The sequence below is a fragment of the Nicotiana sylvestris genome, chromosome 10 (genome assembly GCF_000393655.2).
Source record: "Nicotiana sylvestris chromosome 10, ASM39365v2, whole genome shotgun sequence".
NCBI classification, from domain to species: Eukaryota; Viridiplantae; Streptophyta; class Magnoliopsida; order Solanales; family Solanaceae; genus Nicotiana; species Nicotiana sylvestris.
In genome coordinates, this window is record NC_091066.1 from 63,967,741 (window position 1) to 64,039,829 (window position 72,089).

At 37.6% G+C, this 72,089-nt stretch overlaps 3 protein-coding genes and 2 non-coding genes across 5 annotated transcripts; 4 read left to right on the forward strand and 1 right to left on the reverse strand.

The window, feature by feature from the left end:
- Nucleotides 1-19,535: 19,535 nt before the first annotated feature.
- LOC138879434 (uncharacterized) lies at nucleotides 19,536-20,303 on the forward strand. The gene is made up of 2 exons (XM_070159043.1): nucleotides 19,536-19,691; nucleotides 19,905-20,303. The coding sequence occupies exons 1-2, from the start codon at nucleotides 19,536-19,538 to the stop codon at nucleotides 20,301-20,303; spliced, it is 555 nt and encodes a 184-aa protein (XP_070015144.1).
- A 2,565-nt stretch (nucleotides 20,304-22,868) lies between these two features.
- Nucleotides 22,869-23,469, forward strand: LOC138879435 (uncharacterized mitochondrial protein AtMg00810-like). The gene is made up of 2 exons (XM_070159044.1): nucleotides 22,869-22,970; nucleotides 23,158-23,469. The coding sequence occupies exons 1-2, from the start codon at nucleotides 22,869-22,871 to the stop codon at nucleotides 23,467-23,469; spliced, it is 414 nt and encodes a 137-aa protein (XP_070015145.1).
- Nucleotides 23,470-25,470: 2,001 nt separating this feature from the next.
- On the forward strand, nucleotides 25,471-30,408 carry LOC104235411 (amino acid permease 6-like). Its single transcript, XM_070160341.1, has 7 exons — nucleotides 25,471-25,745; nucleotides 25,843-26,076; nucleotides 26,626-26,719; nucleotides 26,819-27,033; nucleotides 27,302-27,447; nucleotides 29,305-29,532; nucleotides 29,841-30,408. The coding sequence occupies exons 1-7, from the start codon at nucleotides 25,628-25,630 to the stop codon at nucleotides 30,273-30,275; spliced, it is 1,470 nt and encodes a 489-aa protein (XP_070016442.1). The 5' UTR covers nucleotides 25,471-25,627; the 3' UTR covers nucleotides 30,276-30,408.
- On the reverse strand, nucleotides 25,753-25,860 carry LOC138880584 (U6 spliceosomal RNA). The gene has a single exon (XR_011403313.1). It is a non-coding gene; the product is annotated as a U6 spliceosomal RNA (small nuclear RNA).
- A 1,575-nt stretch (nucleotides 30,409-31,983) lies between the features above and the next one.
- On the forward strand, nucleotides 31,984-32,056 carry TRNAE-CUC (transfer RNA glutamic acid (anticodon CUC)). Its single transcript has one exon. It is a non-coding gene; the product is annotated as a tRNA-Glu (tRNA).
- Nucleotides 32,057-72,089: the final 40,033 nt, after the last annotated feature.

The following is a 72,089-nucleotide window of genomic DNA, read 5'->3' on the forward strand; positions in this document are numbered from 1 at the left end:
CCCAGAGCCAAATCAATGCAAGAGTCAATATTCCTGTCGGGTGGCATACCCAGCAGGTCTGAAAGGAATACCTCAGGAAACTCATGAACAACGGGCACAGAATCAATAGAAGGAACCTCATCACTAGAATCACGAACATAGACCAAATAGGCCAAACACCCCTTCTCGGCCATACGCCGAGCCTTCATATATGAGATAACACTACGGGTAGAATGACCAGGAGTCCCTCTCCACTCTAAACAAGGTAAACCCAACAAGGCTAAGGTCACAGTCTTGGCATGATAGTCCAAAATAGCATGATAAGGTGATAACTAGTCCATCCCCAATATGACATCGAAATCAACCATGTCCAGAAGAAGCAGATCTACACGAGTCTCAATACCTCCAATCATAACTATACATAAACGATGGACTCGATCTACCATAATAGAATCACCCACCGATATAGACACATAAACAGGAGCACTCAAAGAATCACTAGGCATGACCAGATATGGTGCAAAATAAGACGACACATAGGAGTATGTAGATCCTGGATCAAATAAAACTGAAGCATCTCTACTATAAACCAGAACAGTACTTGTGATCACTACATCGAAAGCCTCATCCTCGGGCCTGGCTGGAAGAGCATAACATCGAGGCTGGGCCCCACCACCCTGAACTACATCTCTAGGACGGCCTGCTGCTGGCTGGCCTCCACCTCTAGCGGCTTGATCTCCACCTCTAATACCTCTACCTACACCTCTAGCACCTCTAGCTGGCTAGGTGGGCTGTGGAACACTCGGTGCCTGAGCCATGGCACGGGAACCCTGATGCTGAGAGCTGCTCGATGCTCGAGGGCAACACTTAGCAATGTGCCTCGTGTTGCCACAAGTAAAACAAGCCCTCGGCTGCTAGGCTGACAACCCTAGAAACTCTGAAGCGACAGTGCACTGATAGGAGCTGGTGGTGCACTGTAGGTCTGCTGATCAGAATACTGCATATGAGAACCACGGCCACATAAAGCACCGTGAGAAACCTGAAGTGCTTATTGAAAAGGCCTAGGAGGATGGGCTCTACCATACAAATCCCTGCCTCCAGATGAGGTACCACTGAATCTATCTGAATGACGAGGCCTCTTTCAGACCCCTGACCACCTCCCTACTGGTGCGCCCCATTTTTCTCGCAAAATCGGATTTAGGACATTTGGGAGGACAATTCATTCCCCTTTGGGAATTGGGTTTGAATTGGAGAGTCGCCACCTAATGATTAAAGTGCAGTAGGACACTAAAAAGGGTTTGTTTGGAGTAACCAAAGATTGGGTAAGGGCTTGAAATTATCCCAAGGGGAAGGTGTTAGGCACCCCTCAGGATCCACTAGTGTGGTTCCCGGCCAGACAATTATTGTGACTTTAAGCACAAACAACACGTAGGCAAATAAAATGTCAAGTAAGAGGGGGTTTTCACATAATGGTTAAAAATAAATAAAGTTGGGAAGAATTAAAAGAAGGCTGAGAGAAACAGTTTGAAATTTCAAAGAAATAAAGAAACGAAAAAAACAAAGGAAAGGGGGTCCTAGGTTTATAAATAATATGGATCACCCCATGCAATGTCCGGTAATCACTCCTCGATGAGGGGCTACACATGACATTATCGCGTGGTCATCATATCCATATCTACCCTTTCCTACCACGTTAAGGTATTAAACGCGAAATGGTCTCGTTTACTTATTGCATGCTATTACCCGCCCCAATCCTATCAGTCCTGGAGGTATTTGGGACTACTAATCCTAAAAAGGAAGGGGTATGAGGTTTTTACGATTTTAAAAGGATAAAATTCTAAGGCGAAAATCAAAACATATATATAGTAAGCATTGGGAAAGCACATAAACAAGTACAACTCAAATAGACCTCCTTAAACCAAAGAAAAACATATGATTTAGCATGTCTTGCACATACTGATTAGGGACTAATTAAAACTTAAAGAGTTAAAGTAGGTTGATTTATCACATATTTTTTGATAAGAAGTCCAAATTAAACCTGCATGTTGGTTGTAATTAATAAAGACTGGTACATTTAAAACTTTTACCCTAATGCTTGCCTAAGTGTTAGGCGAAACCTATAGGCATGATATCTACTGGTTTCAGAAACAAAGAGGTAAACTGATTACAGAAAAGTCGCCAGTTTTAACAGAATAAAACAAGTTCTACGATTGATAATGCATTACTACTGACAGATTAAACTTAAAACGAGTGAGGTGATTCAGATTTTAATTAGAACCCCTATAGGCATGCTTTCTAAGTGTTTGTTAACTTAAAACACTAGTATAGAGAAATGCAGAAACATGTTGTCTAGGTGTTGTATTTTATTACGAACGTGATATCTACTTACACTGACTATTAAGGCCTATAATTATGTTTGCCTAATGAGAGGGGAGTATGCAAGAATCAAAAAGGTCCTATAGGCATATTATCTACATGCATATGCATCCTATAGCCATGGTATCTATACAGAAATTCTTATAGACATGTTATCTAAAGATGAGAATGCAGAAGTTCTTATAGTCCCGGTGTCTATATGCGGATGCAGAATTCTATAGGCATGATTTCTATATGTGAGTGCATAGATTCAGAAAGAAACTCTTATAGGCAATATGTCTACATGATATGCAGAAATTCATAAGTAAACTGTAGACATGATGTAAATGCAGAAATTAATAAACCTATAGGCAGGATATCTATGTGAATGCAGAAATTAGTAAACCTATAGGCAGGATATCTACGTGAATGCAGAAATTAGTAAACCTATAGGAAAGTTATCTACCCTTTGCATACATTTATTCCTTCCCCTTTTCACTAGCCATCCCCAATCGTTTATTACAAGTTATTACAGCCCCGAATGAATAAGAAAAGCAAAATTACATCAGCAATTAAAGTACAACCAATGAGAGCCTAATTCAGACTCCATGTCTGAAGTATGAGATGAACCAACTTCAAAAGATCATGAACCAAAGCCTTTCTCTCATTTGGATGTGTCAGAGTTCCCTAAGAGCCTCATAGGGACTCCGAGCAGTGCTCACACCCAAATGTTTAACCAGATTAGGATATAGTGCAGTATGGAAGGGCCAACCCTCAAGTGTCCAAGTTCATAGGGAACTCAAGGTCCCAAGGCAAGTCTCACAAAAGGGGGGCAGAACTTAGAAGCTAAGAAAGAGTGCGAGTGCAGGAGTGAAATTCTGAAGAAAAAAAAAGGAAAGGAAAGAGGGGAATAACTTGAAATCAGTGCCTAGAGGGGTATAAGGGAGTAGGGAATTTGCAAGAACACAAGAAAAGCAGACTGATGGGCATACTCAGCAATGGGATATGCTGGCACACCCTCCAGCCTATTAGAGGTTAGGACCTCACGGATTTAGAACTTAGGTTATGAGCAACAACTCATATTGCCATGCCCTAAGTCACCACTTACAAACACATAGGGGTAATGGGGTAGGGAGCAAAGATTCACAGTAGAAACAGGCAGTAGAACATAGGCATATTAAGTTAAATATTGAACTCTACATAAGCAGTAAAGTAACCATGGATATAAAAACTTTAAGTAAACACATTGGGGATGCTGAAACTAAAATTAGGACATACCAGTTTCAGAGAAAACAAACAAAGAGAAAGCAGTAGTCTTGTAAAACCAAAGTGTAAACGAGCAAATAAGGAAAGGAACTCAGTTAACAACTAGTAATTCAGAAATTGAGGATTTCGTAAGAATGAACCAGGTCAGAAAGATGGGAATGATTTCGACTTAAGGAAAATCAGTACCAATCAATTAAACTTATTAAAAGGAATTCTGAATCAATCACAAGTTGGAAAACCATTTTGAAGAAAGATTCCTCATATATAAAAGCACACAGACACGTTAAACATGAAGAAATTTGTCATGTTATTCAATAGAAGAGTCTAGTATAGGAGAATCAGAATTGTGTGCAAACAAGAGAAGTTCACACTTAGTTCATAGACCAAGAAATAAGTCTGAAAGAGTCAAGGGTCCTCAAACAGAACCCTAGTTTGATCATATGACCAAACTCGGAGGAAACCCCCAAATTCTAAGGTTTCCGACTCGAGTCGAATACAGAGATGAGGAGGCAACAGGCTCAGAGATTTCTTTTCAGAATCTCATGAGAAGACAAGCAAATACAAATAACATTCAAAGCAGACAGAGTGTGGGAGCATAATGAGAGAATAGTCACGACAGTAAAAGAAACGTGTTTAAGAAAACCTTTAAAATGGACTTAAATAGGGTTCAGAAGAAGAAAAAGCAATAACACTTAGGAATACAATAGGAGATATAGCAGAAGAAAGTACTTTTTAGAAGGAACTTATCCAAGGTTCAGAAGAGAAAAGAGATGGTATAACACTTAAGAAATCCGTAGAAGAAACATGTTTAAAGAGGTCTTTTAGAAGAACTCAGACAAAGTTTAGTAGAAGGCAAACAAAACTTAAGAACTCAGTAGGAAATACATACAGTAGAAGAACACAAAAATACCGGAAAAGCATAACAAAAGATCATATAGGAAAATACAGCAAGATAAACATGCGAGCATGGTACAAAACACAGGTGAAAAACAAAGCACAGAAGAACATGTATAGCATAAGAAAGCAGTAGAAGCGCATGCGTGACAAATATACACAAAGAAAGGAAAAGAAGAGTCGGAGAAACATTTTAAGCTTTTTCAGAAACCCTAAATCGGAAAGAAGTAATCTTTGAAAGAAAAATTGGGGAAAACGTTTAAAAACTCAAGTAGAGCACAAATATAAAATAGATCTAAGAAAAAATCAGAGAATACCTCGAAGGGTTAGGGTTTCAGAAGAACCCTAGAATGAGAAAGGCTTTGAAAAGGTCTCCGATCTGAGTCGGAGAAGTCAGAAACAGGCTCATAAGACTAGGATACGCCGGAGCAAAACCGGAGATGGCCGTAGAACCTTGAATCGGCGGAGATCTGGACGAAAACCTTCAAGTTCAGACCTCGAATCTTCAAGGACCAAGTGTATAAGAGCAAAGGGAGGTGAGTATAAGGTTTCCATGGCCTGAGAAGCCATGGATTCCGGTGGGTTTTGAGGTGAGGATGATGAGAGGCTGCTAGGGTTAGGGGAAGGTTCGAGAGAGTTTGAGAGATGAGAGGATTTAGATGTGGTGGTTGGTGAGAGATGGGATAGGGTTGGGGGTGTTTGGGAATTAAAAAAGGAAAGGGGAAATTCTGGCCGTTGATCAAAATGGTCAACGGCCTGAATCAAAAAGGGAAACCGGGCAGGTTGGATAAGCGGGTTAGGGCGGGTTATTTTAGGAATTGGGCTGGCCCGTTTGAATTTGAAATTGGGGTTAATTGGGGCTGATTTTAGGCTAAAATTGATATAAAATAGGGCTAGTATTTAAATAGTCATTTTCTCCCTTTTATTTTATAAAAAATAGTAAAATGATTTCTGAAAACAAATTGAAAGTACTAAATTAATTAATAATGTATAAATAATAAATTAAAAATATTAGAATCAATTTTGTAATTATAAACGTAATTAAATCTTAAGATAGGCTAAAATTGCAATTATATGCAATTTAGCTTTAAAAATACTAAATAAATTTGTAAAAATGCGTAACAATTACCTTAGCTATGTTTTGATATAAATATGAGAATAAAATAAATTATTCACCAAAATGATGATTTCAGGAATAATTATTAATTTTTGTACTGCTAAAATAGGGCAATAAATTGATTTAAAAATCTTTTAAAATTAGGAAAAATACTAAAACGTTTGGATATACCTATGTATGCATACATAGGATATTTTGAAAGCATTTGCATATATAAAATATACAGGAAAAATTGGGTATCAACACCTGCGATAGAACCATCTCAACTCTTTTGGCCACATTAGCCGCCTCGTGAAAGGAAATCTCACTCCCCATCTCCTTGGCCATCTGAAGTCGAATAGGCTGGATAAGTCCCTTAATGAACCTCCTCACTCTCTCTCTCTCTCTCTCGGTGGAAAGTATGATAAGAGCATGACGAGCCAAGTCGATGAATCTGGTTTCATACTGAGTAACGGTCATAGAACCCTGCTGGAGACGCTCAAACTGCCTTCGATAGGCCTTTCTCAGAGTGATGGAGAGAAACTTCTCCAGAAATAGCTGAGTAAACTGCTCCCAAGTAAAAGCTGGCAATCCGACTGGTCTAGCCAAGCAATAGTCTCTCCACCAAGTCTTGGCAGACCCATGTAAGCGAAAAGTAGCAAAATCAACCCCATTGGTCTCCATTATCCCCATGTTCTTGAGAACCTCATGACAGCTGTCTAGATAATCTTGGGGATCCTCAGAAGATGCACCACTGAAAGTATTAGTGAAGAGCTTGGTGAACCTGTCCAATCTCCACAAAGCATCGGCAGACATAGCTGCTCCATCACCGGCCTAAGCTACCCCACCCGACTGAACTGCTCCAACCGACTAAACTTCTGGAGTATGAAACTGGGGAGCTACCTGCTCTGGAGTGCGAGTAGTAGGATTTTGAGCTCCTTCTCGAGCCTGAGAGACGGCTGGGGCTACAGGAAGCAAGCCTGCCCGGGTGACACTCTCCATAAGGCCCACTAGATGGACCAGAGCATCCTGGAGTACGGGTTAGCAATAAACCCCTCTAGGACCTGAGCTGGGCCCACCAGAATTGTCGGAGCTGGAACCTCATCATCAAAGTCAACCTGAGGCTCCGCTGCTGGTGCTGCTCCTCTGGGCTGAGCTCTGTCCCTACTCAGCCTCTAGCACGGCCTCGGCCTTGCCCTCTGCCCCCCGTGGGAGCTGCTGTTGGGGGATCGAGCTGTTGATCAGTGGATGAGGAAGCATGTGTTCTCGCCATCTGCGAAAGAACAGAGTAGAAGTTCATTTAGCATTGAGAAACCAAACCGCATGACAAGAAAAAATAAATGTGAAGTTTTTCCTAACTCTGTAACCTCTTGGGGATAAATACAGACGTCTCCATACCGATCCCTCAAACTCTACTAAGCTTGTCTGTGAACTGTGAGACCCGTGTAACCTAGAGCTCTGATATCAACTTGTCATGACCCAGATTTTCCACCCTTGGGAGTCGTGATGGCGCCTACTAGTGTGAGCTAGGCAAGCCGACTGTTTGAAAAAAATTACTTTTTTTCCATTTTAATCCTTTACTAGAAATTATGAGCAATAACTTAAAGACAACGGAATTTATGTCAAGGGGAAGAAAAATAATAGAATTACCGAGTACAACCAATACAACTGTTTAAACAATACTACTCAGAACTGGAGTCACAGCTTCACAGACAGTCTAAGAGTACTACAAATAAAGGTCTGAAAGAAATAAAAGATACACTGTTTCTAAAATAAGTAAAGGAAACAGGATAAAGGAAAGATAGGAGGTGACACCAAGGCTTGCGGACGCCTAAAGGACTACCTCAGGTCACCTAATGAACAAGAAACAACAATCTCACTGCGGTCCGAAGTCTACAGCACTAGGATCTGCACAAAAGAGTGTAGAGTGTAGTATCAGCACAACCGACCCCATGTGCTGGTAAGTGCCCAGCCTAACCTTGGTAAAGTAGTGACGAGGCTAGGACTAGACTACCAAATAAACCTGTGCAGTTAAATCATATGCAGCGGAAATAGAAACAGATAATCACAATTAAAATTGGGTAGGGGAAACATGCTACGGGTAGTAACAGATAACAACAGAATATCAAGAGGAATATAAAGAAACCAAAATCCAATTACTAACAAGGATAGGGAAAACAAATTGAGAGTTCACTTCCATTCCACATCTTGTTACAGGCGAGCAACCCGATCCCATTTCATGTATCTCGGTGCAGGCGTACAACCCGATCCCATTTTACATATCTTGTTGCAGGCGTGCAACCTGCTCCCATTTCATATATCTCGTTGCAGGTGTGTAACCCGCTGCCATTTTATATATCTCGTTGCAGGTGTACAACCCGCTCCCATTTCATATATCTCGTTGCAGGCGTGCAACCCGCTCTTATTTCACATATCTTGTTGCAGGCGTGCAACTCGCTCCCATTTCATATATTTCCGTGGCGGCGTGCCACCCGATCTCATTTACAAATCAATAACAATCACCAAAGAATCCCGACAAGGGAACAATTATATTTCAACAACATCCCGGCAAGGGAATAATAATATTAAGACAAACATCCCGACAAGGGAACAATAATGATAATAACATCCCGGGAAGGGAATAATAATGATAATAACATCCCGACAAGGAAGCAATAATGATAATAACATGTGAAGCGCGATAAACCACAACGGAGTCATAAAAATTACAATACAAGACTCACGGGCATGCTTGACACCGACGTATAAATACTCGTCACCATGCCGATACATCGTATTCCACAATTAACACGTAGTAAATAAGACACGACTCCAAATCCCTCAAGCTAAGGTTAGACCAAACACTTACCTCGATGCCACAAACACAATTCAAGCCTCAACTATCGCTTTAGCCCTTGATTCCACCACAAATTCGCTCGTATCTAGCCACAAGTTACTTAATTACATCAATAAAGGCTAAATGAATCAATTCTAATGCATGAAAATGAGTTTTCTAAAATTTTACCCAAAAAGTCAAAAATCACCCTTGGGCCCACATGTTCAAAACTTGAGGTTCGAACCAAAACCCGATTACCCATTCCCCCACAAACTCAAATATATAATTTATTTTTAAATCGAACCTCAAATCGAGGTCCGAATCCCTAAATTTTAAAAAACCTAGGTTCTACCCAAAACACCCAATTTCCCCCATGAAAATCATTGATTTTGAGTTGAAATCATGTGAAAAGATGCTAAATATTTAAGAAAACTAGTTAGAAATCACTTATAATTGATTTGGAGAAGAAATTGCCTTTGAAAAATCACCCTAGAGTATTTTGGTTTTGAAAGAGTGTGAAAAATGGTTGAAATGCGTCTAAGTTATGAATTTACAGGTCTCTGATTCGCAATTGCGAACCCTTCAAAATTTTGAGACCTTTGCATTTGCGAAGAAATTTATCGCATTTGCGACCACCCCTTATTTCTGAGGGGTTCGCATTTGCGACTGGGGCCTTCCGCATTTACGAGCCAAATGGTCGCATTTGCACAGGCCTGCCCGGGCCTTTGTTTGCATTTGCGATGGAATTCTCGCATTTGCGAGCTAGGCTTCACATTTGCGAAGCCTGCATACCTGATCATACCAGCTGAAAACCTGCAATTTTCCAAGTCCAAAACTCACCCTGTGGCCTATCCAAAACTCATCCGAGCCCTCGGGGCTCCAAATCAAATATGCACATCGCGCATTCAACTCACTAAAATAACATTAACAACTATGAATTTAGTATCAAAATCATGAAATTTCTTAAGAACTTCAAATTTTTCAATTTTCTCAAAAACGATCCGATTCACGTCGTTTCAAGTCCGTTTCTTACCAAATTTCACAGACTTATCTTAAATCACATATAAGACTTGTACCGGGCTCTGGAACCAAAATACGGATCCGATACCATCAAGGTTTACACACATTTCATTTTCAAAAACTCATAAATATTCCAAAAACTAATTGTTTTTAAAAAAAATTCATTTCTCAGGCTTGGGACCTCGAAATTCGATTCCGGGCATACGCCCAAGTCCCATATTTTTCCACGGACCCTCCAGGACTATCAAATCACGGGTCCGGGTCCGTTTACCTAAAATATTGACCGAAGTCAACTCAAACTTATTTTAAATGCAAAATTCATCATTTTTCACAGATTTTCACAAAATGGCTTCCTGCTACGCACCCGGACTGTGCACGCAAATTTAGGTGATGCTGAAAGAGGTTTTAAGGTCTAGGAACACAGAATTTACTTTTAAAACAAGTGATGACCTTTTGGGTCATCACACATTCCGACTATGCGGTCCGCATATGCCATCGCAGAATAGCTACCCAGCAGCTTCAGCTGGAATTGTGCGGTCATTATGCGGTTCGTAGAAGCGTTATGCGACTGCAAAATAGACCACACATTTTTCTCTTCAGTTGTCCAAAAGCTCAACTTCACTTTGCGGAGGTTATGCGATCTGCATTTGACTTATGCGGTTGCATACTTGCAGCATTTCTGTCCTTTTGTGACTTTTTTACTTCTTTTTCATGTTTTTGGGTCTTCGAGTATCATGCACTACAAAACACCAAAACTTGATAAGAATTAACTAAAAATGCATTGAAAGACAAGCTAAAGTCTAAGTAATTTTTATCAAAAGTGCCGAAATTCTACTGCACATCAGAGGGCCGATTTTTCCAAGTAATTATACCTTGTTTCGGCCTCGCCTAAAGTTCTATTGACATAGTAAAGGGAAATTGCGTACCTTCCTCTTTCCGGACTAAGACTTTACTTAGCTCTACCTCGAAAACCGCCAAGTAAAGGTACAACTGTTCATCTGCCTTTGGAGTGTGGAGCAGGGGCGAACTCGAAGTGTACCATTTGAGTTCTTCCAAAGATTGTTGGCATTCCAGGGTCCAGGAAAAGTTATTCTTCTTCTTCAACAGTGAGAAAAATTGATGGCTTTTGTCCAAGGACCTCGATATGAACCGGCCCAGGGCATCTATACGCCCGGTTAGCCTCTGAACGTCCTTGACGTTGTCCACCACGGTGATGTATTCTTTGTATTTGATTTTGTCGGGATTGATCTCGATCCCTCGATTGAATACCATGAACCCGAGGAATTTTCTAGACTCGACCCCGAATGCGCACTTTTTCGGGTTCAGCTTCATATTTTATCTCTTCAATATGTCGAAGGTTTCCTGTAAATGTTTCAAATGCTCCTCTAATCGCAGGGACTTGATTAACATGTCATCAATATAAACTTCCATTGATTTTCCTATCTATTCTTCGAACATCCGGTATACTAGGCGTTGATAGGTGGCACCGGCGTTCTTTGATCCGAATGGTATTACGTTATAACAATAGGTTCCGGATTTAGTGATAAAGGAAATCTTTTCTTGATTGTCTGGGTCCATCCGAATTTGGTTGTACTCGAAAAGGCATCAAGAAAATTGAATATCTCATGCTCGACTGTCACGTCGATCATACGATCGATGTTAGGCAAAGGAAAAGAATCCTTAGGGCATACCTTGTTTAGATCTTTATAATCCACACACATTCTTAGCCTATTTCCTTTCTTAGGTACTACCACTATGTTAGCTAACCAGTCTTGGTATTTAACTTCCCGAATGGATCCTATTTTAAGGAGTTCAAATACTTCGTCCTTGATGATTGTATGCTTGACCTTAGACTGCGGTCTCCTTTTCTGCTTAACCAGATGGAACTTCGGGTGCAAACTCAACTTATGAGTGGTTACCTCCGGCAGGATCCCTATCATGTCAAGATGGGACCAAGCAAAACAATCTATGTTAGCTATAAGAAATTCAATAAGTCTTTACCTAAGCTCGGGAGTTAACCCCGTGCCCAGGTATACCTTCTGATTGGGTAAGTGTTCGATCAATATGACTTGCTATTGATCCTCGACCGTCGATTTTGTGGCATTGGAATAATCGGAGCTATGAACGATCTAGGAACTCCGTAATCATCCTCCTCGCCTACTCCTCCCTCTTTCAATTCGCTCGAGGATAGTATCGGTGATTGCTATTTATTTCTTCCTTCCTGGTTGGCTCTGTGTTCTTTAATGTCGAAACCACGAGCACTAGGATTACCTCGTTGACAATGAACATTTCTTTTGTTGTTGGCTGCTCTCTATAGACCATCTTGATTCCTCCTGGCATAGGGAACTTCAATGCCTGGTGTAATGTTGAGGGTACTGCCCCTCATATTGTGAACCCATGGCCTTCCGAATAGGACATTATACCTCATGTCCCCTCGATCACGTAAAAATTTGTATCTTGGATCGTCTCGGTGGTGTTCACTATCAAGGTTATCTCTCCTTTAGTAGTTTTGCATGCCATGATAAATCCGTTCAGCACCCGGACCGCCAACATTATTTGGTCTTATAACCCCAACTATTCTACGACCCTCGATCTGATGATGTTGGCCGAGTTGCCTGGATCAATCAACACACATTCAAATCAAGAATTGTTGATGAGTATGGATATCACTAGTGCATCATTATGAGGTTGCACGATGCCCTGCGGTATCCTTGTCACTGAACAAAATGGTTCCCTTCAGGACTTAATCTCGAGTGCATTTTTCCCTCATGATGGATACTTTAGTGCGCTTTATCATCGGCCCCTCCGATGATCATGTTGATGACGTGCTGAGGTTCTTCTTGTTCAGTCTGTTTATTAGAGTCCCTGTTCCTGAAGTGGTTTTTGGCTCGATCACTCAAAAATTCTCGAAGGTGCCTTCTCTCAATTGTCGGCAGTCCTCGGTCTTGTGTCCATGAGTGCCATGATACTTACACATCAGGTTAGGATCTCTTTGGGTAGGGTCGGACTGTAATGGTTGAGCCCACTTGGTTTCCTTGATGCGCCCAATGGATGATACAATATTGGTTACATCAACTTGAAGTTATACTGTGATAATCTTGGTGCTTCCCTTCCTAGAGCGTCCCGTCGAAACCCTTTTTGCTCATCAGACCTAGGCTATTGGCCCCCCGATCGCTTCTCTTTTCGTTCCTTGTAGAGTTTTGCCCGGGCCTGTTTCCCCTTCGGTCTGCACTATATGGTTGATACTGATCGTGGACCGACCTTGATTCATGTTTGACGACTCTCTTAGACATGTCATCGACTCTGATGGAATAAACGGACCCAGAAGGGCCCTTGAGCTGGTTGTCCTCGACTCTGATTTTTGACTGGTACCTGTTGTGGATGTCGTCTCAAGTTACCGCCAGGTACTCTACCAAATTTTGGTTTAGCTGCTATGAAGCCAATGTGCTTCGGGGGTTAAGTCCATGAGTGAATGCCTGAACGACCCAATCATCCACAACCGAAGGAAAGTTTATGCGTTCCATTTGAAACCTTGACACGAACCCCCTTAGCATTTCGTTGTCTCTTTGCTTAACCTTGAAAAGGTCCGAATTTCTGTCTCAACCTTTATGGCCTCGACATGAGACTTCACAAAAGCATCCGCGAGCATAGCAAACAAGTCAATGGAATTTGGGGGTAAGCTGTGGTACCATATTATTCCTCTTTTCGAAAGAGTTTCCCCAAACTTTTTTAGTAACACTAACTCGATATCATTATCTTCCAAGTCCTTGCCTTTGATAACGCATGTGTAGGAGGTCACATGCTCATTCAGATCCATGGTTCCATTATATTTTGGAATATCGGGCATACGAAACCTCTTCGGAATTAGCTTTGGTGCCGCACTCGGAAGGAATGACTTTTGGATAAATTTCTTGGAATCCGGTCCTTTCAATATCGGGGGTCCTCCTGGGACTTGATCAACCCTGGAATTGTATGTCTCCACCTTCTTGTCATTTGCCTCAATTTTCTTTTCACCTGATTCCACCCGTTTTGTTAATGCTTCCACCATCTTCATCATTCGGGACTGACACCGAACTCAGCTTCACCTAGTCTTTTCGGGACTACGTTATCGCCGATTTCTAAGCCTGCAACATTTCAAAGATTAACCGTAGACTAACTTTGGGCGCTTCTCGAGCCGTTGGTCGGGCTCCTCCGCGAACGCTGTTCTCAGGATCGGTAGACAGGTTGGCATCGAAGGCCACCTGCGATTTAGCATCGACTAGGCCTGCAACTGGGACTCCGTTGGAATCAGCAGGGGCACTTCATTGCTAGGCACCAGATTGTTGCTTTCGCTGTGATGGCTAGACTCAGCCTCAATGTTCAAGTGAGCAGACTGAGAATTTGATATTTTTATGCTGACTTGAAATTGAGACCTCAAAAAATAAGTGTAAAATAGAGTGTGTTATGGAGATTTTGTATCAAACCACCACTATTATCCTTAGCCCCACGGTGGGCGCTAAACCGTTTACCCTTAAAACGGATAAAAATTTATTTTATATACAGTTTTAAGGATATATGGATTGACTCAATACAAGTAATCAAGAATGTTAGATAAACGAATTAAAGATAAAATGAATAACAAAATCGGTTGCGATGTCAAGGCCAGGCTCGGACTTGAGCTGAACAATAGTTTTGTCCTCGACCAAGCCCATACGAAGACAAATATATATAAAGAACAGTGATTAAAATAAGAACTTTTCAATAGCTAGAAAAGTATAGAAGTAAGTTTGTATTGCCTTGATAAACGTGTTACAATGTGTCTATTGAATAAAAAAATTCTCCTTTATATAGTAGAGGAGTTTCATCCCTAGTACAATTCTAAAAAAGGTAAAAATCCTCCTTGAACGTCAATCACTGATACACTACCAACATCAGGCGAGATCCGCGCCAATCCGGTTAGGTGCGGATATCACAACCCTCCATTAGTCTTGTGCAAACGTTTGTAGTGCTTTCCGAGGTCTTAGAGCTCGTTCCGGGTTCGGAGAGTGTTGTCTTGTCAGGCTCGGTGGGCGAGTATCCCGTTCCAGCCCCGATTCAAAGAGTTCTCAGATTTGGTCTCTATCTCATACTTTTATACTTCTTTCTTTGTTTGACTTACCGGAAAATTGGGGTGTACGCTAACTCTGAGTTCACCCGTATACAATATAAAATTTTATGCTATTACGTTCTACAATGTCCACGTAACTAATGCGATGTTTAATTAGTTTTTCATCGTAAACTACGATGCTAGAATTTTATATAATAGTTTTACAAATAGAAAAATGGAATAGAAATATGTGTATTAACAATATATGTATAAGAATATTTAATAAGGACAAAAATCTCTTAAACCATACGATTCTGGTATTATGTTTCACTTTGGACAAATAAAAGGAGGTCATTGGTCACGAGCGTATCTATATGTTGGAGCATGGGGCACATAAACTCACGCTCCTCTCGTTATTTCAATATTAATATTACATTTCTTACAAAAAATCTTAAGTTGGCGTTTGGGCATAAGATTGTAAATTCCAAAAAAAAAAAGTAAAATCTTTTCAAGTGAAAATGGTATTTGAATATAATTTTGGGTTGTTTTTGAATTTTTGTGAGTTATCTAAGTGGAATTTTTGAAAAACAGCTCTTTGGAGTTTTTTAAATTTTCGGAAAATTCCAAAATTTATCTTCAAATGAAAATTGTGAATTTTATGGCCAAACACCAATTTTGAAAAAAAGTGAAAAAATTTCGAAAAAAAAAAAGTAAAAAATTCTTATGTCCAAACGAGCTCTTAATATACATGTGTGCACCAAAGCTCAAAGAGTCTTATGGCACCATGATTATTGTGTGCAGCTTTATAAGTGAAGTTTAGAGGTTCAAATATCAGTTTGTAGGCATGTTTAGTGACTCCTCTTGTGCTTTCATTAAGTGTTTTTTTATATTTTTATTTTTTAATTTGATTTTTAATTCAAAATTCCCAAATCTAACACATTTTATTACAAAATTTTATATAATTAAAATAATAGCAATAGATAATGTAGAATAATTCAATGATTCCTGTATATGGAGTATACATATATATGTTGAAAATTATTAAAATTACAAGAAAATAAATAAATTAAATCTAACATATAATTTTTAAATGATAATGGTTTCATGATAAGAACCTAAAGGTTTGAACTCCTCAAATATAAATTTTAGATTCACTTCTTTGTAATAGTGCACTCATCTTCTTAGAATCTTGTATCGGCCTCTCAATTTGGTTACCCCAAAAAGTTATGTGTATTGTAATTGATATTTTGGAACAAATTTAAGGGATTATGCGTTTTCTCTCCCAATTAATATATATACACACAAGGGAGATAAAAATAGAACTTACCTTCGAACATGATTGAACTTACACCACAAGGGGGATAATAATAGAGCTCATCTTCAAAATTAACACGTGTTGTTAATTCCTAAATCCTAAGTACCAACTACTAACGACCATTCAATTTGTAGAGGTTAATCTCTATACAATATATGCTGCATTGATCTTTTCATTTAAATAATAATTATGCGACCTACTAATATCATTTTCAACTCGTTTGTCAAAAAAGAAAAGAAAATAGAGGAGCTACTCGAGAAATTCCTGGAAAAGAAGATAGGGACGTGCTCATGAAAATAATATTAACCTCTATTATCTATAGTCTAATCAGGATAGGTTTTTTTTTTTTTTTTTTAAACAAAGTGATCTTTTCTGAAAGCAGAAACAGCGGCAACCCAAAACAAAGGAAAAATTCTCCTAAAACAAATAGATATGGCAAATAAATGGAATTGGATGCTATGTCAATTTCATATATAAAATTAATATTCATATATATGAAGATAATATTATTGAATGACCTATAGATTCATCAGTAAGTTTAAGTGCGAAATTATTGAGAGCTAACATGTGTGATATAATCTTTTCTAAAGATTACCTTTTTAATTATATTTTGAGATGTTAATATATTAAGTGTCTCTCTTCAACATGCAAGAATCTTCTTTTTTCTATTATTCGATAATGAAATATCTCATAATTTACCAGAGGAATCTGCATCATGCCTTTCTTAACACGTGGGTGTTTACATTTATATTCCTAAAAATCCGTCTAACATTTGGTAAGAATAAAGACACGTCCTTTTTTTTTCCCAATTATCTGTTCCTACCGTTGCATACTGTTAGTCCTGTTCAAGGATGCTAAATTCTGCACCTTTATATTTAACTTTTTCTACGATTTCAAAATGCTATACTGAATTACAAGCTGAATCCACTAAGCGGATCTAGGGTTTAAATTTAATGTGGATTTACAACGATCTCAAGTTAATATACTTAACTGAATTCATAATTAAATATTTATAGAAATTTAATAAAAAAAATTATGCATATATATACATGGTGTAAATCAAGGGTGAAGCTAATTGACGTTACATTGCATATATAAAGTTAATTTATACTGAACAACCTTTTGTCGGAGAACTTTTTTTCCTTCTTTCAAGTTTGAACACCTTTGAAATTTTTTTAGCTTTGCCACTCGTCTAAATAAAAGTTGGTAAATTCACGTGAACCCGTAACTAATACTGTGAATTTGCCCCTTCAACTCCTTTCACTTTTTGACAAGGGCTTTATATATTACCTTGCCTAAAACTCTAAAATTTTTAATATTTTGCTAGAAATTGAAAAAAAAAAAAAAATTGCACCAAAATAAGCAATTATTCATCCATCGATACATTCAATCAATCGTCCATTATGTGAATTATTTGTATCTATTTTGTTGTATTTACATATTCAAATGATTCATCATAATTAATTAGAATAAATAAAGAAATCATTCAGTCACTCCTGTAGGATCATTGATCAACTAGGAACATGTATCTCATGTTTTACAGATCAGTTATCAAATTGATAATTCTTCATCTCAACTTCAACTTCTCATTTTTGTTGTGCCAAAATTTTCTCAGTGATATCTGACGACTGATTGAACTTTTGATAATTGTGATGTAGTTTTCAAATTCACAACTTCTCTCGTCAATAAATAAAGAAACACTAAAAACATCTGGAGAAATATGTAATTGTGGAACTTTAATTTGGAAGTTTCCTTGTCTAGCTACTAGTCTTTATTTGTTGTGCGGTCAAAGCACGATTCAACTAAATTATTGAACAACTGACTGCAGAATCTGACACGAGTTATTAAACTTGTGTCAATCTACTGATTTTCAAGAAGTTTGTGTCTCTTTCTTTCTAAATTCTTGTCATAAGAAATAAAAAATGCTAGTAGTATAATTTATATATATATTAACAGTGTCAGATTTTTTTTACATATAATACTCCCTCCGTTTCAATTGATGTGAACTCATTTGACTGGGCACGAAGTTTAAGGAAAGAGAGAAGATTTTTGATCTTGTGGTATAAAATGAGACACATATATTATGTGTGGCTATAAATCTTTGTGTAAAGGTAAATTGTTTCCAAATAAGGAAATGAGTCATTCTTTTTGGCACGAACTAAAAAGAAAATAGGTTCACATAAATTGAAACGGTGGGAGTAGCATGTAAGTTATTATTATTATTATTAATATCAAGTTATTAACTTATATTTATTAATCAATTTACCTGAAAATATCGTAAAATTATAACTTGATTATGTAGATATCTTTTAACTTTATTTGTGTACAAATTGAAATCTCATCAGAATCCTTTGTAGTAGTAGCAGTAGTAACGTAACAGACGACGACTGCTCAGATTACAAAAGGGTTTAATCTTTTGCACACCAAAGTCCAAAAGGTACTCTTTTTTAAAAGGAAAGTCAAGACTCTATCTGGAAGGGCTATGATTTTCCCTGTATGTTCGGCAAAGACAATTTCCCCATATTGCGTGAATGCGTCCTTATATTTATCATTAATTCCAAGAAGTAAATTTGTCTTATTTTACATGTACTCCGTTAATAACGCGTGATACCTTATTTATTAGGAATTTGACTTATTTATGTTGAAAATTTGGTATACCATAAATTAAATTATTGACAGACAATTGAGATAACTGTCTAGTGTAGTTACAAATTAAAAAATAAGGTAAATACTCTAGTACATTTGTTATTTAATTACATACGGATGGTGAAAAATATTAACATAGTTAGTATCTACGAATCACATGTATTTAAAAAAAGGATTCACTAGCAATCAAAAGACTTTTCACACTAATTAATTTTAACATATGATAGCATGTCAGTTATAAATTTATTTATCAGTTAATGTTTAGCATATAAATTTGTTTGCACTTACCTTACGAGTAACTTGATTGAGTAAAAAATAATACATAACTTGCACATATAACTTAAACTAGTATGCATGCAGAGGCGGAGGCATACTATGAGGGGTTACTGGTACCCAGAAACTTCGATAAAATTTTATATATACTTGCAAATATCTTCAAAAAATAATCAGATATTAGCATAAGCATGTACCATTCTTTATGAGCAATGATAAATTCAGGGCGCTCCACTACCACCGAATACTAGATCTGCCTCTGGATGTATGTATCCGTTGAAGTTCTTATGTGCATAATGTTGAGATTATTTAACAGTTAGCCACATTGTAATTACTTTACATTTACATAGGCTATTCTTTGTATAAGTCAATTTTGTAATTACTTAGGCTATCATTGTAATAAGTCAGTTAGGCTATTAGTTAGTGGAATTGGTTATACACGTGTATAAGATACTGTACAAATAGTTTTTGATGTAAGAAGACTTTATTTCTCCTCTCCATCTGTTTCTCGAAACTTCTCAGTGAGCTTGCTTTTCTTCTTCATCCATTAGAGCTCGATCTGAGCTCAGCTCCATTGTTGATCCTCAGTATTTTGTCATGGTATCAGAGCTTAGGCTCCGATTCGTTCTTTAGTCACTCAATTTAGTCGATTTCTGTCAAAGCTTCACTCGTTTTTCTCTTCTTCGAGATTTTTAATTCGCCTTAATTAGGGCAAAATCGCAGAAGGTAATTACTCCTATTAATTTCTGATCTCTATTCAATAGTGAGACGATTCCTACATTTTTGAGTCATGGCAACGGACAAGGAAGCCCTATATTCATCTAGCCCGCTGTATATGCATCCGTCAAAGAACGCCGAATTGATGCTGGTATTGGCGGCTTTCGATGGCACTGGTTATAGATCTTGGAGAAGAGAGGTGCTTAGGGCATTATCGGTGGAGAACAAGGTCAGATTTATCACATGAAAGTTTAAGAAGCCAGATCCAACTTATGCCACCTTTGATCAATGGGAACGATGCGACACTATGGTCACCTCCTGGATTCTCAACTCGCTTTCAAAAGATTTGGCTGATAGTTTGCAATATGTTAAGGACGCGAAGGAGTTATGGCAAGAATTGGAAGATAGATATGACCAAACTAACTGTACCCAATTGTATCAGCTTCAAAAAGAAATCAGTGATCTAAGTCAAGGAACTCTTGACATCACTGGGTACGATATCAAAATGAAGAAGCTTTGGGAAGAACTTAACACCTTGAATACACACGCTCAATGCAATTGCACCTGCACTTGTGGAGCTAAGACAAACATGCACAAAGCGGAACAGGATAGAAGATTAATTCAGTTCTTAATGAGATTAAATGATGTGTACACTGTGGTGAGAGGCAGCATCTTGATGATGAATCCACTACCCAGCATTGCACAAGCATTTTCCATACTAATTCAAGAGGAGAAACACAGGGAAATTAAGCCACACAATCAGTTTGTGATGGAATATGCATCTCTTAATGCAAGTACAGGAAATAACAATTTTAGGATCAATTACAACAAAAGTGGATAAAATACTGGAAATGCTGGAAATAATGCAAATAGAGGAGGATATCCTTCGAACAAACCTCGCATGTTTTGTGACTACTATAAGAGTCTAGGACATAGTAAGGATAAGTATTTCAAACTCCATGGATATCCTCAGAATTCAAGGTATCCTAGCTATGGTAACAACAATAAAGGGAAAAGAATTGCATCAAATATGTTTGGAACACCAAATGATGGACCTAATGCTTCAGAAGTCGAAGGAGATCATCATGAAGAGGGAAGGCTTATGCATTACCTGACTCAAGAGCAATATGGACAACTTCTCAACATTCTAAAAAAGCTCCAAGTAGGAGACACAGGGGAGAAGCCAGGAGACATGAAGCTAATTGGAGGAGCTGTGAACTTTGCAGGTACAGTCGCTTATTCTTCTTCTATTGAGCATGATAATCAATTGCGTGAATGTTCTGATTCATATGTTGATCCATGAATCCCTGATTCTGGGGCAACGAACTATATGACATTCAATAAGAAATTACTATAAAATGTCAAGACCTTAGTCTATCTTTACTTAGTTTCCTTACCCAATGGATACAAAGTGAAGATGACACTTATTGGTGATGTGATCTTTAGTCCAAAGTTCATTCTGAAAAAGTACATTATGTGCCCAACTTCAAATTTAACTTGATTTCTGTTCGTTCCCTAACTGTGCAACTAGATTGCATTGTTGTATTTACAAAATTCTCCTATCTTCTTCTACATGGACCTTCACTGAAGAGGCCACTGGAGATTGGTGAAGTGAAGGACAACCTTTACTTTCATTGTACAAACTCATGCAAAAGTAACTCAATCTTACCTTCTGCACTTGACACTACTGTCTGGTCACACACCTCACACACAACACCTTATGCATCCACTTCCACACACAGTAGAAATAAAGTGCAGTCCATTGTAGGAAAGACTACTTCAAACAATAATAATGAGTGTCGTGTTTCAAATGTTTCTTCTTATCCTTCTTTTGATGCTCATAAATCTTGTAATTCTGTTCCTATTCCTAATGCATCTGCTTATGAGAAATGCAATGTAGATATTTTGTGGCATAATAGATTGGGCCATATGCCTTTTGTCAAAGTGAGGGGCATCTCAGCCATCCCAACTACCTTTGCACAAAAACAACCATTCTTCTGCCCTGTCTGTCTAATGGCCAGGCAGAGCAGATCTCCCTTCCCATAAAGTACCACAAAAATACTTAAAATCTTTGAACTGTTACATATGGATCTCTGGGGTCCCTATCCTATTCCAACCCAAGATGGCTACAAATATTTCAGTACTCTTGTGGATGATTATAGTAGGTCCACGTGGACATATCTTCTCATTTACCAGAGCAATGCCTTACACATTATCAAAGCCTTTGTTGTTATGGTAGAAAATCAATTCCAAACTACCATCAAAATAATTAGGACAGATAATGGTCTGGAGTTTGTCAATGCTGCCAGTAGAAATAATAAGTGTCCATATGAACTATTCTAGCAGAAAAAGCCACTTTATTCACATCTTAGGAGTTTTGGTTGCCTTTTCTTCCCAACCGCTCTCAAAACACACAAGGACAAGTTTGAGCCTATATCAACTCCACATGTCTTCCTGGGATACTTTTTTGGGACAAAAGGCTACAAGGTATTAAATCTTGTCACAAAAAGGATACACATCTCAAGAGATGTATTATTTCATGAAAATATCTTTCCATTTAGTTTAAATTCAATCTCTTAATCTTGATAGTTCTTCATTTTCATTACTCCAAATGCACTTGAATGTAGAAAATTATGCACCAACTGATTCCAACACAAGTGATTCTATTACATCTCCCATTACATCATCTCACAGTCACAATATGGTGTCACCAACACTTGTATCAGGGAACAAAGACTCTGAAAATGCCCAGGATACAACTAAATATAATATCCCATCTCCACAGTTTCAAGACCAAAATAGCTCACTTAGTACTGCTAGTTCATTTGATTATAGCAACATACTCCAACCTTACCTTCAGAAAATACTAGACCACTTAGAACTCACAAAACCACCTACATACTTGAAAGATTATGTGTATACACTACCCAAATAACATGTGAATGACCACCCTGTGAATATCTCACCTCAAGATGATTAAAGCACTTTTTATCTGTCCTTCAATACCTTTATTCCTGAAGTGCAACCTATTGACCTTAGAGCTCTGTCCACTGATAGTCAACATTTGATAAAGAATATATCACAAGATTGTAAACCTGCCTCATATGAGGAAGCAGCTGTTGTACCTGCATGGCAAGCAGCAATGACTCAAGAATTTGAGGCATTGTACACCAATAACACCTGGGATTTAGTGACACTTCCAGCTAGAAAGAGGGCCATAGGATGTAAATGAGTGTATAAGATAAAGCACAAGGCAGATGAGAGTGTAGAGAGGTTCAAAGCTAGACTGGTAGTAAAGGGTTATACTCAATAGGCTGGAGTGGATTATACTGAAACCTTCTCACCTGTTATAAAAATAACAACAGTAAGGACTCTGATTGGGGTAGCAGTTAAGAAGGGATGAGAAATGTTTCAATTAGATGTGAACAATGTCTTCCTTCATGGTGATTTACATGAAGAAGTATATATGGAGACACCACCAGGTCTATTTGTAGAACAGTCTGGAATGGTATGCAAGTTGAATAAATCCTTGTATGGATTGAAATAAGCTAGTAGGCAATGATATGTCAAGCTGATAGAAGCTCTTTGTTCTAGAGGGTATAAACATTCTATGTTTGATTACTCCTTGTTTTATAAAGGCAAAGGGAATTCAGTAACCTTTGTAGCTATCTATGTGAATGATGTTATTATCACAGGAGCTCACTTGGAAGAATTACCAGCTTAAAGAAGTTTTCCATGAAACATTTAGAATAAAAGATCTAGGGAGACTCCATTACTTTTTAGGATTGGAGATACTTTATAAGGGTTATAGAGTTCTGATTACGCAGAGAAAATTCACTCAAGAACTTTTCAAGGAATTTGACTGTATAGGATGTACAACTATGACTTCACCTCTTAATCCAACAGTAAAGTTGAAAGCAGATGAAGGAATATCCCTTTCAGACCCTGGCCATTATAGGAAACTAGATGGAAAATTTAATTTCCTTACAGGGACTAGGCCTATATAGCCTATAGTGTTCAACACTTAAGCCAATATATGCAGAATCCTAGAGACACTCACCTAAGAGCAGCAATACATGTATTGAGATATTTGAAAAGGAGCTTATCTCTAGGGATTTTCTTGTCTAACAGTAGAGATTATAGGGTAAGTGCCTTTTGTGACTCTGATTGGGCAGCTTGCCCTGAAACTAGGAAATCAGTCAATTGTTACATAGTATTGCTTGGTGACAGTCTCATTAGTTGAAAATCCAAAAAGCAATCTACTATTTCATTGTCCTCAGCATAAGTTGAGCATAGAGCAGTAAGAAAAGTGGTTGGGGAATTAGTCTGGCTTGCACAACTGCTTGAGGAACTTACAGTACCACTATCTCTACCTATACCTGTTTTTTGTGATAGCCAAGCTATACTTCACATTGCAAAGAATCCTATCTTTCATGAGCGGACCAAACACATAGAAGTGCATTGCCATTTTATACGAGACAAGCTTCAAGATGGACTGATCTCACTGCATTAAATCCTTACTCATGAACAATTTGCAGACATCTTTACTAAGTCTTTGCCAGGCAACAAGCATACTCTTCTACTTGGCAAGTTGGTTGTGGGTTCCCCACCTCCAACTTGAGGGGGGTGTTGAGAATATTTAACAGTTAGCCACATTGTAATTACTTTACATTTACATAGGCTATTCTTTGTACTGTTCAATTTTGTAATTACTTAGGCTATCGCTGTAATAAGTCAGTTAGGCTATTAGTTAGTGGAATTGGTTATACACGTGTATAAGATACTGTACAGATATTTTTTGATGTAAGAAGAATTCATTTCTCCTCTCCATCTATTTCTCGAAGCTTTTCAGTGAGGATGCTTTTCCTCTTCATCCATTAGAACTCGATCTAAGCTCAACTCCATTGTTGATCCTCAGTATTTTGTCACATAATAGACCTCATTATCGTCTAATATCATCATTAAGACCAAAAAGGAACAAATGAAGGGGGTATATCAATTCCTTTCGGTTAACTTAGAGAAAAGAAATGGGAAGAATATTTGGTACAAGAGAGGAATATTTGTTCAACTAGAATTGAAACAGTGAGATGAAAGGTGGTGTTGTCGACTAGGAAATTATCAGAAGGTCACGTAACTCATCTTTTGGCAATGAGAAATTGAAAAAGGAAACAACATATCTTCGTCAATGAGAACGACTGAAGAGAGTGATCGGCTAATTAGCTCTCTCCAGATTTCATTGTTTGGCAAATTGCTATTCAATGACTGACTAACACACTCGTTTCATTTTCATTGGTTAGGACCATATGCAATAGCAAATTGTGGGGGTCATCTTGGTTTTGATTTATCTTATTACGTATATACACGATGTCGAGTTGTCGACGTAAACAATTATTGCACCATAGTATATTTTAACTTATTATAGTATTATTTAGTTGATTTTTTTATGTTGCCAAACAAGATTAATAACCTGTAGACAGTTAGCCGTTATTGAAAATCGCTAATTTGACGGGTAAAAAAGTTATATACATTGTCACTGCACAAAAATTAAATTCAATTTGATTTTTGAGGGGTAAAGGTATAAAATTTTCCACCAGACCCCCTTTATTATATAAAGATTATTCGAGTTTGAAAAATCAATGCCATCACTCTTGACCTAAAACCATTATAATACCACCCAAATTTCAAACTCCCCGCTTCTGAATCTATTTTTTATTTGGTTCGTTCTAAAAAGAATGATTTTTTTCTAAATTTAGAAATAATTTAGCTTAAACTTTCAATTCTACCTTTAATGAGAAGTTTTTACTTTGAACTCCTTTTTGATTTGTTTAAGACCACAAATTCCAAAAGTCTTCATTTTTTCTTAAGCTGCATATCTAATCAAACGGGTTCACATAAAACGAAACGAAGGGAGCAGTGGTAAAAATATCCCAAATTTAGGTGCTGAGAAAGTAAAGGGCCCCATATATTTTTTGGCCCTTTATTTAGAGCAAGAGACCCATCATTTAATCATTTTAAACTGATAATTCACTTATTGTTCTCATTCCCCCCCGCCCCCCTCCCATTTCCCTTCTTTTATTTATACTTCCATCTTCCTTACTGCTTAACCATTCTCTATTAACCAACTCCAAATAGTTCAAAGTATTACACTCTTACAAAACCGCATATATGGCAGAATTTCAAAAGAACAGCAATATGTACGTAGAACATTCAGCACAAGTAGGAGTACTAGAAAGCGGAGAAGTTCATAAAAACATTGACGATGATGGGCGTGAGAAAAGAACTGGTATTCTAAAATGTTGAACCATTTCTCGATTTCTACTTGTCATTCTTGAGCGAATGTCATAATACTAATCTTCTCTGTATCGTTTTTATCTTTGAAGGTACGGTGCTAACAGCGAGTGCACATATAATAACTGCTGTGATAGGGTCAGGGGTGCTATCTCTAGCATGGGCAATGGCTCAGTTAGGGTGGGTCGCTGGTCCTGTTATTCTCTTTATCTTCTCTTTCATCACTTACTTCACTTCAACACTTCTCGCCGATTGTTATCGCTCTCCTGGCCCTATCTCTGGCAAGAGAAACTACAGTTACATGGAGGTTGTGCGCTCTCACTTAGGTAATAAATTATTTAATTTAAGTGACTGACATACACTGACAGTGTATATACGATAGCCAGAATCTATGATTTGTGGGGTTCTGAGTTGAATGTCGGTTCAAAAATGCATATCTAACTCTTATCTTTATATATTTTATACAGTATAAGTGGAGCCCGATATTTCGCGTTTACGGTTCAAAAAAGGCTCAAAAAAGGCTGTACCCTAAGCGACATGATTCAAAAAAAGGCCATACCCTAAGGGTCGTGATTTAAGCACTACCTGATGTTTGAATTGAAAGCTTAGAAGGCATTTTGTAACATTTATTAATTAAAGAACAAAGAAGCTCTGTAATGTACTTGGTAAATTGTAGCTTGTAGTTTTCTTGCCAAGTTTTTTTTTTTTTTTTGGGGGGGAGGGGGGGGGGACTTCCCTAATTGTTCTCAGTGGAAAGAGTTCTTAATTTCATTTTTAACAAAAGTATAATACATTGAAATATGGACAGAATTAATTATTTATGCAAAAACTTGAAGTACTAAAGGAATTTTGTCTTCTCTTTGTGTTTTTAACAGGAGGTATTAAGGTGCAACTGTGTGGAATAGCCCAGTATGGTAACCTCGTAGGAATTACCATTGGATACACTATTACTGCATCTATCAGTATGGTGTAAGTTTAATTAAGTCTTCTTTTTCTAAGGAAAATATTTCAAATCTTTTTGTTATGACAATGACTTTAGTTTTTGTTTTGAAATTTTGGGTGATTCAGGGCAGTAGTAAGGTCAAACTGTTTCCACAAAAAGGGGCACGAAGCCAGCTGCTCAGTATCAAATTACCCATATATGATTATCTTTGCAGTTATACAAATAGTTCTTAGCCAAATACCAAACTTCCATAAGCTTTCATGGCTATCCATTCTTGCTGCAGTCATGTCTTTTGCTTACTCTCTTATTGGTCTTGGACTTTCCATTGCCAAAGTCGCAGGTACGTACAACTCTCACATCTACATGTCTAAGTTATTTTTATTTTCACTAATATAATCGTATAAATAAATACTTATATAATTAAGTCACTTATTATGTAATTATGTATAAATTTAACATTAGTTGGTGATTTAAAAATCGCTGATAATGTAAAAATGTATTTACTTTATTATTAGTATATACAATAAGTACTTATTTTTTCCTTTTATTTTTGTAATATTATTGTGGTCCGTGAAACAGTACTAATTTATTTTAAAAAAACTTTGTAGGTGCAGGGCACCATGTAAAGACAAGCCTAACAGGGGTGCAAGTAGGGGTGGACGTGTCAGGTTCAGAGAAACTTTGGAGAAGCTTCCAATCCATTGGAGATATTGCCTTTGCTTATGCTTTTGCCACCATTCTCATTGAAATACAGGCAACAACTAATTCCCTTCATCAATTTGTAGGGTCATTAATTAATTACATCTTTCTTTGGATATATATATATATATATATATATATATATATATTTTATATGTACTTATAATCGAATCAAAAAACAATTGATTCAGTTGAACACAGTAAAACCAAGCAACTCATTTCGATCACTGGAAGAGAGATCATGTTAGGTGCTTCTTTAGAGTAATAACGAAGGTTGGCATGTGGTATGATATATGTCTATATAATGAAGTGTAGCCTGTGGTATATCTGTATATAATGTAGCTTTCAGACTATATTCAATTTTATATGTTGAGAAAAGAGTTTAATTAGGTTCTATATGCACTAAGTTTAAAGAATATTTACGGTCATTTGTAAAATAATTATAAGTAACTTTATGATATATTTGATAACCATTAAGTTATAACTTGATAAAAATGATAATATTTTACCGCACCTTAACTTATTAGTAATTAATATAAAGAATTTTCATATTATCTATGTATATAGCTTCGTTAAAAATAGTCGATAATCTGAAGTTAAAAATTTGAAATCTATAAATAGAGGTGGAGTTAGAATTTAAAGTTTATGAGTTTGAAATTTTAGTTCTTTTAAGTTTTTGGATTCTGAACTAATAGTAATTTGTACATATCCAATATATTTCATAAGATAAATAAAAGGCTAGGACAAATGCTACTGAGCTCGGCCAAACTCGTATGAAAAAGTTTAGTTTCGCCTCTATTTATAAGTTTCTGAACTTGTCATTAAATTTATAGCTCACTTGATAGAATTTAAACAAAAATTACAGAATTCGTCTGAACCCATAACTGATATTGGAGTTCCGCCCTATGTATATTGTATTCTTTAGGACCACGATTTTGAATACAGAAAGTTCAAAAAAATTCGGAAAGAAGTGAAAGCCAAGTCTCACTCTTCTTCTTAACAACCATATATCATTTCATATGTTGTGAATATATCACCAGGTGTCAGATTTTAATTACTCCATGGCCCGCGTCTTTAACTTTTAATGATAGGATGTATAATTCAACGGGTCAAATTGATTTCAAAAGTCGCAGTCTGTCTACTTCATGATTAACAATAATAAACCACAAAAAAAGTTTTTGTACGACACGAGCTCGTTTGGCGTTATTTCCTAAAACCTAATCTTTTGGCGATTTGATAAATGGCTAAACGCCACTTCCACTATAGTATATGTACACATATAGGTAGTATAATACAAGTATTAATTATAATGAATTTTCAAAAACAAAAAATGAGGAAAGATCTTTGACGATATTATAATCGAACACAACTATTTTGGCATTGAAAGTTATTTGATTAATTTACGTATATAATAAATAGGAAGGGGAATCTTGAAGCAATGATAAAGTTATTTTTGCTTGATTTATAGATTATAAGTTCGAACTGTGAAAGCAGTTACTGATACTTGTATTAGGGTAGGTCTACATCACACCCCAAGGATGTGACATCATATGTGATTGGCTGAACGCAAAATACTTTATGCACCAAGACATATTTTGTACTTGTTTAGGCCAGTTTTTGGTGAAAATTTATCATCCACTTACAAAACTTAACTTTTCTTCAAATAAAATGTATGTCCAAACACAACTTCTACTCTCAGAAATTATTTTTCTAAGACAAGTTCAAAAAACGCTAGCTTAAACACCAGTAGGGGTCTAGGTTTAACAGCCATCACAATCGTGACCTTTGAAGGGGAAAACTATGATTGAAATTTTGAAATTGTCACAGAGATTTGAGAAATTGGGGTCTTTTCTGGGACATGATTGTGCAATATATGTGAGAACTAATTGCTTAATCAACTTGACAATTTCAGGATACATTGAGATCACCACCTGCAGAGAACAAGGTTATGAAGAAAGCATCACTTGTCGGAGTTTTTACCACAACCTTATTCTATGTACTATGTGGTACCATTGGCTATGCAGCCTTTGGAAACGATGCACCTGGAAATTTCCTCACTGGATTTGGTTTCTACGAACCCTTTTGGCTAATTGACTTCGCTAACATTTGCATCGCTATTCACCTGGTTGGAGCTTACCAGGTAAAAGTTAGAGTCTAACTATATAAATCATATATATATTCGTTCCATTCTATTAAAACTCATTTCATTCCCATACTGATTTATAGATTATATAATTTGTCGATTGCGACATATATAATATGTCATCTATAAGACAATTTCAAAGACTTCGGAAACAGCCTCTCTATCCCTTCGGAATAGGGGTAAGGTCTGCGTACACACTATCCTCCTCAAACCTCACTTGTGGGATTTTACTGGGTTGTTGTTGTTGTTGTTATTGTATATAAAAGATAAACTCATCGCTCAAATATATATTGTCCTTGTCTCAGGTTTTCTGCCAACCAATATATGGCTTTGTGGAGGGTCGTTGTAGTGAACGATGGCCAGACAACAAATTCATCACTTCCCAACATGCGATAAACATTCCATGTTCTGGTCATGTTTACTATGTAAATTTTTTCAGGTTGCTGTGGAGGACAGCATATGTTATAGTAACAGCAGTAATTGCCATGATATTTCCATTCTTCAATCACTTTTTGGGTTTAATTGGGGCAGCTTCTTTTTATCCATTAACTGTCTACTTGCCAATAGAAATGCACATTGCTCAGAGGAAAATTCCAAAGTATTCATTCACTTGGATATGGCTGCAAATATTAAGCTGGGGTTGCTTAATTGTGTCACTTGTTGCAGCAGCTGGATCCATACAGGGTCTTTCTCAAGATCTCAAGACATACAAGCCTTTCAAATCTCAGGCTCATGAATGAGTTTTAGAACAATTAATGTATACCTAAATTTGTAGTATTTTCAATAAGAAGTTTCTTGAAACAGAGTGGTTGTATGTAACTCTTACAAATTTTGTACGGCACGTTATATGGCATCAAGCTACTTGAACACGAAGCAGCACTGTGCGTAAGTAAACCTTTTCATGTAAATATATTTTTGTATATTAATTTCCAAAAAAATAAATACATAAAAGAGGGGACATGTTGCCTAACATCCTAAAAGTTTAATTGAGAATTGGACAAGCCCAATAGGACAACTTAGTAAATACATGCCGGTATATGGCTTTGGATTAAACGAAATGAGAGAGCTATTTTATTTGGACTTGATGGAGCACTTTACGTGTTACAGTGGATTCTTCCACTTGAACACATTTCAACTAGTATTGTTAGATATTTCCAATTCAGAATCGTAGCTAATTTTTCTTTGCAATAATCTAAGGGAAAAGGACTAATTCTAATAACATCATATATATTCTTACTTCTTAGGCATCATATCGCTAGCTAGGCTTCTTGTCAGGGGTGTTCATAAAAACCCGAAAAATCGAACCAAACCGAAAACCAAACCAAACCGACCAAAAAAGTCGATACTTTTTGATTTGGTTTGATTTTGGTTTTGAATTTTAAAAACCGATCAAATTTGGTTTGGTTTTGGTTTTAATCAGAAAAAAACCGAACCAAGCCGACTATAGGAATAACTATTTCTAATTTATTATTACACCTATACATATGTATATTGTTATACAAAGTTTCAAAAATTTTATGGTAAATGTTAATAGTTTGCACTTTTAATATAGTTCTTTACCTTTACATTCTAGTTTGATTGGTAGTTTTCTTTTGTTTAGTGTAAGAATTCATTCCGTGTTAAAAATAACATATTTTTAATTGAGTCCTTAAATTATTCATCACTATTTGATTCAATTATCATCAATATATTTTGGTAAATAATAGATTTCTCAAAGGGCAATTGATTTGATAGTGTTACATTGAAAATGTGGTCGCCGGAATATGTGTTTGGTAGTGTATGTCTTATATTTAAGAAAAAACCGACAAATAACCAAAAAAACCAAAAAACCGATATAAACCGAATCGAGAAAAACCGACTTAATTGGTTTGGTTTAGTTCTAATATTTGAAAAACCGACTTATTTGGTTTGGTTTCTTTTTAGGGAAAAACCAATCCAAACCGAACCATAAATACCCCTACTTCTTGCCTTTATTTTCGTAATTTCCCCACAATTGTTTTACCTTTCTTTCGTAAAATTGCACAGAAAGTGCTGTCGTCTTTCTTTTCTTCTTGTTTTTATTGTTGTTGGATCTACCGCTAATTGTATTGAGCTTGCATTATTGTTAACCATGTATGCAGGGGCGGATGTATTATATTAGGTTTCAGCCAAACTCAATAGTTTCGGTTCATACCGTGTATATATATTAAGAAGTCTAACTATATATTAGTGACAAATATTAAAATTTAAACCCAACAATTCAAATGTCTCAGTGATATCGGTCGCATACAAAACCCTTTAAAATTCAAATCTTGAATCTGCCTAGTCCAGATAAGTAGTTTTACACACTTTCATTTAGTTTAGCACGCAGTTATTATTTTGATGGGCGTGTCGGGTTCAGTTAAGTTTTTGCTCATAATTCCCTTATCTTTGCAGTCAATAATAGCTAATCCACAAAGTCTACAACAATCCGTTGTAGTCTAGTTGGTTAGGATACTCGGCTCTCACCCGAGAGACCCGGGTTCAAGTCCCGGCAACGGAATATTATTTTTGTTTTTTCTTCCAAGTTTCTTGTTATGTCACGAAGCAGTCGTCCTTCTTTCACTGAACTTCCTTTTTGTTTCCTCTGCTTCTTAAAACGCAAAACTTTCTTAGGTTCCAACCAAGATTTAGAATGCAATGACTTTTGAAATCATTTGGTATCATTTTTGAAGCCTTCTCTTTCAAGCTAATATATTGGTAATAACATACTTCAAATTCATAAGATATTGAAAGTAACATGCATAGAGTTCATTAAAAACAATGGAAAAGGTGGTAAACAATTTTTTTTTACAATTTGAACAGATGAAATTGTCTCCCGCGATCTAAAACTGCATAGTAAAAACACTTGGGTCAACTAAGAAGTTAGGCCGAACATGGCTGTTCGAAATTAATAGAATTCGTTGAGTGGAATACAACAACAACAACGACGACCCAATAAAATCCCACAAAGTGAGGTCTGGGGAGAGTAGTGTGTACGCAGACCTTACCCCTACCCTGATAGCTCAGAGAGACTGTTTCCGATAGACCCTCTGCTCAAGAAGATGGAAATAAAACAATAAGAGACAATTCATTAGTACAGTCAACATAAACATAGAAATAGTGACAGCATCCTAAAATCCATAAAAGATGACATGCAATAATAATAACCAGCAAATAAAGTCCGGAGTGTGGACTCTACTTTAACCACAAGACGTCTAAGATCAACCTTATCAAACTCGCTTTACCCCCGGTATGAAGAAGGAGAAGCTCGACTACCCCCTAGCCTACTACCCTAATGCTCGACCTCCAGACTTTCCTATCAAGGGCGATGTTCTCGGAAATCTGCAATCGTGTCATGTCCTGCCTGATCACCTCTCCCCAATACTTCTTAGGCCATCCTCTACCTCTTCTCGTACCCACCAAAGCCAACCGCTCACACCTCCTCACCGGAGCATCCAGGCTTCTCTCCGCACGTTCCCGAACCATCTGAGCCTCGCTTCCCACATCTTGTCATCTACATGGGCCACGCCCACCTTCTCCCGAATATCTTCATTCCTAATGTTATTCATCCTAGTGTGTCCGCACATCCACCTCAACATCCTCATCTTAGCTACCTTCATCTTCTGGATATGAGAGTTCTTAGCCGGCCAACACTCTGTCCCATACAACATGGTCGGTCTAACAATCGCTTTATAAAACTTATGTTTGAGTATTAGTGGCACTTTCTTGTCACATATGCTCCAGATGCTAGCCTCCATTTCATCCACCCACCCCTTTACGGTGAGTGACGTCCTCGTCGATCTCTCCATCCCCTTGTATAACCGACCCAAGGTACTTGAAACTACCTCTCTTGAGGATGACCTATGATCCAAGCCTCACGTCCATGCCTACTTCTCTCGACTCGGCGCTGAACTTGCACTCCAGGTACCCTGTCTTAGTCTTGCTCAATTTGAAACTCTTAGACTTGAGAGCCTGTCTCTAAACCACCAACCTCTCGTTAACACCGTCCCGCGTCTCATCAATCAGGACTATGTCATCAGCGAATAATATACACCATGGCACTTCCCCTTGAATATGGTGTGGCAATGCATCCATATTTAAAATACGAAAGAACTCTAGGAACGATTACTGGACTTTAAATATTTATAAGTGCATAATCCAAAAATACTGGAATTTTATCACCTGAAGCAGTTGTTCTCAATTGTTAAACTAAAATATGAATTCAAAAAATCATGAATCTTTCCTGGATTTTTCTAGATTTTGCACTAGTAAAAGTTCAAAAGTCAATAATCTATCATGAATTTTGTAGTTAAAGGTTAAAAAAATGTTGATGTGTAATGTGAATATAAAAATCATGAATCCTCCATGAATTTTTTTTGAATTTTGCATTAGTAAAGGTTCAAAAATCAATAATTTATCTTGAATTTTGAATTTTGCACCAGTAAAAATTCAAAATTGCAGAAGTATAATGTGAATTAAAAAATCAAGAATCATTCATGGATTCTACACTAGTAAAGGTTCAAAAATCAGGAATTGTTCATGCATTTGAGATTTTGATCTAGTAAAGGTTTAAAATTGCTGAAGTACAATGAGAATTCAAAAATCATGAGTCGTTCATAGATTTTGCACTAGTAAAGGTTTGAAAATCAGTGATAGAATATAAGGGTCCACCAAACTCTATAGAGAACTAGGTTCTCTATCAGTTTCAGCAAAACACATGCACACTGCAATAATAAATGACAAGAGGAATTTTACGTGTAAAATTCTCAGCTCAACGGGATTAAAAACCACGACCTACCCTTGTAGGATTTCAACTTCACTACTGAACAACTTTCATATTACAACCTATGCAACCTAGGAATTAACCTCTTAATCCCTCACTAACTTGTAACAATCTATTACAACCACTTTGTAATAACTTTTTTACAAAGACTTTACAACTCGACTAACTCTAGCCAAGACACAAACACAAGGGTTTATAATTTACAAAGGGTTTTCTATGCAATGCTTCCAAACAAGCTAAGTAGGAATTATAATTGAAGAACTATTATGAAGTTACAACTCAACTAAGTTCATACAATAACTTGATATGAAGAACTGGTGCGTAGCAGTGTTGTTCTTTGTTCTTAATGCACTTGAGAATTATTTTCTTGATGATAAATGACACAGAGTGCTTGAGTAAATTCTCTAAGTGTTCAAGTCATTTGTTTTCCTTCCTTGATGTTAATAATACATTTGTGACATCACTTGGGATGGTGTAAGCAAGGTAGGTAAAAGACACTTCCCATAAAGTTGATTGTTGCATTGTTTCTGCATAGTAGCGTGTGCAGGCAGCAACTTTACAGTTGGGGCAGTTGACTTGTGTAGTTTCCTCTAGAAACGGTAGCTATCTTCTCTCTCTGTTGTTCCTCTGACTCTGAAGAATTGAACCATATCCCAAGCTGGAACCTTTTGATCTTAAGGTCTTGAGAGTGTGTAACATGTTCCTTATCTGGTTCTTGATAGTAAGTTTGTTAGATCATCAAAACATAAAACAAGTTACTTGTAACCTATCAATCAGGAATCGTTCATGGGTTTGAAATGCAGCAAATCTTTGAATTCCGCATAGTTTATTAGAGTTCTACTCGCCAAAGTTTCGAACTCCAGTACGAATTACTGGATTTGTGTTTTGTGTTTTAATTAGAGGCAAAAATGTTAATTTAACCGAACTAGTGGTTATTTTGCCATTACAATTTAAAGTATGATTAAACTCTAATAGATCGACCAAAAATGGCTAATCCAGCTCATTTTTACGACCTTATATAGGTTGAGTCAAAATCTTGTTTAGACGTTCAACCGCTCAATTAGCAAATGACTTTTTGCATCTAGGGCATTCGTAAAGATTTGCCCAATTAACCAAAAAATTTATTGGGTGTGTTTGGAAAGCCATCAGGTAATTGGATTTGGTATAATTACTAGAGTAGTAATTACACAGTCTTGTGTAATTACGACGACATGTTTGTTTGTCATAGTATAATTACAGTGTAACTACAAATTTACTGTTTGGTTGCACAAGTGTAATTACACAATTAGATTAAATTTTAAATAAAATAATTATCAAAACGTAAAAGTTAATATAATAAATATGCTTATAAATTTGTATAAGTATAAATAATATTATATTTGGCATTTAAGATGTATATCTTTTCGTGAATATACATGTCATGACCCAAAATTCCAACTCGGTCGTGATGGCGCCTCTCGTGAGGACAAGGCCAGCCAATGAACAAAACAGTACATCTCTTTATAATTACTTAGCAGGAATAAGTCTAAATCATGGGCAATATAATCTTAAATGCGAAATAAACGTGATAGAACAAGGAAAACCCTCCCACCTCAGCCCGAAATCGGGGTGTCACAAGTCATGAGCTACTACAGAGTTTACTAATATTTTACAAAGTCTGAAATTATCATAAATAACAAAGATAAGGGAGAAAACGGGACTGCGGACGTCAACAGCTACCTCGTTACTCCTAGTCACCGCCTGGTCTGGAAAGAATCAGCGCTCAGGAGCGAACTCAGCTCTGCCTGTATCTGCACACATGGTGCAGGGAGTAATGTGAGTACTCCGACCCAGTGAGTAATAAAATTAAATAACGACTGAAAACATGAAATCTCATAACGGCACAATATAGCGCTATCCCAAGCAGTAAAATTAGTTATACAGTAAAATAGTGAGTATCAGATAATTCTTCTTTTAAAACAGTAAAGACAAATAATTTCCACAGTAAGGATAAATCAAAAGCTTGCCCCTCGGGCTCAATATGTAAATCTCAGTATAGTATCAGCCCCTCGGGCTCACTCCCAACTCACCAGCACACAACATCAGCCCCTCGGGCTCACTCCCAACTCACCACACACAAGCAACGGCCTCTCGGGCCCACTCCCAACTCACCTGGGTACCCTGCGCTCACTGGGGGTGTGTACAGACTCCGGAGGGGCTCCTACAGCCCAAGCGCAATATCAATAGGCCTGAAAGCCTTCACACATCACACACGAGGCCTGAAAGCCTCCTCATATAACACTCGAGGCCTGAAAGCCTCCTCACATCACTCAACATATCCTCACGTATGGCCCTCGGCCTCAATCAGTCCAGAAAATAATCATAAGCCTCTTGGGCATCAGTAAAACAATAGTGCTCAGCTCAACAACATTATAAATATCATTAAATCTCGAGTTGAGTATAAATGTAGCTGAGTTCACAAAATAATATAATTCAATTGGACTGAGTTCAAATAATATTTCAATTCGTGAGGAAAATAGTGATGTAAATTCACAAAAGATTTCAGATAATTGGCACGAAGCCCAAATATGGCAATAAGCCCAATCATAGTGAAAAACATAAATCTTTATCAATTACGCGGTAAAAATATCAACTGGGATGGACCAAGTCACAATCCCCAATAGTAAATGACCCCGCGCTCGTCATACAACGCGTGTCTCATCTCAACATAGCAGTATGTTGTGCAATCCGGGGTTTCAAACCCTCAGTGCATCATTTAAAATCATTACTCACCTCAAACCGGCTACTTCTTTAGCTCGAAACGCCTTTGCCTCTCGAATTGGCCTCCACGTGCGTCGAATCTATCCAAAATCAGAACGAATATGTCATAATATGATAAGGGAACAAAGCCCAATCAAAACAATCGAAAAATACCAAAATTCTCGAAATTAGCAAAAACCCGAGCCCCGGGCTCACGTCTAGAAATTCAAATTTTTTTACATCAACGGGTTCCTTATCTCTCCACGAGTCTAACCATACCAAAATTATCAAATTCCCATAACATTTCGACCCTCAAATTCTCAATTCTATACGAGAGGGTTTCTAACTTTCCCGCTAAATTCACGGATTAAATGCCAAAACTTGTAATAGATTCGAGTAATCTAACCAAAATTGAGTTAAGAATACTTACCCCGTTGTTCTCTCCGAAAATCTCCCGAAAAATCGCCTTGTCCGAGCTCCAAATCGTTAAAAATGGAAAATCTCCCGAACTTAACATTCTGTCCGGTACTGTTCACGGGTTACTGTTCACGGCACTATTCACGGATCACTATTCACTGTTCACCCGCGCGGTTACTGTTCACGCGCGGGTACTGTTCACTGCTGCAGAAAATACAGCAGCTTTTAAGAAATTTACAGCACAACCATTTTTCACTAAAATGGCTCTAATTCCATCATACGAACTCGGAATTAGACGATTCTTGTTCCTATGAGTCACAAATAATAATACGAACACAACCCTTCAATCAAAACTCAATTCAAAGCTCGTTTGCCCAGTTCAATACCCATTTTGCTTGTTAACCAATTAACTCACATTTCACGTCAAAAACCCAATCGCGACTTGATGAAATTAAACCAAAATTTTCAGATCAGTCCTATAATTCATGATTTAAATTCTGGAAGTCTCGAAATCAAATTTGGATCTCTAGAACTAAAAATGAACCTTTAGATCATTACATTTATACTCAAAACGGCAAAAATCTTCCAAAAATGACCCGTTGGGCATCCGAAACACACCCGAGGCCCCCGGGACCCCGACCAATAATACCAACTAGTCCCAAAATACATTACGGACTTGCTCGAGGCCTCAAATCACATCAAACAACGCTAAAATCATGAATCAACCTCCAATCCAAGTTTTATGAACTTTAGAATTTCCAACTTCTATTTCCGATGCCGAAACCTATCAAATCACGTCCGATTGACTTCAAATTTTGCACACAAGTCCAAAATGACATAACGAAGCTACAAAAATTCTCGGAATTCCATTCCGACCGTTGGATCAAAATTTCACCTATCAACCGGAAATCGCCAAAATACTAACTTCGCCAAAATGAGCTAATTTCTTCACCAGACCTCCAAAATTAATTCCGATTGCACTCCTAGGCCTTAAATCGTCCCCCGAAACTAACCGAATCATCGGAATTCAATTCCGAGCCCTCTAACTCACAAGTCAACGTCTGGTTGACTTTTCCAAACTAATTCTTCCTTAAAGAGACTAATTGTTCCATTTCATACCAAACTCGATCTGAATTGACTCAAATTCACCAAGTACACATATTGAAACATGAATAAGCATTTAACCGGGAATACGGGATGAAAATACAGGAAACGACGGTTCGGGTCGTTACATTCTCCCCAACTAAAACAAACGCTCGTCCTCGAGCGAGTTAAGAAACATACCTGGAGTTTCAAATAGGTGCGGGTACCTGCTCCGCATCTCCTGCTCGGTCTCCCAAGTAGCCTCCTCCACGGGCCGACCTCTCCACTGTACTTTCACTTATGCTATATCTTTTGATCTCAATTTTTGAACCTGTCGACTCAAAATAGCCACTGGCTCCATAGTATAAGTCAAATTTTCATCTAACTGTACTGTACTGAAATCTAAAATATGAGACAGGTCCCTAATGTAATTCCGGAGCATGGACACATGGAGTACCGGATGAACACCCGACAATCTAGGCGGCAAAGCAAGCTCGTAAGTCACCTCTCCAATCCTCCTAAGTACCTCAAATGGTCCAATAAACCGCGGACTCAACTTCCCTTTCTTTCCGAACCTCATAACACCATTCATCGGCGAAACCTTCAGCAAAACCTTCTCGCCCTCCATAATGACACATCTCGGACCTTCCGGTCCGCATAACTCTTCTAACGCGACTGAGCTGTGCGAAGTCTTTCCTGAATCACCTTTTCTAATGCATCCTGGACCAAATCTGTCCCCAACAACCTAGCCTCACCGGGCTCAAACCAACCCACTGGAGTTCTACACCGCCTCCCATATAAGGCCTCATACGGTGCCATCTGAATACTGGACTGATAGCTGTTGTTGTAGGCAAACTCTGCAAGTGGTAAAAATTCAACCCAAGAACCTCCAAAATCAATCACGCAGGCACGCAACATATCCTCCAATATCTGAATAGTACGCTCGGATTGTCCGTCCGTCTGAGGATGAAATGTTGAACTCAACTCCACCTGAGTGCCCAACTCGTGCTGAAAAGTCCTCCAAAACTGAGAAGTGAACTGAGTACCTCTATCCGAAATAATAGTAACTGGAACACCATGCAACCGCACAATCTCCTGAATAAAGATCCTAGCCAGCCGCTCCGCAGAATATGTGGTACACACCGGAATGAAATGCGCTGACTTGGTCAGCCTATCCACAAACGACCCAAATCGAATCAAAATTCTTCAAAGTTCGAGGAAGGCCACTCACGAAATCCATAGTAACTCTCTCCCATTTCCACTCAGGAATAATCATTTGCTGAAGCAAACCGCCCGGTCTTTGATGCTCACATTTCACATGCTGACAGTTGAGACACCGAGCCACATATCCCACAATGTCTTTCCTCATTCTCCTCCACCAGTAATGCTGTCTCAAGTCCTGATACATCTTCGCAGCACCCGGATAGATGGAATACCGCGAACTGTGGGCCTCCTCAAGAATCAAATCTCTAAGCCCATCAACATCGGGCACACAAATACGGCCCTGCATCCTCAATACGCCATCATCACCTATAGTCACATCTTTGGCATTATCATGCTGAACTCTGTCCTTAAGGACAAGCAAATGCGGATCATCATACTGGTGCTCTCTGATGCGATCATATAAGGAAGATCGAGAAACCACACTAGCCAATACCCGGCTAGGCTCAGAAATATCTAACCGCACCAACTGATTGGCCAAGGTCTGAACATCAACTGCAAGAGGCCTCTCCCCAACTGGGATGTAAGCCAAACTCCCCATACTGACTGTCTTTCGGCTCAACGCATCGGCCACTATATTGGCCTTTCCCGGATGATATAGAATGGTAATATCATAGTCTTTAAGTAACTCAAGCCATCTCCGCTACCTCAAATTAAGATCTTTTTATTTAAATAAATGCCGAAGACTGCGATGATCAGTGAATACCTCACAAGATACGCCATATAAATAGTGCCTCCAAATTTTTAAGGCATGAACTATAGCAGCCAACTCCAAATCATGAACAAGGTAGTTCTTCTCATGGGGCTTTAACTGACGAGAAGCATAAGCAATAACTCTACCCTCCTGCATTAGCACACAACCAATCCCAACTCTGGAAGCATCACAATATATCGTGTATGAACCTGTAGCTGATGGTAACACCAACACTGGAGCTGTGGTCAGAAGTGCCTTAAGCTTCTGAAAGCTCTCCTCACACTCGCCGGACCATACAAATGGGGCACCTTTCTGAGTCAACTTGGTCAAAGGCGATGCAATAGAAGAAAACCCCTGAACAAATCGGTGATAATAGCTTGCTAGCCCAAGAAACTCCGAATCTCTGTGACTGAGGACGGTCTAGACCAACTCTGCACTGCTTCTATCTTTCTTGGATCAACCTGTATACCCTCGCTGGACACTATGTGTCCCAAAAATGCCACAGAACTTAGCCAAAATTCACATTTGGAGAATTTTGCATAAAGCTTCTCCTCTCTCAATCTCTGCAACACTACACGCAAATGTTGGGCATGCTCCTCCTGGCTACGCGAGTACACCAGGATATCATCAATGAATACAATAACAAATGCATCCAGATAAGGCTGAAATACACTGTTCATCAAATGCATGAACGCTGTTGGGGCATTGGTCATCCCGAAAGACATAACCAAAAATTCATAGTGACCATATCTAGTCCCGAAGGCAGTCTTGGGAATATCCAACTCCCTGATTTTCAACTGGTGATAGCCCGAACGGAGATCAATCTTAGAAAATACCCTCGCTCCCTGAAGCTGATCAAATAAGTCATCAATGCGAGGCAAAGGATACTTGTTCTTCACTGTTACCTTATTCAACTGCCTATAATCAATGCACATTCTCATTGTGCCATCTTTCTTCTTCACAAATAAAACAGGTGCACCCCACGGGGACACGCTAGGCCGAATGAACCCCTTATCTAGGAGTTCCTGAAGCTGCTCCTTCAATTCTTTCAGCTCTACTGGTGCCATACGATATGGCGGAATAGAAATGGGTTGAGTACCCGGCACTAAGTCAATGCCAAAATCAATATCCCTGTCCGGTGGCATGCCTGACAGGTCTGCAGGAAAAACATCGGGAAAATCCCTCACAACTGGGACAAAATCAATACTAGGAGTCTCAGCTCCAACATCCCTCACAAATGCTAGATATGAAAGGCAACCCTTCCCAACCATACGCTGGGCCTTCAAGAATGAGATCACTCTACTAGGGATATAATCAGTCACACCACGCCACTCGATCCGCGGTACCCCCGACATAGCCAAAGTGACTGTCTTAGCATGACAATCTAGAATAGCATGACACAGAGATAGCCAATCCATGCCCAAAATGACATCAAAATCTACCATGCTCAATAGCAATAGATCCACTCGGGTCTCTAGACCCCTAATAGTCACCATACATGACCGGTACACACGGTCTACCATAATAGTATCGCCCACTGGGGTAGATACATGAACAGGTAAAGCAAGAAACTCACGGGGCGTACCCAAATAACGAGCAAAGTATGATGACACATAAGAAAAGGTGGAACCGGGATCGAATAATACTGAGGCATCTCTGTGGCAGACTGGAACAATATAGCTCTTAACCGTGCAATCAACTAAATTAATAGCAAGCTCCCCAACTTGGATCAAAGCCATATAACAAAACGCACTCAATAAATCATAAGGCACATACTCTATTGTTGTTGTAATACCATAGTGAGATTGAACTCACTCCTTCATAAGCTTGTGGAAACACAAATCATCTGGAATTTTTAACTCTTCTGCAATTCTTGTATTCACTCACACAACAGTTAAGCCCACTCTCTAGGCAGCACAATTTAGATTTCAACGCATATTCTTCACTTGTAAATGAGATCTTCTAATAGACAACATAAGGATCACACCACCTTAGAACACTCCGCAGGAGATAACCCACATGTTTTGCCTCCAATTAACATTTTGTATACCTTCCACTGTCATACACATTACGCAGTCACTTAATCTTCCCGAGTCTAAACTCATACCGTAACATGAAATTTACTTCACTCCAGATAGGAGACATGAAAAGATTATTCACGCGCCCATAACTCGAGGCTACACATCCAATTACAATGGAAATCAAACACTTAATGGTTCATCTATCATCCAACAGAACTTCCTCGCCACTTCCGAGTCATATAGATACATCTCGCAGTACTGACATACTCATCACGTAGCTATCCAGCCGTCATTCAAACCAATAGGGGCAATACCGAACATATAAGTTCAAAACACTTGCTCACACAATCAACACCTCGGTGCTCAAGCCATAGGCAAAGATCCGACCTCAAGTCCTCCAGACCGGCCCAACATCAACTCATAGAGATCACATCTCACCCCTCGATCGGGGAATCACAAGCCGTTGATGCACTTCTGATACTGAGCGCTCATACGCGCATACGAACACGTGGAAGGAATTTCAAGAGTTACTTTTCAAGCTGAATCAAGGACGCACGATAACAGTTACAAGAATATGAAATTTTTCCTAAAGGTTCTGCAGCCTCTCGAGGATAAATACAGACGTCTCCGTACCGATCCGCGAGACTCTACTAAACCTGCTCATGACTCGTGAGACCTAAGTAACCTAGGCTCTGATACCAACTTGTCACGACCCAAAATCCCAACCCGGTCGTGATGGCGCCTCTCGTGAGGACAAGGCCAGCCTATCAACAAAACATTACATCTCTTTATAATTACTTAGCAGGAATAAGTCTAAATCATGGGCAATATAATCTTAAATGCGAAATAAACGTGATAGAACAAAGAAAACCCTCCCAACTCAGCCCGAAATCAGGGTGTCACAAGTCATGAGCTACTACAGAGTTTACTAATATTTTACAAAGTCTGGAATTATCATAAATAACAAAGATAAGGGAGCTCGTTACTCCTAGTCACCGCCTGGTCTGGAAAGAATCAGCGCTCAGGAGCGAACTCAGCTCTGCCTGTATCTGCACACATGGTGCAGGGAGTAATGTGAGTACTCCGACCCAGTGAGTAATAAAAATAAATAACGACTGAAAACATGAAATCTCATAACGGCACAATATAGCGCTATCCCAAGCAGTAAAATCAGTTATACAGTAAAATAGTGAGTATCAGATAATTCTTCTTTTAAAACAGTAAAGACAAATAATTTCCACAGTAAGGATAAATCAAAAGCTTGCCCCTCGGGCTCAATATGTAAATCTCAGTATAGTATCAGCCCCTCGGGCTCACTCCCAACTCACCAGCACACAACATCAGCCCCTCGGGCTCACTCCCAACTCACCACACACAAGCAACGGCCTCTCGGGCCCACTCCCAACTCACCTGGGTACCCTGCGCTCACTGGGGGTGTGTACAGACTCCGGAGGGGCTCCTACAGCCCAAGCGCAATATCAATAGGCCTGAAAGCCTTCACACATCACACACGAGGCCTGAAAGCCTCCTCATATAACACTCGAGGCCTGAAAGCCTCCTCACATCACTCAACATATCCTCACGTATGGCCCTCGGCCTCAATCAGTCCAGAAAATAATCATAAGCCTCTTGGGCATCAGTAAAACAATAGTGCTCAGCTCAACAGCATTATAAATATCATTAAATCTCGAGTTGAGTATAAATGTAGCTGAGTTCACAAAATAATATAATTCAATTGGACTGAGTTCAAATAATATTTCAATTCGTGAGGAAAATAGTGATGTAAATTCACAAAAGATTTCAGATAATTGGCACGAAGCCCAAATATGGCAATAAGCCCAATCATAGTGAAAAACATAAATCTTTATCAATTACGCGGTAAAAATATCAACTGGGATGGACCAAGTCACAATCCCCAATAGTAAATGACCCCGCGCTCGTCATACAACGCGTGTCTCATCTCAACATAGCAGTATGTTGTGCAATCCGGGGTTTCAAACCCTCAGTGCATCATTTAAAATCATTACTCACCTCAAACCGGCTACTTCTTTAGCTCGAAACGCCTTTGCCTCTCGAATTGGCCTCCACGTGCGTCGAATCTATCCAAAATCAGAACGAATATGTCATAATATGATAAGGGAACAAAGCCCAATCAAAACAATCGAAAAATACCAAAATTCTCGAAATTAGCAAAAACCCGAGCAAAATACTCACATCTCGAAATTCAAAATTTTTTACATCAACGGGTTCCTTATCTCTCCACGAGTCTAACCATACCAAAATTATCAAATTCCCATAATATTTCGACCCTCAAATTCTCAATTCTATCCGAGAGAATTTCTAACTTTTCCCGCTAAATTCACGGATTAAATGCCAAAACTTGTAATAGATTCGAGTAATATAACCAAAATTGAGTTAAGAATACTTACCCCGTTGTTCTCTCCAAAAATCTCCCGAAAAATTGCCTTATCCGAGCTCCAAATCGTTAAAAATGGGAAATCTCCCGAACTTAACATTATGTCCGGTACTGTTCACGGACACTGTTCATGGATCATTGTTCACTGTTCACCCGCGCGGTTACTGTTCACGCGCGGGTACTGTTCACTGCTGCAGAAAATACAGCAGCTTTTAAGAAATTTGCAGCACAACCATTTTTCACTAAAATGGCTCTAACTCCATCATACGAACTCGGAATTAGACGATTCTTGTTCCTATGAGTCACAAATAATAATACGAACACAACCCTTTAATCAAAACTCAATTCGGAGCTCGTTTGCCCAGTTCAATATCCATTTCGCTCGTTAACCAATTAACTCACATTTCACGTCAAAAACCCAATCGCGACTTGATGAAATTAAACCAAAATTTTCAAATCAGTCCTATAATTCATGATTTAAATTCTGGAAGTCTCGTAATCAAATTTGGATCTCTAGAACTAAAAATGAACCTTTAGATCATTACATTTATACTCAAAACGGCAAAAATCTTCCAAAAATGACCCGTTGGGCATCCGAAACACACCCGAGGCCCCCGGGACCCCGACCAATAATACCAACTAGTCCCAAAATACATTACGGACTTGCTCGAGGCCTCAAATCACATCAAACAATGCTAAAATCATGAATCAACCTCCAATCCAAGTTTTATGAACTTTAGAATTTCCAACTTCTATTTCCGATGCCGAAACCTATCAAATCATGTCCGATTGACTTCAAATTTTGCACACAAGTCCAAAATGACATAACGAAGCTAGAAAAAATCTCGGAATTCCATTCCAACCGTCGGATCAAAATTTCACCTATCAACCGGAAATCGCCAAAATACTAACTTCGCCAAAATGAACTAATTTCTTCACCGGACCTCCAAAATTAATTCCGATTGCGCTCCTCGGCCTTAAATCATCCCCCAAAACTAACCGAATCATCGAACTTCAATTCCGAGCCTCTAACTCACAAGTCAACGTCCGATTGACTTTTCCAAACTAATTCTTCCTTAAAGAGACTAATTGTCCCATTTCATACCAAACTCGATCTGAATTGACTCAAATTCACCAAGTACACATATTGAAATATGAATAAGCATTTAACGGGGAATACGGGATGAAAATACAGGAAACGACGGTTCGGGTCGTTACAATACATTAATTAGTAATCATATATTTACAACTAATATATATATATATATCAAATTCCAACATAATAATAGTAAGTTCCACTACAACTTAAAATTAGGAAACATAATAAGTTTGTAATCACATTCAACAACGAAATTTTACTTTAATTGCATCACTCATTATATTCTAAGTTTGTTAATGACTCATTATTTCTAATATTAGGAGGTGTAGTTTCAAAAAATAGAATAATAAAATAAATAAAAATAAAATATATGCAATTACATGGAATCACAAGAAGTAAAGGTAGAGAAATAAAAGATAAATAATGTACAAAGAAAAATATATTTTAAAATTTCAAAAGAAATTAAAAAGTAAAAATAAAATTTAAAAACGTAAAAAATAGAAATAAAAAGTTATAAAGAAAATAAATTTACAATAAAAACAAAGAGGAAAGAAACTAAAAGGCAACCTTATAATTACACGGTATAATTACCACCAATTCTCACCTTCCCTGAGAATTGGAGAGTGTAATTACACCCAATTACGTATTGACCAAGTAATTACTTGGCTAAACAAACACGTATAATTATACCTAATTACACTCAAATCCAATTCCTCGGTGACTTTCCAAACGGGCTCTTAAGATTCCATCAGCTGGGTTTGTCTTACACCGACAATCAAATAATGAGATTATACTTGAAGTTCACACGTTGTTCGACTTTGGTAAAAGCAAACAAGTAATTACTCTAGAAAAATTTCAAGAAATAAAAGTTAAGTCAATATTAGGTCCACGCTTAGGAAAGTACATATTTAGTGATGGTGGGTTTTAGTTGATCTCCAATAAAAACTTGTCAAATGAAAAGAGATTTTTCCTTTTTACTAATAATTTTGATATTTATTTATTTTTACTATTGATGTTTTAATTTAATTATAAGTTCATATACAAATTATCAATTTTATACAAAATAATGTATTAGACTTTAATCTTCCGTACTTTCTCTCCTTCTTCCATCCGGAAACTAAAGATCTAAATTAACAGAAGAATATTTGGTCTCTTTCTCCTCAGCTTCAGTCATACCTTTATGAGAACAAAGAGCTTTGGCATCAAACAATTCTATTAGTATGTTTTTTCTTTCTTTTTATTTTCAGTTTTTTTTTTCAATTTTAAACAATGAACGAATTATGATTATTTTTGAACGAGGGAAGATCGTTAATTTCTTTTAGTTTTGTGAAAACAATAACCAAAATAGTATTAATCAGAAGCGGGTAGATTGAATTGGAAACTATGTTAATCCATTAGTAAGCTTAGAAGCTTTGAATTCGGAAATCAAAATTTATAAAATTATTTTTTGTTTGGATTGGGTGTTGTTGCAAATGCTTGGAAATATCCTTTGAAGTTTATATCTCAATTTTGAGAGAATTCGGTGAAGATTCGAGGTAGTTTTGGTTGAAATTTTTGGTTAAAACTCGAAAAAGAATACATAAGCAAATTGTATATATTTTGTATGTCGAGTGTAGAAACGATATACAAAATATCTACTACTTATATAATTGTATATAAGTTGTATATAAATTATTGGTAAATTATAGTTTTTGATCGGATTTTGTACAAAAAATATATATTTAACTTGTAGATAAATTGTAGATTTTGACCGAATTTGTATATATTTTGTAAAAAACTTTAGTTACTTTCCATAAATATAAAAACTTTGATAAAACCGAATAAATAAGTTTGAAATCTCATATATATATATATATATATATATATATATATATATATATATATATATATATATATATATATATATATATATGAAAAAGTCCCGAGTGGAAACCCATTCTAATTGTTATGAAAGTCACCGACCTAAGACATAAGCCTATTTAATCTATCACTCATTGACATTGTTCAGGTAAAAAGGTAAAAATCTGTCGAAGGAACCATAACAATTGTATATAAGAAACATAATTGTTATAAAATAAAAGCAATACAGTAAAATGTAAATAAGAAGAGATAGAAAGAAGGGAGAAGTGTTTTCTTCTTTCACTTTGGTGTATCTTTTCATTGCAATTACATGGTCTTTTATAGGCATAAAAAGTAAAGATGATGGACATAAAATAGGAGATTTAATCTTTAAGTTATTCACAATATGGGCATCCAATGTAGCATCCAATGTACAAACTATTCATAACACTCCCCCTTGGATGTCCATGTAAGATAATGTGCCTCATTAAGAACTTACAAAAAAAAAAAAATTGGGATGTACATAGTTATTTATAATATGCATTGCTTGCTGCCTCATTAAAAACCTTACCAGAAAAATCTAGTGGGACAAAACATTGGTTAAGGAAAAGAGTGCAGCGTGTAGTTACTCGAAGACGACGCATTCCAATCTTATATATCAGCTTTTCAAATATTGATGCTGGTAATAACTTAGTGAACAGATCAGCCAAATTATCACTTGAACGAACTTGTTGTACATCTATTTCACCATTCTTCTGAAGATCATGAGTGAAAAAGAATTTCGGTGAAATGTATTTTGTTCTATCTCCTTTGATATATCCTCCTTTCAATTGAGCTATGCATGCAGCATTGTCTTCATACAATATTGTTGGAATATTCTCTTTCGAAGAAAGACCACATGTTTGCTGAATGTGTTGAGTTATAGATCTTAACCAAACGCATTCTCGACTTGCTTCGTGAATGGCTATTATCTCTGCATGATTTGAAGAAGTAGCAACCATAGTTTGTTTTGTCGAACGCCATGATATGGTTGTACCTCCACTTGTAAATAAATAGCCTGTCTGAGATCGACCTTTGTGTGGATCAGACAAATATCCTGCATCTGCATAACCAATCAATGATGGCTTGGATTCATTTGAATAAAATAAACCCATATCAATGGTCCCTTGGAGGTATCTGAATATATGTTTAATACCATTCCAGTGTCTTTGTGTTGGCGAAGTACTAAATCTTGCCAATAAGCTTACTGAGAAAGCTATATCTGGTCGGGAATTATTGGCAAGATACATTAATGCCCCAATTGCACTAAGATATGGTACTTCGGCACCAAGAAGCTCTTCATCATTTTCATGAGGTCGGAATGGATCTTTCTTTATATCAAGTGATCTCACAACCATCGGGGTACTCAATGGATGTGCTTTATCCATATAGAATCGCTTTAAAATCTTTTCGGTGTATGTTGATTGATGGACAAATATTCCATCTTTCATATACTCAATTTGTAGACCAAGACAAAATTTTGTCTTTCCAAGATCTTTCATTTCAAATTCTTTCTTCAAACAGTCTACTGTTTTTGGAAGCTCCTCAGGAGTTCCAATGATATTTAAATCATCAACATACACAGCGATTATAACAAATTCAGATCCAGACCTTTTTATAAAGACACAAGGACAAATTGGATCATTCTTGTACCCTTCTTTCAACAGGTATTCACTCAGGCGATTGTACCACATACGACCTGATTGTTTCAATCCGTATAAAGATTTCTGAAGCTTTATTGAACAAGTTTCTCGAAAACTTTTATATGCTTCTGGCACTTTAAATCCCTCAGGTACTTTCATAAAAATTTCGTTGTCTAATGATCCATACAAATAGGCTGTAACAACATCCATTAGATGCATATCAAGTTTTTCTTGCACTGCCATATTTATGAGATACCTGAAGGTGATAGCATCCACTACAGGAGAATATGTCTCCATATAATCAATTCTAGGCCTTTGGGAAAACCCTTGTGCCACAAGTCGCGCTTTATATCTAACGACTTCATTTTTATCATTTTGTTTTCGCACAAAAACCTATTTATACCCTACTGGCTTTATGTCTTCAGGTGTTCGAACTATGGGTCTGAAGAGTTCATATTTTCCAAGTGAAGTTAACTCTGCTTGGATAGCGTCTTTCCATTTGGTCCAATCATTTCTCTGTCTACATTCATTGACAGATTTTGGTTCAAGATCCTCATCTTGTTGCATTATTTCAACAGCAATATTATTAGCAAAAATGTTATCGATAACAATATTATTTCGGTTCCATCTTTTCCCGGTTGAGACGTAACTTATTGATGTCTCTTCATTCTCATTATTTTCAGGTACCTGGACCTCTCCTAAGGTCTTATCATTTGTTACGTCTTGGGGCTCTTCTTGAGCCACTACCTCTATGTTATGTTCACTTTGATCACTTGCTCCTTTTCTTCTTCGAGGATTCTTTAGAACTGATTGGTCTACCACGTTTCAAGCATGGATTAGACTCATTTGCTTTAATTAATTGTCATGCCGGGATATCAACTCGAATTGGAGCATTAGCATCTGGAATATATGACTTAGTCACCCTTGGTAGGTCAGTGAATGCATCTGGCAATTGATTTGCAATATTTTGTAAATGAATAATCTTTTGAACCTCTTGTTCACATTGATTTGTTCGAGGATCTAAATGAGACAGTGATAATGCATTCCAATCTATCTTCTTTTTCAGCTGCTTATTTTCTCCCCCTAATGTTGGATATACTGATTCATCAAAATGGCAATCAGAAAATCTTGCCGTAAATAAATCTCCAGTCATCGGCTCTAGATATTTTATAATAGAAGGAGATTCATATCCAACATATATCCCCAACCTTCTTTGAGGACCCATCTTTGTGCGTTGTGGTGGAGCAATTGGAACATATATCGCACAACCAAAGATCCTAAGATGGGAAATATTTGGCTCCTGACCAAAAGCCAATTGCAATGGGGAGACTTTATGATAACTTGTGGGCCTTATCCGCACAAGTGCTGCTGCGTGCAAAATAGCATGACCCCATACTGAAATGGGAAGTTTTGTTCTCATAAGCATTGGTCTAGCAATTAATTGGAGGCGTTTGATCAATGATTCTGCTAGACCATTTTGTGTATGAACATGAGCAACCGGATGCTCAATTGTTATCCCAGTTGAAATACAATAATCATTAAAGGCTTGGGATGTAAACTCACCAGCATTATCAAGACGAATTGTCTTAATTGCATAATCTGGAAATTGTGCTCTTAGCTTTATTATTTGAGCCAACAATCTCGCAAATGCCATATTGCGAGTTGATAGTAAGCACACATGTGACCATCTTGTAGATGCATCTACCAAAACTATATAATATTTGAATGGTTCACATGGAGGTGATGGGCCCACATATATCATCATGTATACGTTTCAGAAATGCAGGGGATTCTATCCTAACTTTAATAGTTGATGGTCTAATAATTAATTTTCCTTGAGAACATGCAGAACAAGAGAATTCCTTAAATTGAAGAATCTTCTGATTCTTCATTGCATGTCCATGTGAATTCTCAATTATTTTACGCATCATATTAGAACCAGGATGGCCAACCGGTCATGCCAAATAATAAAATTATCTTGATTAGTAAACTTCTCGTTTACTACGACATGTGTTTCAATCCTGCTAATACTTGTGTAGTATAAGCCGGAGGAAAGAGCAGGTAACATTTCAAGCACATATTTCTTACCGGACATTATTGTAGTAATATAAAGATATTCAATCTTTTCATCATTTGTAGTCTCAATATGATAGCCATTTTGGCGAATATCTTTGAAACTTAATAAGTTTCTTTGAGATTTACTACAATATAGTGCTTCATCAATAGCCAAATTTGTTCCTCCTGGTAGTAATAAATTGGCTCTTCCAGAACCTTCAATTAATCTTGTACTACCGGATATTGTATTAACATTCGCTTCTTTCATTACCAAATAAGAGAAATATCTCTTATCTTTTAAAATAGTGTGTGTTGTAGCACTATCCAGAAGACATATATCATCTTTATTAATCTTGAGTCCAATTGAAGACTAGGGAATTTTCATATTCTTCATAAAAGAAAAAAGACAAATAATATATCATAAGAAATATGAAAGACAAGCAGAAAAAAAAACATTAAGAAATACATTAGGAATGTAGAAACTAGCAACACGTGATGCATTAGGAAAATACACTCAAGAAAAATAAACTAGTTGCAAACATAAAAATAACAACTTTTATAGCTTCATTCCCCAGTAAGATGATTAGTTCTTCAGTCAATATCCTCAAAGAAGTCTCCAGCTTCTAAATGAGTAATATTTGTTAGGCCTTCAAAATCATCATCTTTATATGCAAGATGTGCCTTAGAATCATATTTGTTTGAGGGACCTGCTTCATCATCATTATTTTGAAAGGTCAAGTGTGCCTCCACATTATTTTCTTTTTTCCTGAGGGAGGCTTGGTAAAGTTTGACAAAATGTTCTGGCGTATGACAAATGCGTGCCCAATGACCTCTCATACCACATCGGTGACACATACTAGTTTTACCTTTTGAATGATTAATTTGAGAACCCTTATTGTTCTCCAATTTATTTCCACCATAATGACGATAATTGTTTCGCCCCCTGCCACGTCCACGTTTACGACCATGTCCACGACCACGGTAATTATTTTGTTTTCTTTCAAACTTATCATATGCTGCTACAACATTCACTTCCGGAAATGGAGCTGGCCCAATGGGACGGATTTCATGATTTTTCATTAATAGAGTATTATTCTGCTCTGCCACAAGTAGGCATGTGATTAACTCAGAATATTTCTTAAAACCCTTTTCACGGTATTGTTGTTGTAGCACCACATTTGAAGCGTGAAAAGTAGAAAATGTTTTTTTCAATAAGTCCTCATTTGTGATAGTGTCTCCGCATAATTTTAATAGAGAACTTACTTTAAAGATAGTAGAATTATACTCACTTATGGTTTTAAAGTCTTGCAACCTTAAATGTATCCACTCATACCGAGCTTTCGGTAATACCGTAAGTTTTAGGTGGTCATACCAATCTTTCAAATTAATCCATAATTCAAGTGGATCTTTTACAGTTAAATATTCAGTTTTTAACCCTTCATGTAGATGATGACGAAGGAAAATTATGGCCTTCGCTTTATGCTGATTTGATGCTTCATTTCCTTGTATAATAATATTTCCAAGACCTTTAGCGTCAAGGTGAATTTCAGCATCAAGGACCCATGATAAATAGTTCCTCCCGGTGATGTCAAGTGCCACAAATTCAAGTTTTGATAAATTTGACATAGTGAAAACTATCATAAAAGATGAATAAGTTAGAGAAATAATTATAATAATAAACAATTAATGAAAACAAAACGATTAAAGTAAAAGAAATGAAAATAGAGCTATATCATGTTAACAATCTACTATTTCATTTTATTCTTGCCATAAAGTAGAAATTACATACTTGTTTCATTTCACTTTATATTATTGATATATATGTGTTAATAGAATTGAACGTGACTAACATTATTTATATGTTCCAATAAATATAAAGTAATTAAACTATAAAATTATTGCTTGTCAATTCATTTCTCACAGTTCTTCAAAATGCCTTAAAGATATGTTTTGATCCAGGGAGTCCATGAATATTATAAGTATGACATTAGTGCATAGCTAGTTTGATGACTTTGAGGTCCTCTAAGAGTTGAGCACAGAAGGAAATAGTTATTTTATTACTGCAATGTACTTAAACTATTTAAGATGCCCAAGCACACAAGTAATCTGCAAACAGTGAGCATATGATATGTACTGTCATAAATAAAATGATTATAATGATACATACCTTAATAAAATGTGGCTCAACTTAGCGGGAGTTAAGAATAAAATTAGAGCTTTGTGCTGATAACGTGTTATAAAATAAAAGCAATGTAGTAAAATGTAAATAAGAAGAGATAGAAAGAAGGGAGAAGTGTTTTCTTCTTTCACTTTGGCATATCTTTCCATTGCAATTACATGGCCTTTTATAGGCATAAAAAGTAAAGATAATGGACATAAAGTAGGAGATTTAATCTTTAAGTTATTCACAATATGGGCATCCAATATAGCATCCAATGTACAAACTATTCATAACAATAACCTATATTTTGGAGATGGGCATTAATTGTGTCATAATTTTTCTTTTTGTTTATCTAACCATAATCTTACACCTTATCCCACTTTTAAACTTGGTTTACAATTGTTAAGTGTGCACAAATATGTATAAGATAAGAGCTGTCATAATAGTATATTCTTTAATTTTTATCATAATTACATAAATTGGGACAACAACAATAACATCCCAGTATAATCCCACAAGTAGGGTCTGGGGAGGGTAATATGTACACAGACCTTACCCCTACCACGAGGGGCAGAGAGGTTGTTTCCAGGAGACCCTCGGCTCAAGAAAGCAACAAGAGACGATATATTAGTACTATCAATAGACTCATAATAAAATAACATAAAATATATAACATAAAATAACAGCAATATAAGAAATACGAAAAAGATGGAAGGTATACTAATATCCAACAGATAAAGCCCTGCATCAGTAGCTGATCAGTAGCATCCTAAGACTAACTCCTAACTGGCTAGTCTTACTCTAGTGCGCTGTAAAAATATTCACAACTTCCCCCTAACCTACAACCTTAATGCTCGACCTCCACAATTCCCTGTCAAGGGTCATGTCCCCAGTAATCCTAAGTCGTGTCATGTCCTGCCTGATCACCTCTTCCCAATACTTCTTAGGTCTCCCTCTACCTCTCCTCGTGCCCACCACAACCAGTCAATCACACTTCCTCACTGGTGCATCAGTGCTCCTCCTCAGAATGTGCCCGAACCATCTGAGTCTTTCTTCCCGCATCTTGTCCTCCATGGGGGCCACGCCTACCTTCTCTCGAATATCTTCATTCCTAATCTTATCCATCATCGTATGCCCGCACATCCACCCCAACATCCTCATCTCTGCTACTTTCATCTTCTGGATGTGTGCGTTCTTAACCGGCCAACACTCGGTCCCATACAACATAGCAGGCCTAACCACTGCTCTATAAAACTTACCTTTTAGTAACGGTGTCACTTTCTTGTCACACAAGACTCTCGTCGCTAACCTCCACTTCATCCACCCCACCCCTATACAGTGTGTGACATCCTCGTCGATCTCCCCGATCCCCTGAATAACTGACCCAAGGTACTTGAAACTACCCCTCTTAGGGATGACTTGAGAGTCAAGCCTCACTTCCACTCCTGCTTCCGTCGGCTCGGCCCCAAATTTGCACTCGAGGTATTCCGTCTTCGGTCAGCTCAACCTGAAACCTTTAGACTCAAGGGCATGTCTCCAAACCTCTAGCCTCTCGTTGACACCGCGTCGTGTCTCGTCAATTAGGACTATGTCATCAGCAAATAGCATGCACCATGGCACCTCCCCTTGAATATGATGAGTTATGGCATCCATCATCAGGCAAATAGGAAAGGGCTGAACGCAGACCCTTGATACAACCCCGTAACAACCGAAAAATGCTCGGAGTCACCTCCTACCGTCCTAACCCGATCTTAGCTCCATCATACATGTCTTTAATCACCATAATGTAGGTAACCGGGACCCCTTTAACCTCTAAGCATCTCCATAAGACCTCCCTTGGAACCTTGTCGTACGTTTTCTCTAGATCGATAAACACCATGTGGAGATCCTTCTTCTTATCCTTGTATTATTCCACACATCCTCCTAATAAGGTGGATAGCTTCTATGGTAGATCACCCCGGCATGAACCCAAATTGGTTATCTGAAATAGAGATCGTCATTTGCACTCTCATTTCTACCACTCTCTCCCAGACTTTCATGGTATGACTCAGTAATTTGATACCCCTATAGCTGTTACAGCTCTGGATATCGCCTTTGTTCTTTTACAGCGGAACCATTATACTCCACATCCACTCTTCAGGCATCCTATTAGTCTTGAATATAATATTAAACAACCCAGTAAGTCATTCCAAGCCTGCTCTACCCACACACCTCCAAAGTTCAATCGGAATTTCGTCTGGCCCGGTAGCTCTACCCCTCCTCATCTTACGCATTGCCTCCATGACCTCATCGACCTCAATGGCCCTACAATAACTCAATTCATGGGGGCTGTCAGCATTCCTCAATTCACCTAGTACAATATCCTGATCCCCTTTTTCATTTAGAAGTTTATGAAAATAGGTTTGCCATCTCTTCTTAATCTGGTCATCCCCCATCAAAACTTTGTCATCATCTTTTATGCACCTCACTTGGTCCAGATCCCTAGCCATCCTCTCTCTCACCTTAGCGAGTCGGAATAACTTCTTCTCCCCTCCTTTGTTCCCTAGTTCTTCATACAGATGAGCAAAAGCTGTCGTCTTAGCCTCCGTTACTGCCATCTTCGCCTCCTTCCTAGCTACCTTATACCTCTCACCGTTCGCTCTCTTCTCCTCCTCTCCAGTGCTCCCTACAAACTGCAGGTACGCCGCCTTCTTCGCTTCCACTTTACCTTGGACAACTGCATTCCACCACCAGTCTCATTTGTGGCCACCGGTGCGGCCTGAAGATATCCCTAACACCTCTCTCACCGCCTTCCTTATATAGTCAGCCGTCGTCGACCATATAGTGTTTGCGTCCCCACTACTTCTCCAAGCTCCCATTGTCGATAACCTTCCTTCCAACTCCTGAACTTTATCCTTAGTCAAGGCGTCCCACCTAATCCTCGGACGGCCTCGTACTGACCTCTTCTTCCTCCTTATCATAATACCAATGTCCATCACCAAAAGCCTATGTTGCGTTGCAAGGGTCTCACCTGGGATAACTTTGCAATCCTCGCACAACCTTCTGTTGCATCTCCTGAGGAGGAGATAGTCAATCTGAGTCTTCGCCACCAAACTTTGTAAGTAACCAAATGCTCTTCCCGCTTCGGAAAACTTAAGTTTGCAATCATTAGATCGAATGCCTTGGCAAAGTCCAACAGCGAAGTGCCCCCTCCGTTCCGCTCCCCAAAACCAAATCCGCCATGCACCTCAGTATAACCATCTGCAGACGACCCAATATGACCATTGAAATCTCCTCCTATGAATAACCTCTCGGAAGGCGGAATACTACGAACGATGTTATCCAACCCCTCCCAAAAGTGCCTTTTAATCTGCTCATCCAAGCCTATTTGCGGCACGTACGCGCTAACGACATTTAAAGTACACTTACCCACCACCAATTTAATAGTCATTAGTCTATCATTCACCCGCCTGACCTCTACTACTGACTCTTTAAGATGGCTATCTACCATGATACCCACTCCATTCTTACCCCTCAGGACTCCAGAGTACCATAACTTATACCCATCTACATTTTTCGCCCTCGATCCAATCCACCTAGTCTCCTGGACACACGCTATATTAATCTTCCTCTTCTGAAGTATCTTCGCCAACTCTATAGACTTACTCGTTAGCGAACCTATATTCCATGACCCGATTCTCAACCTATAGGCTCTCTTGCCCCATCTACCTCCCCTACCTCCCGTCCCACACCCATACCCTGGCCCCACACTCTGCCCCACCCGAGGACATGCCCTTAATCTATCATCCCAGACTGCAGCCACTACACCTATGACAAATCTAAAGAAGACTCACTAGTGCACAACGGACAATGAACCAAACTAGAAGGAAACGAATGACTGCAAGTACACTAGTTGAATGATTGAGCTATTGTGAACTAAAGTAACATCAATTTAGCTAACACCAAAAGGGAAATAGTAGAACGGGAGGTACCAACTTTTAAGAACCAAACATGTGTTGATTTGTTGTACTCGATGTAGTTGTACACTCAGCGCCGCTTCCCACTACCCGTTGCGGACGCTCGTCCAGGTTGCTCTCCTTTGCTAGTGCTTGTGCGCCCAACTTGTCTCCAACAACTTCGAGAATTTCCCTGAAAACACAGAAAATACCTCTACCCAAGAACCAAAAAGGGCTGTCACCGCTACCACTGGTGTAGCCCTGACAGTAGTAGGGGAAATATAGGGAAAAAACGGAGAGCTACACAAAATTCACCAAGTTCTACCGTGGTACAACAAAATGAACAAGTAAAAGTTGAATCTTAGCGTAGTTTAATAAAACTCAACTAATTAGAAATTTTGAATCTTAGCGTAGTTTCACAAATAAAAGTTGAATCTTGAGTTAAAAATTAGTACACAACAAAATTGAAAACGGCTAAACAGATGTAAATCGAAACCTTTACAAAATTTTTTGGGAAAAGTAAATATAAATTGTAAAACGTTAAATCTAACGCTACCAGTCAACAAAAGTTTGGAATCTAATATCAAATCTAAAAAAAAAATTTAATCAACGGAGGAGAATCAGTTCCAAAAGAACAGATCTTAGAAAAACTTGAAAAAGAACAATCTTTAGAAAAGTCTTGAAACAGACAGATGTTTAGAAAACTTGAAAAGAACAGATCTTTAGAAAAACTTGAGGGGTGCGAAATTTGTGAGGAAAATTCCCTTTTCCTAGAGAAATGCTATATAATTAATTTTATCCTATTAAAATTGAACAGAAAGCACTAAACTTTTCAGCTCAAACCAATACTTACCAGTATGAACTGTAGGATCCAACACTAGAGATTGCGGCAAAAGAAAAAATTGCAGTTGAGTCAGGTAGTTACCGGTTGTACGCCGGCGCTGATAGTGATAGGGGGTTGGGGGGAGCTGAAAGAGTAATTCACAACCCGGAATAAATATTACTAGTAGTCATAACAAATTATACTAACTAGGACGAAAAGAGTAATTAAGAGCCCGTTTGGATTAGCTCATTGTAAACGGGGGAGAAATTCAAAAATAGCCAGATTTACAACGGGTCGTTCAAAAATAGCCCAGTTTCAAAAGTAATCGAAATTTAGCCACTTTTCATGTAAAGATAAATATGAGCGAAAACACTATTCAAAACTCGAAAAATACATCAGTTTATTATACTGGAGTTCCAGCATAAGTATGCTTGAACTCCAGCATATTATACTGGAGTTCCAGGATAAGTATGCTGGAACTTCAGCATAATATGATGGAGTTTCAGCATAAGTACACTAGAACTCCAGCATAATATACTGGAGTTCCAGCAAGTATAATTGTCCAGTATAATATACTGGAGTTTGGAGAACCGGTGCTCCAGTCTCCAGTATATTATACTGGAGTCAGCAAAATATATCGGTCCAGCATAATATGCTGGAGCTCATACACAGGTGCACCGAACTCCAGTATATTATGCTGGACCGGTCTCTGTTGCAGCAAAATAGTGGCTATTTTTTATTGACTTCGTAAACGCTGGCTATTTTTGAATGACCAGTACGAAAACTGGTTATACCGTGCTATTTTTACTGTAAACTGCTGATAAGCTTGAAGTGCTGAAACCGATTTTTTAATTAAGTATTTACGTGTTTGGATAGACGTGCTGAAACTGATAATAAGCAATTAATGTGTTTGGCAAAAAAGGCTGATAAGTTGTTCTTTTATTAAAATAATTAAAATACCATTAATTGTTTTTTATAAAAGATTATAAATTAAAAAGTTTCTTAAAGAAAAGGATGAACAACGAATATGGAACAAAGAGAAAGTCAAAAAATTTATTTTGAGAAAAATATTTTGTGAATTAAAAAATATTATTAAGGATAAACTAGTAAAAGTCGTGGTCAAACGAAAAGTGCTTATAAGCTGAAAACATAAGTTGGGGGTGATCAACTTATGACTTATGACTGATTTTAGCTTATAAACATTTGACTTATAAGCACTTGAGGTGTTTACCAAACACGTAGATAAGTCAAAACGTGCTTATAAACCAATTTGACCAGCTTATAAGCTTAGCCAAACATCCTCAAATACTAGGCCGAATCACGAGAAATAGATCTTCTTTTTCTTAATACCTATTCGGAGCTAGCTCTCCCCGACTACTTTTGATATTTGTTGGGTAGGACCTCATAAAAGAAAAATACTTTCTAAATATTAGAATTTAAAAATTTCTTGAAATCTCATATATCCTAATCCCACAACCACACTACTAGCATATTTGGCGAAGCTTCTAAAATTTGTTTATTTTGATAAGTGTTTTTTCTAAAAGTACTTTTAGTGAGAATCGGTTCGTATTTGGCTAATTGATTTGAAAAACACTTTTGAGCAGTAATTAGTGGTTGGCCAAGCTTTTGAAAACTACTTCTAAGTGTATTTTCTCAAAAGTGCTTCTAGAAAAGTGCTTTTGGAGAGAAGCTATATTATTCTGCTTCTCAAAAATTACTTCTGTTTCTTCTCAAAAGCACTTTTTTTCTTTTAAAAGCTTGATCAAATACCTTAATTTTTAGCCAAAAAAAACATGGCCAAAAAATCTCAGTTGATCCTGTTGATAAGGTTCCGTACTTCCCTTTGAAGAAGCCTCTTGGCTAGTTTTGCATTTCAAAAAGGCTAATATGGACAACGACTCAAATATTTTATGTAGCAAAAAGAAGATAAGACGCGAGAAAGTTACATCTTGAGTGGAACAATAAGTCCAAAAATAATAATTGAGATGACAAACCACAAAAAAAAAAAAAAAAAGATCACCAAAAGTTCTGGGAGATTAATAAGTTTATTTTTATCTTTAACGACAGGTTTCAAATTCTAGTTCTGAGTTTCAATCGTCTTCCATAAAGTCCTCAAGTATAATTTCTCTGTACGAATCCGTATTATTCAGGTCCTAAAATAGATATCGAGTATCAAGTGGGAAACCAAAAGAATGGAACCCAAACTATAGGGTTTGATACATGGCTAGCTATCAGAAACTAGTGGACCATTTTTAATTAGCGTCCTATTAAGAATGCGAGTAAATCCATTGTGTTTTTATTCTAATTAAAAGGAATCCACACAGATGTAATCCACAAATGCAAATTGGTAGTAGTATCAATCTTGTGTCGAATCGATGATGACTAGAGTAATTGTGTCCTCCATTTCATTCTCAAATCTCATCATATAATTTTGTCTTCTCTTGTTTTCTTCACGCAAGAACCTGGACTATTTGAAAATTAAAAAAAAAAAAAAGGAAAAAAAATCATATGTTAAGACCTCTATCCTTTACGTGATTTATTTAATATGAATATTTTTCATATTTTTTTCCAAGTCCGACAGATTTTATCCCATTTAAAATATCATGATGTTAAATAAGTAAGAAAGAAGTAGATATTGTAAGTGTAAAATAAGTATTTAAAAAATTCAATCGACATGTGCGGGGTAGAATGTCAATATCTCAATTGAGGAGAAAGTTTAATTTTTAAAGCAAAATTGGGGGATATAAATGATTTTCACCCTAATAAAAAATATTAATTGGGTCCTAAATATTACTGGACAAAGTTTAAGTGTCTCGAATATTATTATTAATCAAATATGATTCAGTAGTGATCTGCATGCTTAGTTTACATCTTATCATAATCATATCAAATTCAATGTATATCCAGAAACCTAATAATAGACTATGAAAAGAAAGATTCATAGAGTTGAAAAGTTGTAGCGTAAAAGGAAAGCAAATTGAGTTCGTATAGCAACCAAGATTTTTAAAAATATTGCTTAATGTAAAAGTATGCTTGACATTGTTTTGAGCTAAAAAGCTGAAACATGTGCCTCAAATTCAACCATAATCCTCAAGCGCGATGCAAAATACTTAAAATCTAATCTTGCACCATGAGAAAAATGGTAAATGAATAATTAAGAGGAACAAGTAAATAAATTTTATAAAGAAAGTTAAAATTTTTATCTTAGCCTAATTTGACAACAAAAGTGTCTTAGTCTATATATATATATATATATATATATATATATATATATATATATATATATATATATATATATATATATGTGTGTGTGTGTGTGTATGTTCATTTTGCTACAATTTTGCAAAATTAACGAGGGTTAGAACGCCAATTCTAACTTAAGTTTACCATCATCTTACGCACAAAATTACATGATATTGGCCAACGCAAACAATAGATATGAAATGTTTATTCAACTCATGGTAAACCAAGTTTTCCAGGCTATTGAAATTATTTTAAAATTCTAATTTAAAATAATCTTAAGCTCAATATGATTGTGAGAGACGGTATTAAGCATTTAAAAGTGTGAGTGACAACTACCATTTAAAACAATAACAAACATTCACCCTCTAATCTTATCATTATCTTTGCATCGAATATGATTGAGCGATCAATGTATTATATGCAAACCTTGAAAATCAGAGTTTGTTATTGAACATAATTATACTTGTAATGATGAGAGATAATAAATATACGATAAAATAATTAATATGAGCACAAACCAGTATTATACCGTCGATATTGTCTACTGGTAAAATCGGGGACAATACGTACCTCGGTTTCCCGGTGAAGGACCTCACCATGAGAACAGGCCTCCCATTTTCCCTTCGAAAGTTTACGCCATGTGCACTAGGAGTACCACATCTGCTTACAAATCCTTTTGATCCACTCCTTGAATTGGGGGATTACATCGGAAACTTGGGCAACAACTACACGACCACAAACACAGGCAATGAGAGAAAGAACAAAAAGGAAGAAACACCCCAGAAAGATAATACTTATGGGATGTGTTCCACTCCTCGGGGAACGTCAGAAACTGGGTGGGGGGGGATCAGGTCTTTTGTTTTCACCCGAATGAACCTCCTTTACCAGCCTCGATCTCGGTTCTCGTCAATGCTCGAGAAATGAGCCTTGCTTGCTCTGCGGACGAGTTTGATCAGTCCCCCTCAGAAGATTTGGGGACTGTACATGTGGACTAAGTGATCGAGGGTGAACCGAGAAGACTCGATGTTGTTCACGAAATGGCGCAAAAGGATCACAATCCTCCAGAAGGACGGGTGAATTTGCCCAAGGAACACCTCGTACCTCTTGCAGAAGGCAAGAACTACGGGATCCACAGGGGCGAGCATGAAAGGGTAAGTGTTAACACTCAGGTACCCCTTCACGTGAGTAATTATATCATCATTGGCCCAGGGACGACCACGTCCTTACCCTCCCACTTATAGTCCACTAGGACTATGGGTAGGGTTTCTTCTGTGACAGAGCATATGTATCTCCATGCTCCCTCACCTCGGCCTTGTTGGCTAGAGGCCTTCTCGACCTTGAAGTCATCCCCGATAGAGCAGCCCCCGGGTATGAAGCTCTTCATGGGGGGCTCTGGAGCCACCTCGGGAGCGTCCACCTCGGCATCTGCAGCAAGGTGGAAAGATGAAGGAGCAGCCTGCTGAGGCACTGACTTGGAAGTTTTAGTCATCGTGATCTGGGAAAATATGAAGATTCGAAGGAAAAATATGAAAATTTGAAGAAAGAGTATGAAGGTTTGAAGGTGAGACAAAGATGAAGATCTGGGTTGGAAATCCAAGAACAAATATGAATGTTTGAAGAACAGAGATGAAGATATGAAAGCTCAAGAATGTGATGACCCGGTAGGTCATCTTATGATTTAAATCAAATTTTATGTTTCGAGGCCTTTAAAACCTTATTTTATCCCTTCTCAATTTGTGTGTGCAGTCCGGGCGTATTTCCCAAAAGCTTTTGTGTTGAAAGTTGATAAAAAAATAAGAATTTTTGCTTAAAAACTTCATTTGAGTTGACTTCGGTCAATACTTTTGGTAAACAGACCCAGATTCGTATTTTGACAGTCTGTGTGGGTCCGTATCGAAATATAGGACCTGGGCATATGCCCAAAATTGGATTCGGAGGTCCCTAGCTCGAGTTATAAATTTTTGATGAAAATTGAAAGTTTGAAACTTTAATGGTTTTTAAGAAATTATTAATGTTTGATCTTGTTGGTATCGGGTCGATTTTTTGTTTCGGAGCCTGGTACAGATTCATTATAATATTTAAGACTTGTACGTGAAATTTGGTAAGAAACGGAGTTGGTTTGACGTGATTCAGACGTCCGGTTGTGAAAATAGGAATTTTAAAATGTTTTTGAGAATTTCATGTGATATAGTGCTAAATTCGTAGTTCTAGGTGTTATTTTGGCATTTTGATCATGCGAGCAAGTTCGTATGATGTTTTAAAACTTGTGTGCATGTTTGGTTTGGAGTCCCAAGGGCTCGAGTGAGTTTCGGATAGGCTACAAAGTGAAAATAGGACTTAGAACACTGCGGGTGCATCAGATTTTTATTGTAGGCATCAGACCTCGCAAATATGAGGTCAAGCATTGCATTTGCGACCACTGTTGGGTTCGCATTTGCGATCCATTCATCACATTTGCAAAGAGTAGTTGGGAAGGCCAGCATTCGCATTTGCAAACTGGGACAGGGGGAGGCAGTCTTCGCATTTGCGATCATTGGATCGCATTCGCGGCCAACTTAGCTCGCATTTGTGAACTTTTCTTCACATTTGCGAAGATGGCAGAAATGTGAGAATCTTCGCAAATGCGATGGATTTCTCACATTTTCCCAAGTCGCATTTACGATATCTGCAGCTGGTAAAAGTTGACTTAGACGGGATTTTTGCTCATTTTTCAAAACCTTCAAAACAAGAAACCCTCTAGGTGATTTTCCAAAGACCATTTCTTCCCCAAATCATAGGTAAGTGATTCTTAACAAGTTTCTTTCAATCTTTCACTTCATTTTACAAGATTTCAACCAAGAATCTAAGGTTTTCATGGTGGAATTGCGGATTTTTGGGTAGAAACTAGGGATTTCAAAATTTGGGGATTTAGACCTCAAATTGAGGTCGGATTACAAAACCAATTGTATATCCGGACTCGGGGGTGAATGAATAATCGGATTTTCGTCGGAATTTCGGGTTTGGACCAAGCGGGATCGAGTGTTGAATTTTTCAATAGTGGACTACATTGGATTTTTATCAATCGTGGGTGATTCCCAAGGCTTATTTTGAAATGTTTGGTTGGTAATTTGCTAGATATTGTCCTTCTATGTGTCACTATAGCACTTCCTTTCTCATAAGGACCCTTAATAGGTTCTGTCAAGACCCAATGCACCTTTGGGGGTTATTATAGCAAAACGCCTACTTCTCATGTTCTCCTGTCTTTCAGTGGCATCTGGGTACTTCTCAAGTCCGAATCCATGGAGAACTCATTATGAACATCTGTAAACCTTCTATTATTATTTTATACTGTCTCATTGGGTTCCGTTGTCTTTACACACTCGACTTCTTGAATCATTAACTATGTTATTATCATGTGCGGGGAGTTTTTCTATCCTTGGCATTCCACCTCCCTGGGTGGATAGGAGTTTTAGTTGACTTTCTCCCTGGAGAATCATGTTAACCATTAGAATCCCTCTAACCAATACATGATTTTATCTCAATACTAAGATTTCCTTATGTGGTTTCACTCGTGAAAAGTTAAGATTAGATGCTTTCAGATTTTTGCACATATCATGAGCATATCGATTGGGAAGACAAGTTGTCATATCTTTAGTTCTCTCATATAGGATCAATTATCGGGAAGGGTTAAGCTATTTGAATTATGATAATCTCATAAGTGTTCAACTTCTTCTTTTTCATCCTCATAGGCTTGTGGCATAGATTCCTTGTGTCAATTAATGTTAGGAGTGTAATTCAACTTCATGTATTTTGAAACCCATATCGCATTCAAGGTGCCAGAGTATTCTCATTCTTGATAAAGTGATCTTCCCCTACACTCCAAAAGACTACTGGATCGCGTACTTGAATATTCCTCCTTAATGATTTCTATTTCCAATATATTAGTTAACTCTATGCCCCATTTTGTCAAATCAATGATGTCATCACAATGAGTAATCATGTCAACATTATCAGTAGTAAGCATCATGACTCTTAGGGTATATAACCTCACGAAATACTCTGCTCAGCACATTGATGGATCCTTGAATAATTCCAGCACAATATCAGACCTTATTATTCCTACTTATAGTAATCTATCGAGGGTGTACGTTCAAGCATGTAAAGAGGGAAGCATCATTCCAAGATCAATCATATTGGGTAGGAACTCTATAGTCATATTCATTCTAGCCCATCATAGAATAATGATTGAAGGTCGCCAAGGGTTTAATATGTGGATGTGTTGTTAGGATGGTTTTGTTAGTACTCTGGCAGGTGGATAGGCCTAGTTACAAAGATAACGCCGCCGAAATTTCTGAAAAATTTAGGAGTTAGTCAAAATTTAGGGACTTGAGCTATGTGAGAAAAGGGATATATTATGTTAAGTGTTTGGGAGCGGACTCTACTCCTCATTCGAGGATGAATGATCCTAAGCGAGGAAGAATGTAAGGCCCCGGAAAACTTCACTATGTAAATTAACGTTTTGTGGTGTCAAGGCAGGCTAATACGCTGAATTTTTAGAGTTTTGGGTTGAACAATGCGTTGGGGAGTAGAAATTTTCATCACAGCTAGACCAGGCTTTAAGCTGGTGAGGCCTAGATAAAGCCAGGTTGGACTAGGCTTTAAGCTGGTGAGGCCTGGATAAAGCTAGATTGGACCAGGCTTTAAGCTGGTGGGGCCTTGATAAAACCAGGCTGGACCAGGCTTTAAGCAGGTGAGGCCTGGATAAAGCCAGGCTAGGCCAGGCTTTAAGCTGGCGACGCCAAGCCTATAGCCTGGTCCAAAAATGTTGGACTATCCATTTTTCTATCCTTCTAACCCGACCCAACTTCTTTATATACACGCAATGTGTCATTTTTGATGAAAAATCTTATGCTTTAGAGTGAGAGAGTGAGACCTAGAGTGGGAAAGTAATCTTCATCAAATTCTTCTTCAATTCTTACTCAAATCTTTGAAGATTAACAAGGAAAACACACTAGATTTTCATACTTGAGGTAAGATTCTACACCCTAACCCTTAATTTCGAATTTTAGCTAAATATGGGTTATTAACAAGTGGATTCATAAGTATAAGGGTTGATTATCTCGCATGCATGTATGATAAGAGGGTATGGGGAGATTATGAGCTAAAAATGTAACAAATGGAATGTAGGATGATAGAATCTCTCACAAAAAAGGTCTTAAAATCATAATGCACACTTAGTGCTTGATAATATGCTCAAATGAGCTAGAATCTTGATTATCTCTCTAATTTTTGGTTCAACTTGTAACCCTCATAAAATAGGTCAAAGTTGCTAAGAGTTCCAGAATTATTTTAAGAATTTAAGGAAAACTCTATTGAGGTATGTATGGCTAAAACCCCCTCTTCTTAGAAATTGAGCTCCCTTGGTGTCCATGCAAATGTTGTAAGTTCCGAAATTTGATTGGTTTAGTGCTTGATATTTCAAAATGAATTGGTGTTGCAAGAATATATGTGAAAGGTGTGTCTCAATGTTTTCAATAAGCTATTTTTGGTAAATTGTGAAGAATGAGAACCATGTGCTAAAATGCCTAGATTTCAAGTCAAGTTTAAATTGAGATTGTTATGCCAAACTATGTGAAATCCTCTCTATGCTTACAACTTGAATTGCTCTTGTATGTGCCTATTATCTTAAATTGCAAGGTTAATGTTAAAAGTGGAAATGATGTGAAATGTGGGGGAAAAGAGTTTGAGTTATGAAATGTGGCCTAGTGCCAAGTATGATGTGATAATTGTGGCCCCAAGTGCCGATGACCTGATATTTATGAAATAATGATTGAAATGAGATGATTGATGAAAAAAGAAAAATGTCTTGGTAAGACGGCCTAGCCGATCGGGCCGTGATCGAACGTTATGCCGCACACATGATGGTATTGTGATGATATTAAAACCAGAAAGTGAGAATGGAATTGTGAATGAGGTACATGTCTCAAATGAGGCAACCTAGCCGATCGGGTCATGATCGGACTCCGCGCAAGAAAGCGGTGGTATTGTGAATGATGATGTAACAGTATTAAATGTCCCAACCTAAAGCTATGCAAATTGTGTGAAAGCTATGCGATCCCTTATTTGATGATGTGGTGATTGTTTAAAGCTTTGTTGATCCTTATGATTTCTTTATTCTGGTATGGTTGTTCTTTATAATGAGATGGTGTTTAGTTATACATACTAGTACTATTCCACAGTACTAACGTCCTTTTTGCTGGGCGGTACATCTTTGAATGGATATAGGTGGTTCCATAGCAGACAATGCCGATCGTAGATAGCGGTGCATCCTCCTCTCAACAGCTTGGTGAGCCCCATTTTCTTCCAGAGGTTATGCAGTGTATCTTTTGTTATAAATTACCACTTTTTGAGGTATAGCCGGGACCTTGTTGCTGACATTATCTTAACTGTCTTTTGTATATGTAGAGGCTCCGTAGACGTTTGTGTGGGTTATGTACGGGAGTTGGATGTGTCACTGAACTATGTTGTAACTCTAAACTCTTGTTCTTATAAACTGTAACTGTATGAAATTTTGGAAACATAACTATGATTTAAGGGTGTTAATATAAAATGAACTAGCAATGTTATATGTACGATATTTCCTACTGTCTAAATAAATGAAATCATGGTTTCTTGATCATAATGAGTTGGGTAGAAAGTGTCGAAAAATGCTTGCTCGGTTGGGTTCACTCTATTGAGCGCCGGTCCCGCCTCCCAAGGTTGGGGCGTGACAAACTTGGTAACAGAGTCTAAGGATTTAAAGTCTCCTAGGATGTCTCGAAGTCGTGTCTAGTAGAACCATTCTTATCGGTGTGTTGTCGACCACATCTATAAGTTGGAGGCTACATGGACATTTAGGAATGTTACCCTTCTTCAACAATCCATATCGTGAGATAAAGCTTGACTATGAGATTGTCTTCTAACTCGTGCGTTGAGATTCACGTCAAGTTTAAATGCTCTTTCATATATTCCAAGTAATGTTCTCATATGACTTGACAAATGGGCAAGGGCCTGAAAATTAAGGAGATGGCACATGTATCTTGTTGAATGAATGGTATGGACATATAGGATAAGTATGAAGTACCATGAATATACTTTAATTGAGAAAATATGTTAAAAGTGACCACCCACCTCCAAGGAGACGTTGACTTGATAAATAAGAAGTAAGCCTGAACAACACACGTGAGCAGTGTGGGAAGCATGTATATGATCCCAAGGTATAAAATAAAATTTGTTATACAAGTACGTGATGTATGGAAGGCATGATCATGAGATTAATGATGGGAGTACAAGTCTCTTCCGGGAGACAAGAAGTTATGAAAGGAGAGTCAATCGAACCCTCAATGAGAAGACCCTTGTACTATGAATTTCAAAAGAATCTAGAAATGTATGAAATTGTATTATACTACTAAAGGTTATTGAAATGAGGAATTAGAATTTCAAACCCGTGTGGTTGGGTAAGAGTAAAGGACTTATGAGGTTAATACCATGGTGACTTAAATGTCCCTAATAATCGAACACACACACATACACATATATATATACGAGGGCTAGATACATAAGGAATATGCCCCTGAAGTTGCTAAATTCAATACTTGTGTCGAAATCCGGGACGTTCACCCCAAGTAAGGGAGGAAGGGCCACAATGAGGCCACTTAAACACCATGAAACAAGTGTAAGACCATGTAGCTATGATGTTTGACTAATTTGTTGAGGACATGGGTAGTATAGACAAGTGATAATGAGTAACGTGATTCTCTGAAAAGATATGCTAATAATAGGCAACTAGTACCCCATGAAGGTGGAAGGTTAAGGAAGGTGAATTCTTTATGCATGACGATGTGAATGATAGGGCCAACAATCCTAGAAACTAGGAGTAATATTTGTAAAGGGGATTTTATTCTTGTTAGAGGGTCGAGAACAATGGAACCCAAAGAAGTACTATAGATCGAAAGTGAAGGGTTGTGAGTTTTTAGAATGGGTTAATCATGGATTTGTGATTTAACCAAAGTTCTAAGGCGTTAAGAGAGGCGGAACGAGTGGGAGAAATAAATGTGATGCTATAAGAACCCAATAGTACATTTGGACTTGATGAAGAGCCTCTTAAAGATCTTACATGCAAGGAGGTGTTTAGCGATACGCGGGTGAATACAATTTCCCGCAAGTATCCCAGCAAGCGTTGTGTGGTGAGCAAGATGAATTCCTAACTAAGGAAAGGGACCATGTAGCATATGGAGGAGTGCTTAACTATTCACTAATTAAGATGGTGAGGTAAGAAGAAATGGGAAGAAAATCTATGAAAAGGGATGGTCATGGTTATCATAGTATAGTTTGTATCAAAATGGTGGACTCGCTTAGACGAGTTTGAAACAGTAAGGAGGGAATGACCCCGTCATTGAATCTGAGGGAGACTGCCCAAGAGTTTGTTAGGAGAATGTATCGAGCCATGCAGGAATTGGTAGAATTTGTTTCTAAGGGGAGTACCCTTGTTCCTATAAATGTCGATGCACCACCAGATAATGTATTATATTAGTATGTTACCAACGTGCGTTAGGGATGTGTAGTCGGGGGGCATCGATAAAGTTATTTCCCTATCAATATAAAGTCGTCAAGTAATTCACTCCTCAGTATATCATTATGAACAACACAAAATTTTACTTGCTATACATGTACATCAATATTGAAGAGTTCTCATAAACATGAACTTAACAAGATGTTGAATCACCAAACATTGCATGCACCTACTCTTTGAATGAAACGCATTATTCGTTAATTCACTCTATCACAAATTCTCTTATTTACATCCTTTTAAGGTATTAAGTTTGATAATTATGTCCTTGAATTGAGTTATAACTCTAGGATTAATACTTCTCACTAACTTTCCTAAATTCTCAACAAGGGACTATACCCGATGAATTTCTTAGAGAATCTTTTTATTTAAATGGACAACATCTACTCGCTTGTACCTATACATGCACCATCGTAAAGTTTACCTATGTGGTGTCAATTTCCATGTAAATCATCCCAGTGTTGCGATCCTTCTCGAGTCACTGTTTTTTTCTCACTGGTGTATATGGCTTCTATGATTTGAATAGTAACTTTACTCTCTTGCGAGTATCATCATGAAACCATTTCACTGTCTAGTAACATGAGAACATATCCCACCTCCTATCATATATGTACATGCCGATTGAAGTGGTCTCTTGTCTGTATAGAATTTCTGAGAAATTTGAGATTTTTACAAATCTATCACAGTAAGATCTTTTGTTTGCCCATCTCAGTATGACTTTCATGTCCACTAAGATCATTCCTCAGTAAGAAGCTCACTTTGTTCCTAGTATTGTGGTTGCCCATGACGTGCTTGTGTATTGCAGTTTAGGAGTTAGTATAGTAGAAGCATGGCATGCTCATAACAAATAATTATCTTCTCTTTATACCTCCACAACATGCGTTAATTGTGTTCCTTAGTTAGTGAATTCATTGGGCTAGTTTCCCAACACTTGTTCGATAACCATGAGAGAACAGGTACTTCTATGTGTCACTATAACACTTCCTTTCTCATAAGGAACCTTAATAGGCTCTATCAAGACCCAATGCACCTTTGGGGGTTATTATAGCAAAACGCCTACTTCTCATGTTCTCCTGTCTTTCAGTAGTATCTAGGTACTTCTCAAGTCCTCTAATCCATGGAGAACTCATTATGAACATCTGTAAAACTTCCATGATTATTTTATATTGTCTCATTGGGTTCCGTTATCTTTACACACTCGACTTCTTGAATCATTAACTATGTTATTATCATGTGCGGGGAGTTTTTCTATCCTTGGCATTCCACCTCCCAAGGTGGATAAGAGTTTTAGTTGACTTTCTCCCTAGAGAATCATGTTAACCATTAGAACCCCTCTAACCAATACATGATTTTATCTCAATACTAAGATGTCCTTATGTGGTTTCACTCGTGAAAGGTTGAGATTATATACTTTCAGATTTTTGCACATATCATAAGCATATCGATTGGGAAGACAAGTTGTCATATCTTTAGTTCTCTCATATAGGATCAATTATTGGGAAGGGTTAACCTATTTGAATTATGATAATCTCATAAGTGTTCAACTTCTTCTTTTCCATCCTCATGGGCTTGTGGCATAGATTCCTTGTGTCAGTTAATGTTAGGAGTGTAATTCAACTTCATGTATTTTGAAACCCATATCGCATTCAAGGTGACAGAGTATTCTCATTCTTGATAAAGTGATCTTCCCCTACACTTCAGGAGACGACTGGGTCGCGTACTTGAATATTCCTCCTTAATGATTTCTATTTCCAAT

Excerpts from the sequence above, each read along its gene's own strand:
- LOC138879434 (XM_070159043.1), top strand. The coding sequence starts at position 19,536 with ATGGCAACGGACAAGGAAGCCCTATATTCATCTAGCCCGCTGTATATG. Across the intron at positions 19,692-19,904 it reads CATTATCGGTGGAGAACAAG|CTTCAAAAAGAAATCAGTGA; the intron begins GTCAGATTTATC and ends CAATTGTATCAG.
- LOC138879435 (XM_070159044.1), top strand. The coding sequence starts at position 22,869 with ATGTTTCAATTAGATGTGAACAATGTCTTCCTTCATGGTGATTTACAT. Across the intron at positions 22,971-23,157 it reads TTGTAGAACAGTCTGGAATG|GAGCTCACTTGGAAGAATTA; the intron begins GTATGCAAGTTG and ends TTATTATCACAG.
- LOC104235411 (XM_070160341.1), top strand. The coding sequence starts at position 25,628 with ATGGCAGAATTTCAAAAGAACAGCAATATGTACGTAGAACATTCAGCA. Across the intron at positions 25,746-25,842 it reads TGGGCGTGAGAAAAGAACTG|GTACGGTGCTAACAGCGAGT; the intron begins GTATTCTAAAAT and ends TTATCTTTGAAG. Across the intron at positions 26,720-26,818 it reads ACTGCATCTATCAGTATGGT|GGCAGTAGTAAGGTCAAACT; the intron begins GTAAGTTTAATT and ends TGGGTGATTCAG.